The sequence below is a fragment of the Phalacrocorax aristotelis genome, chromosome 2 (genome assembly GCF_949628215.1).
Source record: "Phalacrocorax aristotelis chromosome 2, bGulAri2.1, whole genome shotgun sequence".
NCBI classification, from domain to species: domain Eukaryota; kingdom Metazoa; phylum Chordata; class Aves; order Suliformes; family Phalacrocoracidae; genus Phalacrocorax; species Phalacrocorax aristotelis.
The window spans coordinates 124,172,077-124,244,165 of NC_134277.1; the positions used below are offsets into that span (position 1 = coordinate 124,172,077).

Consider the following 72,089-nt stretch of genomic DNA (forward strand, 5'->3'; position numbering starts at 1 on the left):
TTAAACATGGAAATCTATTCATTATTTCATAGACTTTAAAACTCAGCTAGGCAGACTGAGCCCTTTAATTCTGTCATTCTAACATATACTTTCTAACTCCCAGACATTTGTATTCCGTCTCTGCTCTCTCTCCACTTCTGCAACAAATATACATACCTTGGAGCTGCACAGATAAGATACAGGTATGGAGCTATAAAGATAAGGTAAACACAGTGATGCAACATATTACAAAGGTAGCACCACTTTTGCCTCTCAGTAAAAAGCTTCTTAGCACACCTGATATGAACTTAGAACACTTCCCAGAGTTTTCAGGATGTAGTCCTTCATTCTGTATATATGGTCTGTATTCCATATTTCTAGATGTGTAGCCTTAATTTTGCTAATATTAAAGCAATATTAAAGCAGGCTTGTCATAAATCAGTCTCATCATCAAATAATCCGTATAATCACCATGTTTTTGTGATTCCTTAACATTACAGTTACCAGCAATAACTTCATACTTCCAAATCAAAAATCAAAAATATTTAGTAGGCTTTAAAAGCATTAATTTCTATAGAGACCCCTTTCAACAACTCTCCCAATTGATGAGTTGTCATTGACAATTCCTTTAAGACCAGTCTGTTGGCTATTGTAGTATGTCTAAATGTGCCTTTCGATTCTACACAAAATGTAGAACATATAGAATGCAAAAGACAAAATATAAGTGAAATCATGGAAATGAGAAAGTTTATTAAGATAAGAAAAGAGCACATACTGCCTTCTTTGAGGACAGCTGCTTGAATTCACCCAGTCTAGCACATAAAATTCATATGGATAAATGTGTCCAGAATTTGGGGAAAAAAAGCCAGTAAGAGTCCTTGCTTCATGTTGTGCCCCTAATAGAGTCATTGTCAGTTAGGATCTCATAGCTTGTGAGGCAGTGAAATGAATAGACATGCTCTCCTCCCACTTCTAATCTATTTTTCCAGACTGGCAGCCTATTAAAAGAAACTGCACTTCTCTCCTTATTCACATATCTGAGTTTGCACTGGGAGATGGTAAAAAGGCAGAGAACACACATTTTTAGCAAAGACTACAGCTACAGAAATACAGTACAGCCTGATACTAGAATGCACTAAGACATGTGGTGGGATTGGAACACGTTGGTTAAAAGCTGTGTTATTACTGATTTTGTTGTGCCTAGACAAGTCATAATTTTTATCCCCATTCTCCAGGTCCATTCTTTCCTATGATTAGAGGGTAACATAAATTAATCTAACTTTTATCAGTGGGGGGAGCGCTAAATCTTGTAGAGAGTGAATCAAGTCTCAAGGTCACTTCCAAGCCTTTTTGTTACCATTACATTTTCTTTAGATAACACATAACAGGAATGACACTTATTTAGGAATGACAGATTTAGCGTACAGACAGCTTCTTCTAGTAGAAGTTTTGACTAGATCTCATCTTCCTTGAAATGTTTTTCAAATATCATGTTGCAAGACATTATTAGACTTTATGTTGATTTAAAAATAAAAATTCCACATGACAAAAATATTATCATACGTGTGCCTCCTCCAGCTCAAAGCTGGCAATCAGCGTGATGGAGTAGACATAAGTTATTAGATTTCCATGGAGGAAAGAACACTGGACCAGTGAGAGAATGTTATAATCCAGCTGTAGCAATAATTCCATGTAGCTTTCAGACAGCGAAGTCTTAATAAACTTAAACACTTGTGTAAGCCAGATTTATTGAAGCAGCTTCACATATTGTGGTTCTGGTTTAGGGTTTTCTATTCTGGGCAGAGCACCAACTGGAAAGACGCCTTGGAATATGCATTCCCTAGTCCACCACAGAGTCTACTGACAACTTCACATACCTTTTCCTCTGCTCTTCCCCATCACCCCACCACATACATTACCAACATTAAATAATTATATAGATTGCTATTTTATGCTGGAAGGGTTAAAATTAGAGCAAACCAAAAGGACGGTGTTTTATGCACCAAAAGAGGATGAATCTTACTGAGCTTACACCTGAGACAGCAGGTTTCTGGCAGCTCCCATATGGGTTTGCCTTCAATGTCTGGAAAAGCTTTTACAGTCCTGTTTAATTCTTTTTTTTTAATTAGGAAAGAGATAAGTATGCTCTAAATTTTGTATCTGCATATGTCATGATGCATTTTGTTACTTATTCGTGCCGTCTTGGACTCCCCCCTTTTTGGTTTAATATAATTTACCCTATATTTCTCCCTCCAGACCTCTAGGATGGCTTCATTTTAGCCTTTGCGTTTTAGTAAAAGGAGCTTTTGTCATTTCCATGATCACTTGCTCTATGAAGAATATATGTTTCTTTTCTCATCCCTGACTTATTCAGAGAAGTTTTCCCATTGGTATCTGCATTTCATTTCTGTTTACAAATTTAAAGGTATATAATTTAATTTTGGGAGTTCTAACCATTGTTCCCTCCTTTCAAACATAAACCAGTCTGGAATTCATCTCTATTCTTTCCAATAATATTTTACACATATGTAAACAAAGTTCACTTCTTTTTCAGTGCACATTAGTCTTCACCATACTGTAAGGTCTCCAGGATCTCTTGAGTCTAGGGAGATTCTAGCTCAGCTCTAGTCTAATAAACTAGAAGCCATGCCTGAAATGCACTGCTTAGGCTTATGCTAATAAGCCTCCAAGTTCCTTGCTGCTTCTCCAAAAATCAGTATTGTGATTAAAAGATAGAGTCTGTGACTCAGTCAGTGCTTCTTGTTATTATTCAAAGTGGATGACAATTAAAATTGAAAAGAAAATTCTCTCAGATCGTTACTATTAGTGATGCCTTCAAGTCTTAATGAAAAATGACTAGAAAAATCTTCCAATCAGAAGTCTTCTTTGTGCAAAGCAGGGACAATGACTCTGCCACTCTCCATTAAACTTGCACTGGGCCTGAAGAACTATTATCCATCCTGACCAGAGGATATCAGACAATGGAGAAGAAGCTAGTTTCCTCAGAATTCTGGCACTCAATCTGGTGTCACCCTTCAGCCGTGAGCCTGTGTATGGATTAACTGCAAGAATTCAAGCAATGTCATGGTTACATTTATTTTGTTTGGGAAAATAAAATATAACTCCATAAACTGACAAAATCCAGTCTCACCAAGCACAGTTCAGCCCCATATAAACTTAAAAATACATTCCTATTATTAGTGTGGCAGCTAAATATAACCCCGTGAGTTACGTGCTGTGCCAGTCTGCTATGTGTGATTGGGCAAGTTCTACCATTCAGAACAAGTGTTTTTATGCTTTGTGCCTGGTTATCACCTGTAAATACACCAAATGCCTGCTTAATGTGACCTGGCAGCTGCACAATTCATGTAAGAGAAGTACTAGTTAATCTCAGGATGTGAAAAGATGAGGGAACTCTTCAAGAAGAGGTGAAATTTAAGACCCTTTTCCTGCCATCTTGCAAACCTTGGTCTCTGATGACAGTACTTTCATTTATTACTTTGTGGCATAGGAATGACATAGACCTTGTGAGACACAGAATTTATCTTTATAGGAAGGCATCCTATAATATTTTAATTCATAAACATCTTGAGTCTCATCATAAAAATGTTAAAAACTGCCACTAGGATGCCATTTCAGAATCTTAATTAAATTAATTAGTGTCTTAGACTTTCTAAACATTATCCTGAAGTCTGCCTATAGCCAACTCCTATAGAGTACATGACCATATAGACTTTTCAGACAATGAATTATGCCAAGGAGTTTATGATTTACACTATATGGGAATTGAAGTAAAGATGTGGAGATCATGCGTGATATGATAACTATGAGGTATGTTTTCAAAAGTGAAAGTTTATTATGTCCAATGAAAGATAAGAAGATAATTAAGGACAAAGGAATACTGGTTGCTGGTTGGAAAACAACACCTAATAAAATCTTAGAATAAACTTACAAAGTAAGAGAATAATTATATCAGTACACTGATTAAAAAGACAAAAGTAAAAGTTATAGATTTAATAGATCAACAGAATAAGATACAACGTACACATACATAAGCCAGTAGGTTGTTTGGTAAATGTTTATATATGTAGCAGATGGAAGGAAGAGTGAAGATACTTTGATTTGAAAATATTCATAAGTCTACACTACCCTCAAGCTGAGTCCACTCATATAACCTTATTTGCTCAGACAGCTGGCAGATTAAAAAAAAAATTCCTGAAATAAGCTGTCTCATTTTTTAATTAAAGGTTTATAAAACAGATATTGCCAATTTTGCTGCTAAAGCACAGTTTAAATGGAAATTATAAAATATAGGAATGGGGACAGCTTTTGTTTTACTGTGACTGGAAACATTCTTGACTGTGAAGTAACATTGATGGATACAGAGAGATAGCTGTGTTAGTCTCTGTATATCAGCTTCTCTATAGAAGCTCTGAGAGAGGGTTATGTTCCAGAAAATTTATGCAGCTTTAGGTTTACGATGATTATGTGTAACTGACAGAGCCACAAAATGGTAGCCGGCCTAGCCTTATGAGGTGCAGTAAGTTTCACCCCTACATTTGTCCGTTTCAAATCTTTTGTTTCTTTTGCATCACAAATGTTCAATAAAATGTTTCAATTCTTCAATTAAAAAAAAAATATTCAAAGTAAATTAAACTTTGCTTTTAGGCACTCCCACAGTAGAAGGTTTCACTGCTCGTTTCACCTTGCGTATGGGTCTCCAGGGCCAGCTCTTGAGAACCTGCAGATTTAAATACTTAAACTCGTAGGAACACAAACTCCTAATTGTGAAAATAGTAGTTGATTATTTAAATGAAGAAAGATGAAATATGAAGAAAGGATCACAGTAGGAACCCAGTAAAGCATAATGAAGATGTACATTCTTCCGCTGGACCAATTATTCTCTTTACAGTATGTGATGCAATGGACAGACATGACAGCCTACTGCTAGAGTGATATGGCAGAATTACTAATGAGGGATAGTTCAGTTTTATCCTTACCACAGTATATTATTTAGGTTAGTTCAGATACTCTTCATTTCATGAGGGCCAATCTGACCTCTTCAGTAACATAAATTAACATATCTTCATATAACAAACAGAATATGACAGACTGTTTCAAAATTATTCACCTATGGACTTAAATAATTTAAAACAATTGAAATTATATATTGTTCAGAAAAAGTACCTATTCTATGCTTTGTCTGAATTCCTGCATTGCAACCTTCAGGATAAAAACGCAGGCATCACAAAGTGATGATTCTCCATTTCTTTTTTGAGGTTTTAATGAGAATATGCTACAAAGACTTTTTTAAAACCTCTATCATTACCATCTGCTGAGATTCTCAGTCTGAGCCCTTGCCTTTCTAGCCAAAACCAGGCAGAACACCTACGGCTTTATGGGTGTCTTGACCTCCAAACGACAAAGATAGTAGGGAAAAAAGACTGAAGCGCAGAACTGAATTGCATGCTGCTCCCTGCAGGGCATAAAGACTGTGCCCTGGGTAGTTTCTACCATGGTCATCGAAAGACCACCTGTGGCTCTAATTCTACCCTACACTAGGGTTTCTGTATGAGATGCAAGTTTTTGGCGTCCTTACAGTTCAGCAGAGTATGATTGCCTAAGCTGGGATGCTGTAGCTCTCAGGAACCCAAATGCTCAGTGCCTATGTCCCTTTCAGCACCTTGCTTCTCATCCTGTGATCTATAGCTATGCCTCCTGCACATGCTATACATTAGTGTCATGCCATTTTCAGGAGCAGCTTTGATCTTCCCATAGAAATTTCCCATGCAAGCTATTTTCTCCAAAACATATTCACATTAAACCTTGCCAGTTCATGATTTCCATAGGTCCTAAAGAATCAGTGAGACAGCTTCCATTCTGGAGCGTTGTTCCTTTTGTTCTTGCACTGTCTCGCTCCAGGTATCAGGAATGTTACCAAAGACAGCTGAGTACCAGCTCTAAAACGTTCCCAGGAAATTAGGACTACACTAAGAAATACTGAGGTCTAGACCGCCTGACAGAGGGAATTCTGTAGCACTGAGGTAGGTGGCACGAAGGTGCACTGTCAGCAGTGTAGGCAGAGCTGGTGTATGTCCTGTTGAGTTCCCTAAGCAGTCAGCTGCAAGCAGGTGTCACAGCTTATCTTCACGTGTCAGTTTTTAGACATTAGTACAGTCCTGTCTGTTCACAGAATGAAGGCGAATAGCAAATGTGGCGTCTTGGGTGCTGGACATATTGGTTTTGAAATTTTGGGTGGGCAGACATCAGCTTGTCTTATGAATCCAAAAGCATGCTTGGAAGCAATCAGTATTTGTGTCCCTAACACTTCATCTGAACAATCTGCAAAGAAACTATAGAGGTTAGGTTCACCCATATTTCTACCTAAGCATTCAAGGTACAATGCAGAAAATGCATGAGTTATATGGCTCTTCATATCTTCTAGCTGGAGCAGGGACAACACTGTAAGGCAGAGGCATATTTATTAGGAGAAGTAGGCTTCAAAAGGGAGAAGAAAAGCAAGACTGCAGGTTTTTCTCTCTCTTAGCCCTCTCTTATGACCAAATGCAAAATATACCTCTCTCTTATCAAGCAAGATAAAAAAATGATCAATCATAAATATTTTTGTTGCTGATAAGGGGCCATCCTGGGTATCAAAGATGAAAGTTGACCTATAAAAAGTTGCTAACAGACCTTAAGAGACTGAGCGGCAGGGAAATGACTAGGATATTGAATTCAGTGTGGTTAATCATAAAGCAATGCAAATGAGAAAAGTCATATTACATACTTATTCACACATACAAAGATGGGCTTTGAGCCAACGTTTTCTACCAAACGATGAGATCTGGAATTGAAATATTTCCATGAAAACACAAGTTCATTGCTCAGTGGTAAACAAAGTGAATGTTGTTTCATTTAATTGTTGAATGTTGATGAATGTTATTCAGTTACATAAATTGGAAATATTTAATATATGTACTATTCAGACAATGTGTTCTAAGGGAGGCAAATGGGATAAATGGAGTTCATACTGCAGAGAACAGAAGACTATGGCAGAATGTGCTTTGTAAGTAAGAGTATATTCCCATGAAGGAACATTTCAAATAAAAGATACCAGTTTTGTTTGTAGTAACTGAGGTAGTAATCATTCCTTGAACTTCTTGCTTCATATAAAAATGCAAAAATTACCATATTCAGTATAAAACTGGACAGCAATTTCAATGACAAAAGTATTCTTCTCAGCAGAAGTGTCTTTAATAAAAGGGCACAGAAATTTTCTGATACTGCAAGTAAGCAAATGAATCAGATACTAAAACAAAGGGCAGAATTATGACACTTCCATAGAATTATGAGAGTGATAAGGACAAAAGAGCACCAAGGCTAAATTAATTATACTCATTACATCCTTAGGTCAAAAAGCAAAACGCACGCTATCAAATGGTATTAACGTTTCTGTCAAAGTATTTAAGCATTATTTTCTTACAGTGAATCTACATGAAAGATTTGCAGACTTTTTGTACCCTGTTTTTTTCCTTTGAACTCATCTCTTTTATGTCCTCACAAATCTTGACCTGGTGGATTTTTAATAACGGTATCTTACATCTGATTTTTGAACACCTGACTGTGAGCACATGATAAGGCTTCTGTATTCATGGGGATAATGAAGAGATAATGTCCAAGACTGGGCGGTAAGCTCAGCTGTTATGACAGTTAAGGGAGGAGGAAAGAGATTAAATGTAGGCCAGCAGCAAATATTAGCATAGGGAGTTCAATCATACTCAAATGGGCAAAAAGTGCTGTCTATCCTTACTCCTTTTATTTGTACCCCTCTTTTATTTCCCCTTAAGAATCTTTCCCAGCGCAGGTCCAGTGCAGGTAGCACCTGGCCATAGGATGGTGAGAGTGGTGGGGCATATATCAGGCAGATACTTGCTTTCCCAGCATGGCCACTGATCCTAGCCTTCCACACCAACCAGATGTCACAGCTGGCAGTCTCTCATGCTAAAGCACCCTGTGCTGGGTTGTTCTGACATGCCTGGGAGAAGTGTCTTTATTTCTGCCGACCAATGCAAGCTTCTGACCCAGGTGAGTTAGGGATCTCATGGTGGGGCAAGAGGAGCCAGTGGGATACAAAAGGATGTCTGTGAGGTGCTGGTTTCTTTGGCCAGGTTGAAATAGTTAGGGTGTCTACATTAGGGGGTCTCCTGTGTCCACTGTATTAATCTATCTGGTCACCAAGCCTCAACTTCATCCTTCCCCGCCCCCTCACCCCTAGCTGATAAACACTATTTACATAACCTTTAAGATATGATCTGAGCATACACTCCTATAGTTATTTTACATCCTAGTTACTCCATTGTCACTTTTACTGGTCTTCACAAAAGTGACGAGGTGCCTGTGTCCAAGGTGATTCTGCAAGTTTTTGCTTTCTGTATTTTTGTTTGTCCTAATTTTCAAGGTCTTTCATGGTTACAATTTTCATTTTAAAATTAACGTTTCATTCCATGTTGAAAGTTCAGTTTCTCACCCTTACAAAGTTTTTGTACCATCACTTATTGCCTGTGTGGGTTTAGAGCTGGTTTTTTTTGTTTTCTAGAAAAGCTTCCAAGAATCCCCTCTCTGATCACCTCCTTCATCATAGGAAGAGTTCCCTACAAAACTCTGCTTGACTGTCTGTCATGCTGGCTGCTGTCAAGTCTCTCTCTGAGTGATGCCTTTAGACAGCTCACAATGAAGCCATTATCCATGTCACTGATCATCAAAAGATCATTGTTTCCACATACACTGTCCTCACACTGCTTTACTCTGCGGCTTTAACCTCTCTGAGATGAGAATAGGGTCTTTCTCCTGCATTTGCATAGCACTCCAAACACAAGACTAGAACCCCTTCTGTAGTGTTGTGATAAAAAAATAAGAGGGTCTGAGGATTAAAGAGAGAAAATTGGACTTTGCTTTATAGTCTCCATTCATTCAGATCCAGCTTAAATTGCTGGTGGCCTTGCGAATCCCTCTGCAATATGCCAGAGGATCAATATTATTTGCCTACAGTGGTTTTCTTCACAAATGCAGTTGTCTGGAGCAATGATGTTTTTTGACAAAGGTGATCGGTTAACTGGAGTGACAGATTGGGATGAGGAACTACTGTAGCTGCCGACCCTGTCCCCACCCAGTAGTCTCCATTAGGACAGAAATTAGAACCTTTTCAACATGCAATGACAACATGATTATGGGAAAAGCCATAAGCAGACCTTATTTTTGAAGCCAAAACATTATTTAATCATATGGAAAAAAATAAAGGAAAGCTGGAAGAGAAAACAATTGTGTGAGATCACTTTAAGTCAGAAAAAAACCCCAGCTCACTTGAAAGTGTCTCATCTCCTCTCAGCTTGTACAGCACTTGTTTCTTTCCTGTGTTTCCAAATAACTACCCTCTAGATGTAATTCGTAAAATGTAGGCCCATTAACAAATTTTAGAACAGAAGGAATACATGTTTCCAGTTAAATAGTGAAGTAACTATGCTATGCTACTTTGTGATTTTTCTGCTACTAACTTCAGCAGCTTTGCCTCTGAAAACTACAATGAAGACTGGTTACAGATGAATTTACAGAGGGAGGATACAGAAAAGCTGGTTTTAATTCCAGCCATTCAGAGCATAATGAGCTTCAAAAAGTCTCTAGGGCCAAATACAAAGAAGGAATCCATACCATAGCCGTTTCAAAGAATAACTTGCTTGCAGAAAAAAACTAAGCCATACAACTTCTGAGGAAATAGAGAACTGGGGGTTTTTAGCCTCTTATTCTTTTCACACACCTTTTTAACTTGACATACTTACCTCTGCTTAGTATCTTCATAACACCTGTGAATCTTCCCAGAGATGGGGAGTTGAACATTCATCTACTCAGTAGGAAGAAGATGCCTTTATTCTTACAAAGTAAGGTGATGTTTTTGATTTAGCACATTAGATTTGATCCCAAAAATTACATGAAATATGCCAAATTAGTTTTTTAATTGGAATTCACATATCACAAAAAGTCATTATCAGGAAAAAAAAACTTTTTTTTTTTTTTGCTTCTCCATTTGTTGTTTTCATTCCCTTGAGAAGAGAAAGGAGGGGCTTTTTAAAAAAAATGAGAACAAAACAAATCAGAGTGGAAAAACAAAAGCAGAACTAAAGACAGAAGCTTTTCTTGGAGCCTCTGATCTCTGTACTGGGCCTCATCCCTTCTTCTCTGGCTACAGTGCTTCTGTTTTGGCCAATAATCCTCCTACAAAATATGTTGCTCACAGAGAAGCAAGGTTCTCCATCACATCATTCAGCCACTAGGATTTCCCATCTGTTACTGTATCTCTGGTATGAATACTGCCTCCAACGTAGATTAGAATGAGGCGTGAAAACTTTGCTCTTACCAAAAGTACATGATGACAAAGAGTTTGAAAAACAACCGTGTTCAGCATAAATACAAACACCACAGGAAAACCTTCTAGCCAGGACTACAGAGGGAGGAACTACTTCAACAACTGTCACTAAGGGGCTGGCTGGAAAGAGCTGCTGTAATATATTGTTGCTGACAGAACACGATAGTACCTGCGGAAGTTTTGGGTTGGACTGCCTGGTGCATCACAGGACACTGCACAACTTTGGTGCTGAAACACACTGAATGATGTAGAAAGAAGAAATAAAACCCCGTTGGATAGTAAGGCAACTCACTGCTATTTGACAAGGAATCCCAGGGCAGACCTTCTCTGTTATTCTGTAGAGAGAAAAGTGCTGGCCATAGAAGTTAAGGGGCTCATGAAGCCCAAGCTGAGGGAAAGGATAGAGACAACATCTAATCTGAGGGAATTAGTTTGAATGGTCAATTAATCAGAAGAATTGTGAACTGGGCATGGTAATCAATGTGTGCTGTCAATTACTCTGGGCTCCTGACCATAAAAACCTCACTTCATAATAGGTACTTTGAAAAGCAATCATATAAGCTTACAATAAAAGAACTGAGACAAATGGGTAGCAAATGTTATAATCACAATTTGCTTTCAAATAAGAAAGATACAGGAACTGTCCTTTGGATTCTTCCCAAATAGTTATGCTTGATGTGACACCAGCCAAATTCACTCATTATACCTCTTGGTTTTATGATATTAATCTTTAAAGTATTTTCTCTTCTACTGGGCTATTTTACTACCCTGTCTTCATCCACACAGGTGGTTTCTGTTGTTCACAGTGGGTGTATGATGCATTTTTCTTTGCACCTCATTCAGCTGAAGAATAAATATCTGAATAAAATTTACCACTTGAAAATGATATCCTGTAAAAAACTAAACCCACAAGTTTGAAGTTCTCAGTGGAAAATTAATTCAAGTTCACCAGCTAAATTAACTTTATATATTAAATATTAACCTCTTAATAAATTTAAATAAACCCTCCTGGAAAATAGTTTATGTTCTTTATTCCATCAGAACTGCATTGCAGTTTTCCAGTCTTTATATTTACATTATTTGCAACTCTTTCCATAAGTGCCAGTACAAATGTAACTGATGAAAATCCAGAATAGTCATACAAATGTTCCTGAAAGCAAGGTGCATTTCTGAGCAAATTTTTTTCTGATGCGCAATAATATATATGTATATATTAACAAAGCTTCATAATATAAAATATCTTCCACGGCAAGTAAATTTCCCCACTTACAGCTTATTCAGATTTCAGTTACATAGACTTCTGCATTTCAAGTTAGTGCAAATAATGAAAGTAAGAGCCTGAGCAGAATGATGTAAATACAATGGGACAAGAGAAACAGCAAAATTTTACCAACTCCCTGCATATGGTTATAACATTTAATCAGTATATCATTAGTATCTTTATATACAATGTATTTAAATAATTGGCTTGTCTGAACTATAGGCAACAAATTTACAAATTAAAATAAAATAATGTTTCACACAAATATGGAATGTCCAACAAATATAGGAAAATAAAATGCATCTAGTAACAAAATGTTGTAAATCAAAAAGGTAAAAGATGTCTTCTCTGTCTTGGAAGATTTCAAGGCACTTTCTTGGCAAATCAGAATTCTCTCCTTGTTAGAAAGTCTGCAAGAGAAAAGGACATGCCATTTTATAACTAGCTTCAAAACGCAGAGGCAGACTGCTTAGTATAATTCTGTTTATAAATCAGAGTTTCCTCTGGATTGCATAAATCTTAAGATTAAATCCAGAACACCAGTGGGTCTTGCCCTCCTGTGAACACTAATGAGTTTTGCCGTGGCAAATCCTCAGCATTGATGCTAAGAAGCTTAACACATAGTGGTCCATGCTGCTGCATCTTACAAGGAAGTTTCCTATGCATAGAGTCATGGGCATTTCTAAATTCCAGGTTTCATCAAATGCTTTACTTCCATTTGCAAGGATCTGAATTAGGAGAAAAAAAAAAAACGAAAACCAAAACCTACATGAAAAACAACATGCTAAAAGCTGTGAGTAACTCCTACAAAGTGTGTGCTTTGAACACCAGCTCTGTAGCTGTGATGCCACAACTGCGAGCATCCTGGCAGCTCCCCGGGGCACTGAGCCCCCTGATGGCCTTCTCCATGCTCCTGGGACTGCCCACAGCTGTTCCCCTTCAGCTCCCACTGTGGCTTGTGTTACCGCCTCCTGCTGGAAGATGGGCTTTTCCCAGGAAAAACTTCATTTCTAACAGGAAAAGAACTCCTTTTTGTACCTGGGAACTTACAGGGGAAGGAGGAAAGTAGTTGTATATCAGCACTGCAGTTCTTTTTTATAGGAAAATGCAGCCTATTTTAGTACATGCAGGAGAAATTCTTAATAGTTGTCAATCCTTTGAGTGGGAGTCTCCTCCTTCAAGGCAACTGAGAATCTCCAAGACTCTCTCAGATGTTAAAGTGAAGGCAAATTCCCCTACAGTAAACAGGAACTATGACCCTGACCTCTCTACGCTAGTGTGAGGTGGTGAGGAAAACAGATCCTCTGTGTCAAAATATGGAGTAGAAGCAATCGCAGAATCATGCTAGAAGTATTATTGAGAGGATGAACACACATAACCCTATGCTGTCCTGTCTATTTGGAGGAAGAAGAGAGTGATTCCTGCCACCCTTCATCCTTCTTAGGAAGATATTTCCATTCCAAGAAGATATTGGATATGAATAAACATGAAGACCTGAGCCTGTCTTACCTCTAGTGGAAACACTCTATTTGGTGGAGGACCATGGTGAGGGAGCACAGAAGCAGCCGGGAAACACTTAGATCATAGACCTACTTTTTCCTATAATGTTTTCTTTATTTTTAACGAAGTAGAGAGGAAGTCAGCCTAGTCAAAACTTTAAGTGAACACAGTGCACACAAGCTGCTAACATTGCTTACCATTTAGACCCTCTCTTTCCCATGTCATCTGAGTATATTTTTGGCAGGCAAATTAGAACACCTGGATTTGCAAATTATAGCAACTTTTGGTCCTTTTGCATTTTAAAGATGGAAATAGGATGAGATAGATGATTCTGTACTGTTTATATGGAGGTAGATATTTGACTCATCCTCTTGAAAGAAATGAAGAAAAAGTATTGGAACACCTGGAAATCTTCCTGGAAGCCCTGAGCCATGAACCTAGAGGTGTAAAGGCATACAGATGGGGGAAAAACACAGACTAGGTGAAAGGGCAGAAAATGAGAGAGTGTTGGGATGTTTTAGAAAGCTGAGATTTGAAAAAGAACACAAACAAGGACAAATTTAGGCACCTCAAAAAATTTATATTAAAAAAAAGGCCATTCAGAAAAGGATTCCTGCCCTTAGTCATGAAAAGGAGATCCTTGCAAAGTACTGAGATCCCTAGTCAGTCTCTGGTTCAGTGCCCCTGATATATTCAAAACCATCTGCAAGACCTGGAAGGCAAGCAGTTAATAAAAAAGAAGACAACAGAAAGAAATGATGTCATTTCTCCTCAGCACTGAAATATTGCCATATTCTTCAAAGCATTTTCTCACAGCCACCAAAATGAATCCCACCTCCACTTGGAAATCAAATCAGCTAACACTGACTCATATCCTACTCTTCCTTTCTTATTCTTGATTAGTATGAATTGAAGTCTTGATGCAGAAAGAAGTGACATACACAACTCCCCCAAATTCCAAGCTTGCATTATTTGTCAGGAGGAGGCGGTGAATGGAAACTATCTTTGAAGAAATTTAAATAAATTAAATTAACTTATTTTATATATTTTATTGGTCAGTAATAACCAGTGCAGTCTTTTAAATTACTGTTGGAAGTGTTACCTTCTTATTGATATTCAAACAGCTGGAGAAAAACATCTCACTTGAAGATGTTCCTCTAATCAGTGACAATGTTGTTTAATTAACACATTTAACATGCTATTCATAAACAAGAATGGACTGGCTCCTCCCACAGCCTGTTACCTAAAGCCTTTAGCTTTGGCACATCTTTATGTTCAGTTTACTTCCACCACCATGAAGTGGCACTAACTTCAGAGAAATACTCAGGAGACAATCTGGGAACTGAAGGCCCTAAAGATGCATAAAGTGACAGGGTATCTATGAAGATTGAACTGGCAGACCTGAGACCAAGGCATTCTGCTTCGTCCATGGATTCACAACAAAGCCCTCTTCTGAAAGGCCCGAAATAAATGTGTTGATGAAGTCCTCATGCATTTTTCTTTCACCAACCAGACTCCTTAAAATTTTGAACAATAAGAGGTCACCCAGTGCATAATTATGGACTATGGTGCCACAAGTGACTTGTAGGAAATTACAGTGGGTCCTATCAGAGGTATCTGTGCTTCTTTGTATTTCCGTGAGGAACCGGTCAGTCATTACAGCAATACCGGAGCTGCATGTTGATGCACTCTGTTAATACCACAGTTCTGTATGCATGCCTGATAACAAGGTACAAGTGCGAAATAAATCACTAGACAATTCAACAAATAAAAAAAAATGAGTGGGAAAAATGATACTTACATAGCAAACATCCTAGGACTGCGTACACAAAGGGCTCATTGCTAATCTTGTTAGCAACCTTGCACACCTTTTATAATCTATAAAACAAAATTACCCACAGCAATAATGAATCTCAGTTGCCAGATACCCTCAAAAAACTGCACAAAATTAAATGTAGAATTTGTACTAGAATTTCAAACACTCTACACAGTGAAACCATTCTGTGATGGAAATTCATGAAATTATGTGTGCAAGATGCAAAACTAGATTGTATTTTATCCTAGGCGGGTCTCTAGAGGAAATGTGAGGAGCGCAATTAATTGCCTAACAAGTAGTTTCTTCCTAAGATGTAGAAGACCAGCTCAATCCCCAAATTTACTTGAAGGAATTTAACTCATTAACTGGGAGGCTATTCTAACCAGCAGACTATGAGGTAGTTTGAGGTCAGGCTCTTTCAAACTTTTTATTGTTCCACTAATTATTAACATTGATGGAAATCCATATTTTCCATGTCTAAGTACGTTTACTAATCATTGGACTAGAGATACTTGTGTCCCACTTACTATCACTCTGTGGCACCCTTGGTTCAAACGACCACTTGGTTCAAGTGGCCCCTAAGTCACTACCGTCCTTTCTGATGGAAAGATCTAGCTATTTGGTAACAAGAAATATTTAGGTGCAATTTTATTCTCTTGCTTGACAAGTATTTTAATAAAACTTAATGGAAATTGTGCCAGACAGCAAGAGACTCAATGCTAACCTGGGTTCAGTTCTTCTGGGAATGTTTGTACAGAACATAACCAAGTCAGCAGGAGAGGAAGTAATTCATCCTCAGACATACTATGGTGGCTGAAGTGTCCCTGAAAGAAAATATCACACCCCTCTAAAGAGACAGGAGAAGATCCTGGCTATGATCAGCCTACATAGCTATTCTAAACCCTGAACGCTGGATAAGGTGGAAACAGGATTTAGCTCTCCTTTTTAGATCAACAGAACATTTCAGGTTGAATGAAACTCGTTGTCTGCAGTGGGTTTTGTTGACATAAAGGAGAAAAAAGAATCTGCTTTGGTTTTAATTGCATTTTTAATTTTACATTTTGTTTTGATTGTTGACCCTAAAAACCAGTTCTTCACACAGTCCTAACCACAATCTTGGTTCTAAATTTAGAGAAAAGCTATTTAATTAGATGAGAAATATTATGACTGTATTTCTACACAAATAAATTGAAGCACTCCGGCAATACAGGGGAGTCTAAATAATATTCATATACTCTGGATCCATGTATCAAGGCGTGCAATATGCAACATGCATGGTATATTTGTTATGCAGTATGTAATAGATCTATGTCTAACCTACTCATATGTCTACTTACAAAGCTATATCTTTTGAGGATCAGCCATGGATTTCTACATTCCGACTTTTGATCAGTGTAAGGGCGGATGGAGATTAGGGCTGCTCCAGCCCCTTTCAAAAGCCAGAGCTTTGGTGAGAGAGCATCTCCGCTGCTCACAAAAAGTGCTCACCATCTTTCTAAGTGATGCGACAAGAAGTGTTAAATCCTGAAAAATTTCCAAAGTACCCTGGTCCATAATTTGTGCTTATACATCACTAATAAGATTCACCTTTTCCAATTAAATGGTGTTCCTTATTTTCCACTCAATATATTTGAATTGTCCATTGCACTAGGGAATGCTGAAGTAACTTGTTTTTAAAGGACTTCCATTTTATTTGGGTTTTGTTTGTTTGTTTGTTTTATCCATTCCATAACACCTTAGGACAGTTTTATTTTTCAATCCCTGTGACAAAATTACATTCAGGCTGTGTTAAAGCAAAACTTCTGTGGATCTCATACTGGAATACTGTTTGATATGAACTGCACGTATCAATAACAGAAATGATGAATTAATTGATCTTATGTTCTTTAATAATGGGCATATAATAGAAAATTATAATCACAAACTGAAATATAATAAAAAACCAAGATACAACCATACCATTGAGCATTAAAAGAAGGTAGAGAATGGTTCAGATTTTATCTTATTGTGTAAGTTAGTAAGTAGAGATAAAGGAGCAGGAAGGAGAATATGGCTTCATATCTGTCTTCTGTATAGGCATACCCAACTGGTTTTTCAGAATGTAGTTTTCATTTCATTTATCTTAGTCTCACTTTGAAGGAACTCTATTATATGCAGCTGACTGCAGGTGCATTAATAGAAAATATTTGTACATTAGAAGACCTTAGGTATTTTTTGTAGTATAGTGCTAAAGTAAAGAGCAACAGTTACAAAAGGACCTGCACATCAAATACTTAGTAGGTTTGTTTGTAAACAAGTTGCTTGTAAACAAGTATAGCAGCTAGCATTATAAGGTAGTTTAATTACTACTTACAGGCTGGTGTTGAGCAGTCCCTTGTGTTGTGATACAGTCGATGAAAGTGCTTGCTACACTCTGATGAAAATGTGACTGGCCCTGTTTGAAAGTAAGCAGGAGTTAACCACATGCTTTCAATGTCACTGCTTTGCAGCTTCAGTGAATGATGGCAACACACAAAATCCTTTTTTTTAATGGCTAAAATTACATTTAGCTTTTTACTACACCTTCATAGAACCTGAAACAATTATGATGCAACACATGTATAACAATGCTACTGAAATAAAAGAAAGAAATACTATTGCTACACTAATATGCTCATTATCTGAATAACAGAAAAATGGCCCTTGGAAATGATGCACTGGTTTAGCCTTGAAATTCCAGTAATTCAAAATTAACAGTAAAATTTCTTATATGGTGAAAAATAGAATGGTGTAACTACAACAGAATTTCGTTTGCTCAGTAGTCATCAGTAGTCTAATGTAGAAGGAATAACGTAGGTGGAATGCGGATACTATTTCTAAAGATAAATATAAGCAACATTTTAAACAAATATGAGTTTCTAAGCCTTGGAAAGATGAAGTAGTTTCATGTACTAATGCTTATGATTTGCACATAGATGGTTTATGAAGTTCTTAATATACAATGTGGGTGTTGAGGAAAAAAAATGTCAGCTGAATAACATCTAGAAACCTGATCTCCTGTTGAAGTAATTCTAGCAAGAAAGGGGGCAGATGTGCAGAGGGCAGCATGTGTTTCGGCGTTTGGGTGAGGCAAATCCCTGTGTGCCCAGGCTGTACTGTGCTGTGCATTTGTTCTTCCAGCCTGTGCTCCCTTCTCTGGATATACAGTGTTATCTGCCTGTGTTAATATTTGATAAGAATATATAGCTACTGGCCTCCAAAACATGGCAAAAGGTAACAAGTTGCCAAAGAGCCCTTCCATAATTGCTGATGGCCCCAGGAAGGTATTACTGATGACATCCAAGTTGAAAAGGAGAGCAAAAATCTAATAAAATTTGCATCATGTAACCTGCTTAGCAATACTACCACTGACAGCTGGGGACGAGTTTCCTGTGATTTGGACAGTTGACACTGACGTAAATTGACACTAACGGAACAAGACTAAATTTAACTTGCATCCTCTAAATTCAGTACAAATAGGAACCCTGAATAAGAATAGCTTGTTTCAAGCAGTGCTACAAAAGGATGCATATGAAGTATGCTGTGTTGACTAACTTTCCTGTCAGAGGAAGACAGCAAGCATTTCAGGGCAAAAATTATTTATTTCACACCTTGAAAGGTGGTTTATCAGCCTGGGAAAACCAAGCCAGTTCTCTCTGGATAGTGGAGCCAAACTGCCAAAAGCTTGAGAGAAGATTCCTCTCTCTGACTGTGAACAGACTTGAACATTAGATAAATTTTACAGTAATATGTGGATTTCATGAGATTTTTTCAGCCACAAATAAGCTTTTCAACAAACTGACAAAGCATCCTTTGCAATTTTGAACTGGAAGATTGTTGCCATTTTTTATCTGAGTGAGTAATTAGGCTCAAGAGAAAGTACATAATTTGAAATTATCCAAGATATGAGGAGATAACTTCAGCCTTTGTCACTACATAAATTCCATGTCGGAGATAACTTCAGCCTTTGTCACTACATAAATTCCATGTCCCTTCAGTTAATATATGGTTTTCTAACACTTTGCCTTGCCATCAAAAATAGGCTGTGCCTTACAGAGCACTCTGTGTCAGCTGGCTTTTCAAGCTGAATTGAGAGATAGCTTTATGACTCACAAGATTATTTATGGTTCTTCCTATAGTCGAGGACTGTTACTTATGGTTCTTATTTGGCTTTAAAATAGGTCTACTATTCTTGGCATACTAGAAGTATACAATAATTTTCTTAACCCTGAAACTGTGTGGACTGTAAAGATAATGTTGATTTCCCTTTCTCTTCTTTTTTTCACAACTTCCTTAGTTTAGGATGTTCCAACTCTTGAACTGGTAAGGACTATATCTGAACAATTTATTAACTACGGTTGATAGACAAAAGGATTATGATTTGAACAGAATCAAGAAAAATAAAGTTAGGCTGTATTTTAAGAAAAAGCTTGAGGATTACAGGAACTAATAATGCTGTGGAAGAGAAAAAAAAACAGGCAGAAAACCCATCACTGAAGGTCTTAAGAGCAAAATTTAAAAAAAGAGAAAAGAAAAATATATGTAGGCAGAAATTCTGAGCCAACAAAGAAATAAACCTCAAGAATTTTGGAATTAACTTGCTTTCCTTAATCATTCCAGCTAATGGTAGTCAAATAATTTCAGCAATTTTGATGGGAACTACTCATGCAGAAAAGGACTATTAAATTAATTAATGGCTCCAGAAACAGGCCTTCAAATATTTTTTGCCCTTCTTCTTTACTATGATATTGTATTCTCAAAATACCTTCTCTAAAACTCATGGTTGTTTTTCAGCAATGAAACTTGTCCTGTGTTCATTGTTTAGCTTCCCCAGATTCTTATGTTGAGCTGTTTATGGTAGCTGAGCAGTTTCCAAAGTTAAAAATTAAAAGGAAATGGATTAAGTACTAATATAAGCAAATCTTTCTTGTCTGTCCTCCCCAGGAGAGGAATTTTCAGTATTCCTGTGCCACATGGGATAGCATAGTTGGAATCTGTATGTTATTTTCATTTCTTTCTCTTATGGACTGAAAATGGTAAGGTTCATAATTACTCTTGTTTACTGTAAGAGTGAACGGCCAGCTGGATGTGGCACATTTCCTGTAGATGCTGCTGGCTGCAGTTAGCAGTTGGCAGAAAGATCTTTAAAGTTGTGCTTATCCTAAGGCTTTGAGGACATCTCCCCCATGCAAAAGAGACAACAAATTCCTTCCTTTCTTGCCAAGGATTGTCCGAAATTTCCAGCAAAGAGGAAACGCATAATAATTTCCAGTTCTCCTTTTCATGTTCCAACTGCCAACTATTTCTCTAGTTTTTAGTTTCACTAATCCCAATAATGTTGAAAATCACCAACATATTTGCAGTATCATACTCTAAGTCCTTCACTTTTCTGAAATAAACATTTGGAACTGGGGAGTAAAGAATCAGTGCAAGCATCTTGCTGTTGGCTACTTTTTTTACATAAATTCAGAGGGCATGATATTTTTTGCAGTAGTTACAAAACAGATTCCCAAGAGTAAGTGCATTATACTACTCCACCTCAGTTTTCAAGTAAGTACTTGACTGTAATCATAATAAACTTTCATATTTAAAATAGCAAATTATTTTTGTTTCATTTACACTGATTGAATCCTTCCTTGTTCTATTTGTTTCTGTTGTAAAATTAAGCATCCATATGTATACACCATGAGACAGAAGACAAAAAGTGTTTCCCTGATGTAGTGAAAACTTACATGGCCACATAGGTCTGTTTTTGAAAAATATGTGCAGACCAATAAGATGTTTTAAAATTAGTGAACTTGAAAATAAATATAGCAAGCAACAATGGGATGATAAAGAGGAAGCAATTTTAAAATAATGTTTTAACTTACCACGTTTTGAAAGTTATTTTAGGCTAGATTATTCAAAAAGAGACTCAAACTTCAATGTAATTAGAGTGCTTTAAAAATTTCTAGTCCTAAAATATGCAAATTTAACTTCATAAATGTGAAGAATGTGCAGAACCTCAAAAAAGCTAACGGTGTGACTCTTGTGGCTACTTAGAGAATGAATATATAGGAAAATTAAGAGTGACCAGCCTTACCTGTAAAGTGTTTTATGAACTTGTCTTTGAGACTGGAATCTCTTGGAAAAATCTCTGAGGAGAGAAGAATAAAAAAGGATCTATGTAGTACAGGAATTACAATAAAACCCCTGAAAGCATGATATTCCAAGATGTTTGCTGTAAAGAGACCAAATAGCTTCCCAAATTAACGATGAAATTAATTTTCATAGGAGGGGGGTGTGTGTATGTGTAAACAACATTGTGAAATGTTTCAGATTATTCACAGATGAATACCAAACATTCATCCCACAACACACACTTTCTGGCAATCATTTCTGCACATCATGGGCACAAGTTGGAACACAGGAAGTTCCACCTCAGTATGAGAAAAAGCTTCTTTCCTGTGAGGGTGACAGAGCAGTGGCACAGGCTGCCCAGGGAGGTTGTGGAGTCTCCTTCCCTGGAGACATTCAAAACCCGCCTGGACGTGTTCCTGTGCCCCCTGCTCTGGGTGTGCCTGCTCAAGCAGGGGGGTTGGACAAGGTGATCTCCAGAGGTCCCTTCCAACCCCTGCCATTCTGTGATTCTGTGATCTTGGGGCTGAGCTGGGCTATAATTTTAGAATGACTGTAAATAATATAAATACATTATCATGTTATGACAAGTATTTGAATACCTGAACAAATTATGTAAAATACCTAGATAAATACAAACTAAATACCATATTTTTGGTTTTGAAATAGCAAGTACCTGAAAAGTCTCCTACAGATCACCTAAGATAGATATGGGCCATGCACATGTTCATTGCACTATTAGTCAAAAACCAGTACTCCTCTCCTGTGAAAGACCCTGTGAATTTTAAAATATTCCCTTTCCATGTATGCTATTTTTCCAAAAAGTACAAGAGAAAGTAGAAGTCACAGAACAGTCAAAGGAATCACACAGAACAGAAATTGGAGCTAACACAAAAACTATACCTTTTTTTTTTGTTTGTTTGTTTTTGCAGTGGGATGCCGCCTCTGGCTTACAACAGAAACTTTTGATGCAAGTAAATATTCCCAGAACTAGTCCATTTCCCCACAGTCTCATAAATTTTTCACTGAAAAACTGTATTAAAAATTTGGTAACTTCAGTCATTACTGAAGAGAGTAACTATAAAACAGCTGCATGTTATGTCAAATTCAAAAGAAATACCTTTCTTAGCACTAATACAAGGAACATGATTAATTCTCAGCATTAGGACCTGCAGCTAAACATACTTATTCTCTAAAAATATTTCCTTACAACTTGTGTGTCATTTTTAATCTTTGTATTCTCCTACTTTTTTTTTTTCCAATTCCCAGTCTGAATTAACATTTAGTTCAGAAGAGAGCAATTTTCCTTTCATACTATAGGAAGATATTGGTTATCTGCCAAAATAAATTCATACCACTGTCTTTAGGCAGTTTCTCCGAGGTTACATGAGCATATCTTTAGGCTGGGATTTTAAGCTAGAACGCCCAAGTCTTACTGTAACTCAGCAAGATTAGGAGACCTAATTTACTTAAAACTCCTCTAAAATCTCAATTTTAACTGAAATAAACTTAATTTGTTTCCTTATTGTAAATGAAATATCACCCATTCTACATTAAACTAAGAATTTTACTGACATGAAATGTCAGGTAGTTTAAAATTACACAGAATGAAGCATATGGAAAGCCAAAATAGTGAAACAATCTGGGTGTGTTTTGAATGGGAAGCCTCAAGTGGACCAGTACTGGCAAGTAACCAAAGCCTGGTGAAGGTTGGGCTAGGAACAGGCCATTCTTGCTCTGACAAAGAACATTTAGACCCAGGTCCTTTTGAAGTCTATAGTATTTTCTGTGGGAACAGTAACCACCTTTTGCCCCATAAAATTATTTAGAAAAGTCTGTAATACACTACGCAGCCAAAAACCCCTAAATGCACAGAAGGTAAAACAGGATAGAGGATTTGACACTTAGGCAAGCAGCTAGGCATTGCAAGCAAAAAATTGCAGCTGTAGCTGTGTCAGTGAGCCTGAGAAGGAACGCTGCAGGGTCTGCTTCCCACGAGTAACCTACATCAGCCCAAGGTTCACACCAGCCCAGCTATGCCTTTCCCAATAGGGAAACTAGGTCAGTCGTGTGTTGGAAAGAGGCTGAATGATATTGACTGCGTGCCTGCTCCCTCCCCTGCTGCAGCTGCCATCCCTCCAGGCAGCAATCGGCTTTTCAACATGTGCCCACGTTTCAGCTTTCTTCAAGTGTTCGCTTTCTTAATAGTACAGTTAATTTGCTTGGTAAAACATAATAAGGGAGACCCTAGCCCTCTGCAAAGGCAACCTAAGTTCATTTGTATAAAAATCACGGGCAGCACAGGTTACTGGAACACTTCTGTCCACTGGCTCTAACAGCAGGGGCAACTCTGCCTGAACTAAGAATGGCCCAACTCAAACACAGCAATTTTCATCCATCTTCCAGCAGCATAGCCAAGCCCTCCTATCTGTACACAACTGTGAGGCTGAGGCCTCAAAGGACTTAGTATTTCAATCAAACTGATGAACATCTTTTTTTTGAATAGAATATGCATCACTGACTCCCAGCCAGATCACACTGCAGCCAGAAGCAGGATCCCAAGTCCACACAGGATGCTTTTATAAGGCAGTGAAAAATCATCATGACAAAACATTTACACTAGCTTTTCCTGGCTTCTAACAAGCTCTTAGCTGCTCCAGTCATATTTCATGTGGCATCTATCACCTATTAAGACAGAGAGCTTAGTATCCATTCTCCCAATGTATGCTTATGTCCTCACAATGACAGTTGAATTCCTTTGAGATATTACTTTCACAAAGGAAAAGCAGAAGCATGAATATAATAAGATAGATTGGCAAAGCATTATTAAAATCAAAACACTTGAAAGTCATGCTGGGCAAAAATACAAAAGACACAGGAAAATGAAAGAATAAAATGCTCTAAGTGTGAAACCCATATGAACAGGAAATATTGAGTGGAGAGAGTTTATTCAATCCATTCTTGCCTCATGACCACATTCCACAACCTAGTAAAATACTGCCAGTCTGTTGGCTTCGGGCATGAAAACTCCACATCTTCAGGTGATATCACCTTGGCAGAAAAAATCAAGATCTCAATTTGTTTATGCTCCCAATAGGCAGCCTAGCCTTTGCTTATTTTTAGAGTATATAGAGAAGCAGTGTAAATCGGACAGCAAAAATTGCTCCAGATCTTAGCCTAGTCCAGGTCTACACCAGGGGGATCTACAACATCTCACTGCAGACTGTACTGTAGGCAAGCGGAGAAAATGTGAAGTAGCAGACCTCAGGCTCTGCTTCACTGGCCAAGTCCCTTAATCTTTCTCTGTAAGAAAAAAAAGTCTTCATCAAGAATCATAATCTTCTCTTTTTGTAAGAATATTAATGCCTCTACAAAAACCCCAATAAAATCCAAAGCCAATTTCCCTCAATTACTAAAAAAATAAATAAGAAAAAAAATCTCTTAAACCATTCATGAAAACTTCTCCATGGCAGGTGAATGTTTCAGGAAAATGCAAGTATATCCCAGAGAACATAAAACCAGAAATGACTTTGTCTGCCAGTAAATAACATTTCTCAGATTTACATGCAGGTGCCGAAGTGCTCTCCACAACACACTTCAATTACAGTATTTAAAGCTTGGCATCTTTAGCCAGGTTTAATAATTATCTGTTTTCCAGACTATCCATTGTTAATGCAGAATATCCACTGTTAGTTTGTACAACATTCCTTGAAATGATATGTCACATGATGGAATAACAGGCTTTTCCCATTTTTATGTTGTTCTGCACTTCAAGAAGTTACTTAACAGAGTTAGGTGTTCAAATTACTATAACCTCACAGAAATTATTTTATAATATAATACATAATCCAAGATATAGTCAATAGCAATGGTAATACATCTTTTTATATCATATAATGGGTATATGACACTGATCTGTTTTTTATTTATTCTGGTAAAGCCATTTTGAGATAATGCAATTATCTGCTCTTCAGAACGGGCAATGCTTTAGAATTACTCTTTTTCCTTTACTTTTTATTCTTCTTTCCTAGTCACATTTTCTTTTACTTTATAATCATTTTCAAGCCAAATTATTTTAATACAAAGCGATACATTTCAGAAAATCTTGCATTACCAACCTTCTAACCAATTTTTCTTAGTCTAATATAGATTAATCTAGATTTTGCACAACCATCACACATACAATCTTATGAAAAGCTTAATTCTCTCGTATTTCATTTAAAGTTATAACTATGGCATTTAGAAAACAAATGTTTTATTGTGTATTTTCTTCTTTCTGTCTGTAAAATGGCAGAAGAAAACTGTCAGCAGTGAGATGCAGCTGACTCTTCTATTATAAACCCAGATGCGGGCTTCTAAAAATGTTGTTTTAGCATGAAAATAGCCTGTGATTATTTTTTCTCTTTAAAGATCATTTCATGTTACAAACCTGCTTACCACACAGTATGTGTTAATAAAGTTTTAATTAAAAGTGACATTTAGGACAAGACTCTCCAAAGCTTCAACTTAAATAAAGGTTATATTTGTTCATAGTAGAGGAATAAATCTTGCAGTGGTTGAAATATCATGTTTCTACAAATATTGGACACTATCAGCAAAACTGTCTCAAGTATCTGTTAAAATAGACGAGTCCCATTTATTTGGATGGAGCTTTTCTTTACTAAAAACTCCCTATAGTGCCTAAAAGTGGCAACCCATGTCTACCGTGACAATACTACAAGGTGTAACACCAATAGCAGTAGGTTTGCGTACATTCAGGAATGTCAAGATGGACTTAGTTTACAGAAAAATAAAATGTATGGTGATAAAAGTGTTAATAAAATCTTTCAAATGTAAATTCATAAACAAATTGATATGGTGTCAGAAGAATTTAAGCAACAGAGATGAAAATAGATAAGAAGAGAAAAATACCCAAGTAAAGTGATACACTAGAAACATGAGTGAATGGAATGACATTGCAATGCCAGGATGAAAGTATCCTTAGCATGATTTTCTTAGAAATACATAAAATCTTTACAGAAGCGGCGCTTTAAAAAAAAAAACAACACACAAAAGATATTCAGAAACCTTAATGACCCAAACCATCCTTCCTCTGCATGCCTTAATTTACATATGAAACAATTTCTGCAAAAGTTAGGAGGAAATGTATAGCCTCAGTTAAAAAAAAGAAAACACAAATAAGTTTTGCTCAAAATCAACAACTAAAATACAGAACAGTGCAAAGATAACGCATCCTAGTGGAGAAAAAACATTCATTTGGATAAGACTACAGTGTGGTGTTGAGTAAAGCTTAGGTGTTTGACTACAGTGTCATACATCAGAATATGTAAATCACGCTGTGAATAAATGGAGATTGAAGCATGTACCTAGAGATCTGATCCAGATATTCCTGATAAATGCAGACAGAAGTATGGGGTCACCACTGTGGGTGCTGTCACAGGTAGTCAATCCCACTCCCTGGCTAGGCCATTTGCCACACTGTGGTTTCATGATGCTCGGGAGAATGGCTCCTAACACAGCCATCAGCACCAGATGATGTTAAGCAGAGTTGAACCAACTAACATATACTTAAGTCTTAATTTCCTACTTTTGTTATTATACTTCGGCTGTGACCATATTGCACAAAACTCTTACTTCTGGGCCTGTGGCTGGACAAAGTTCTTACCCACAAAGCTAAGGATTTCCAGCAGCTTTGGCTATGCTGGAAAAGCTATTTTTCTTATGCTGCTATTCCATTGCTACCAGAATGATATTACTTTTATTCTGCAAATTATTAGCCATATTAAATTGAATTGAAATGTTTCTCTGGATCCTCATGTGGTCTCCGATACAGCACAGGGGAGTATGCAGTTCTTTGTTGAAAATGTGTGACATCTGTATTCCCTACTCAGGGACCACCAATTGATTCTGGGGTCTGTCCAAGAGTGCTCGAAATCCTTAGGACAGATTTGCGGTTGTGTTACAACTCAGTTCACAGACTGATATATTTAATGTATTTTCTATCGCAGCTTCCCATAGGGAGGCAAGAAAAACCACTGCTTTGTGCAACAGAGAGCAACTCCTTCCATCATTAACAATCATAAATCATTAAACATTTTCTATTATTTGTGTTAGAAATAACTGCCACATGAGAAAATATCTACTTAAATGATGTAATTTAATTCTCTTAGCCTCCTTATTTGTGGTTTCTACCACATAAACTGTATTGCTGCTTTTGTTTTGTTCTTTTTCTTCCAGTTTCCCATAATTAAAAGTTTTATTATAATTTCTAATTGTCTTAGTAAATTGTTTGCTTATACACACACCCCCACGCACACACTTTCCCCCACAAGATCCGCAATTCATTCCCTTTAGACAAGGGAAAATATCTATTTCTGTGCGCAGTATTCCAAGACGTCACTGTGTTACTACTTCTGTTAAGTAACACACACAGTTCCCACTTACTGAATACTTTTATTTTGAGACTTTGATGTGTACATACTAAGTTCCACAGAGCATAGATGGAAAATGAGTCAATGTTCCAGACAGAAGCATTCCTTCCTGTATGCAATACTGCTGTTTGAAATTCAAAACTTCCCAGATTTTTCCAAGTGCTGTGTAATGAAGATTACAATAAATTAGCAAAATTTTTTTCATTTTCTATCACTGTCTGCTCTAGCAGGTGAAAAATTATCTGGTATCTTAGTATTTTCTGGGGAAAAAAAACCTCAAATAAACCCCCAAATCAACACTGCTTGGATTCACAGAGATGAGAGCGTCTGCTCAAGAGAAAATCCTGAATTAATTTACAACTGCATACCACTGCCATCTACTGAATGTAGAACATGCTGAATGTACTTATGCATACCTTTCTGCTCTGAGAGTGAAGTTTACTCGGCTTCGCATTTACTCTAACAGGAGCCCTTTCAGTTCTCACAACACAAAGTGTACTCCAGAGCTTAAGGATTACAAATAGAGTGCAATTAAGAATTCATAATTAATTACTTGGTCAATTTATCTTCTGCTTCTCCAACAGTAGGCAGAAACAGTATTCTAATCTCTATGGATTTATTTGCTGTCCATAAAAATCTTTGTTTGGTATTTCAACTTTATTTATAGAGAATATTTGGAATGCACATTGTGATACATGTTTGTACCTCATAAGTCAAGTTCTAAAATGCTACTTCTGCTTCCACGTCAAATAAATGCTTCCATGCTTATTTACTTGTCCAGGTTTGAAACAGTGCTTCTAAGGATACTTAAACTAGTGACTGAACATTTACTTTCCCTGATATTTATTCCAGTAATATTTTTTTGATGTGAGCATGGCAAATAATACTCCTTTTGAACACTGAGTAATTGATAAACCCTCAAATTCTCCCAACTTTATTTATGAATACAATATCTGGTGTTATATATATAAAATTAGAAGTCTTTGTTCTGTCACATTCAACAGGAACTTGAGCAATAAAGTGGGCTGCGACATCGGTCAGTTTAGAAGTACAGTGGTATGACCCCAAAGAGAAAGCCTAACAGGCTTTCATTACAGCTGATAAAGTTTACCATGCCAGTCACCACTGGCAAGAGCACTAGATTAAAAAATAACAGTGTAATTCTTAAATGTGCTAAAGATGGGCATCAAAGGAAGCACCAACTTCTAAAATCTCAGTCTAGCATTTAGTCACAATTTCTATTTTTTCCCTCTCTTCCCTCTGCCAATCCATCACATGTAGTTCCAAGCATTCATTCTTATTCCAGAATCTCTACTCACCTATGTCATATGTTTCTTACTCATCCTTGCAAGCTTTATCTACATCAGTTGCTCCCTTAAATCCAGGGAGATTAATATTCACAGGGCATTCACAAGGGAATACTGCAATCTATTTGATTCTACCAAAATTTCAGTATCGCAAATATTGAACATTTTAAAAAATACACAAAGTATTGTACAAAGGGATTCCTAAAACTGACAATAAAAACAGATAAAGATACCTTCTACAAACTGTAGAAAGTGAGAGAATGATCACACTAAAAACACACAAAGAGCAAAGGCATACTGCTTTCCTAATTCAGAATGCCTTGGTTTTGTCTGTAGAATTACATGTTTACATGTCCTCATAACATGTTTGATGGATTGACATCTGTGCACTACAGTTTGGTGTAGATTCGAAATATTTAAAACTTCTAGCTTTTCCCTTTGTTTGGAATGGAATATTAAAAAAAAAATTGAAGATTTCTAAAAATAGTCTTGAAATAGTTTGAAGTACTGCCTCAAATTCTGCTCTCACTGATGGCTGCATAGTCCCCCTCACTCATCAACACACCATTAATATAATTGCAAAGGAATTCTGGAAGGGATTTTGGACTCGGATATTTTTCAGCTGTATTGTTATTACAGAGACCCTCAGGTAGGCACCAAGAAAACAGATGACTAACTTTAGACACTTGATGTCAGTTGGATGTATAGCCTCTGAGCAATGAGCAACACTCTGTTGTAAATAATATGGAAGATTCTGTACATACTATAATATAATATGAATAGTAACTCAAAAAAGCAAGGCTAAGTTGACTTGGAAATTTCTGTAAGAAGAAAGGGATATTTATGTATCTCTGCCAACTGATAAATGGGCAAGACAAGTCTTATATTAGCTAGGCACATTCCAGTTCTTCGAAAAGGTTGTGAACAAGATTCTAGGATGTGTTGCCTAAAATAGCAGATAGATGGATTTAATAAATCCAATAGGTTCCAGCCATATGATTCTAAATGTGAAATACTAGCTTTAATTCAACAAACAGCTATCTTATTTATGTTCTATGTGCTATTATCTCCATTAGGTCATGGCCTATGAGCACCTAAGAGGGAGGAATTTCTCCTGGAATCCCTACTACTCCCACCCCCACGGAGTCCTTTTGATTAAATGTTAAGTCTTACATAAAGGCTATGCAAGTTTGTAAATATATGACGATGAGCCACGCAAAACATGGTCTTTTACCCTGAGAAGAAATATGTTTGTTTGCTATAGTGTTTTATTGCTAGCTTACTCCCTCATTCTTTGTTTACTGCAAACCATTAAATGGAGTTAGTTTCTGAATTAATTCAATATATTTATTACTACAATACAAAGGAGTACATGGAATTAGAAATTAAATGTCTCAAGCTCCTTGCCACATTTCTGCACAGGGTAAATCCATAAGTGCCACCTTATTGATTCAGCTATTTTTTATTAAAAGAATAGCCATTATTTAGCTCCTTTTTGGTTATTTCAGATTGTAAAACACTGCTGTTTTCATGAAAAGTAATTAAATGTTGGTGTACATTATTAGACAAACAACTTTACAAACAGCTCACTTTTTTTCAAGTTTCTCTTTCCAAAACACCAGGAGCACAATTGTGATGCTGCTTCAGAAGGTGTTATGTGCTCATCTGGATGAGAAACTGCACATCATACTCCATTCTGCAAAGGAAAATAAAAATTCTACATTTTCTTCACTGCTGCAGTTTCCTCTCCACCCATCTGTGTTAGAAAGTTAATGAAAGTGAAGTTTGTCCTCTGTTTTTTAAGAAAGTGAGAACTTTAGTCCCATAATCCTTGTACCACCCTATGGGATCTCACAGGACATAATGAAAGCAGAGTGTCCAGGTGAAAGCTGCTGTGCTATTACAGCTAATATCATGGCACTCTTGCCAACACAGTCCCTCCCAAGCACAACCTGTGGGAGACCTGCCTTCTTTCATGCAAGTGCTCTGAGACAAACTTTTGTCTCTAGCTCTTTTTTGTGCTTCAGGTGAAATCAGTCCTTCAACAGAAACTTTCAGAAAATCAGAATGGTAGGAGGAAAAAAAAGCAAATACACACAAATTTTGCTTGAGTTTCCTCTTCTTCATTTTATTATGCTGCTGCTTGAGAAGGATGTAGAAATTCTTTCCTTTGTTACCCAACTTTTGAACTTGAACTTACAGGACCGTATTTGAGACACCACAACTGCTCGTGCTGTCGCAGTTTCCCACCCCCTGTGATCCACAACACCGTACCATGATAAAGCGAAAGCACCTGCGACAGTACAAGGGAGGAGGCTGGAAAACATGTCCAGAAGTAAGACAACAACAGTAGAAGAAACAGGCATGGAAGCATTTGATGTTCATCTTGCATCACTTGGAGCACCTACACAGGATACAAGGCACAGGAGAAGGACACCTAGTTATCATTCCTGCCTTCACCCATACCTAGGTCTATTCTTCAGAAGCTATGGAGGAAAACTATTTTTAACTAAGTCCCTCCAGTAGTCTTAGCAGCAGGGAAGGTTGACTTGCAGTCATGGGAGGGTGATAAAGACCTGTTCGCATCCATGGAAAGGACACAGCTAGCTGCTGCCCCCACTCTTCCCTGCCCACGCCCTACTCTTGCCCAGCCATTGCACTTTGCCTTCTCCCCTCCCTGCGCTCCCCTTGGCCTTCTCGCCTTGGCTGGATTCTGCCAAACTGCAAGTGGGAACAGGGAGTGACAGGAATAGTTAGCAGCAATCGTTGCTATGAAGACAACTAACAGCATGAACAGTAATTCCAGGGAGACCTTCCTACCTCAGCAGAGCAATGACTATTTACAGCCTGAAAGGGGTTGCCAGCCTCCAGTTCAACGCTGTCTTAAGGACAATGGATTATCCCTAGGGTTGGCTCCTCCAAGCCTGGGCACTGAACTGTGGGAAGGACATAACCTGAGGCTGGAGGGAGCTAACTCACTCAAGCTACAGAAGCAGCATTTAATCACATCTGTAGTGTCAGGATAGGTGAAGAGGGGATGGGGAGGATAGTTTTGCCTGCTGTGAACTATTCAGGGTTTACAGCACTAGTAATATTATGTTCCTCCTCACCCCCCCCCCCCCCAACTTTGATTTTTCTTTGCTTAACTCATCATTTGTGAGGAGAAAGTAATTGCTTAGTAAGTGCTCAGAAACTGTAGTTTCATTTCTCAGGAAAGGAAGTCACACCTTGTTGCTGGTTAAAAGACTGCAGTAATGGTGGTATTATCATCATGAGCTTGGAGAGGCTGAACCTTGGCTGGCCAGGGGACACAGGTGCTTGCCACCCTTTGATGCCCTCTGCGGTGTGAATGCAGAAACCAGCACCTAAAAATCACCCAATCTAAATCAGAATATTTCCCACAGTATCTTCATAGTATGTCCAGAAATATGATACTAAGTAATGTCTCTCTGCTCCATTCATTTATAATGTCATCAGTTACATGCTGTACCAAGAATCATTCACCATCCAGCCAGAATTTGTAGAAATACATGTCAGTCTGCAAATTGGCTGTAGATCTTTCCAAACATTTTTCTTTCTGTCACCTCTCTACCAGTATTTCACTCTGTCAGTAGAACTATGTGAAGGTTCTTAGTCAGGTAATGGAAATGTACTTTCAGTCGCACATGTGAAGCCTTCTCCCAAAATCTTTCCCTTCTTCCTGAGTGTAGGACTGTCAGTCAGCTCCAGGTAATTTAATTTTGGTTATAACTAAACAATCCTTTCAAGTTTTCAGCCGCCACTGCCTTTCTACTGATAGTTTTCTCACTCCTGCAAAGCCTTCATGATTAAACATGGGGTTTTTTTTATTTAATAGAGAAGTTTAAAATGCTAAAGGAAACATGCAATACTGTAATGATAAGAGAAAAAATGTTTTATTTCCTTTTATTCATAGAGGTGACCAATATCTCTTATATGTTCATTAAGGAAAAAAAAAAAACCTTTGCTATAAAGTTATAAGTCTTTCAGAACTACAGTTTCCAAGGGGATTATAAGATAATGGGGCATAGGTCTAATTCTGAGACTGCCGGAGCTGAACCTAAGACTGCATGAATCTATGTCTCAGTGGGTCTCTGAAATTGTCTGAACCTGGAGTTCCAATTTCCATAGTTAGAGTCACAGAAGCCATTGTTTGAATGTCAAATTTTGAAATAAAAACCAACAGCAACTAAGGAAATGCATTCAGCTTAAGAGTATTATGTCTACAGTAATAAAACACAAAAAAGTTGTGTACTAGCAGCTCTCTGGATTCCCGACGGGTACAAGAAATGACAGTAGGAGCTGTCATACTCTCAAGTAACGCAGTTTTGAGGGCTGAAAGACACTGGAAGGAGAGTACGGCCTGATTCTGTTCTCCTTGATTTCAATAGAAGCAAAAACAGGTCCTCAATCTGTGTGTAATTCACATGATCTGCTTAGCTAAACAATTAAGTCACAGCTCTGACATCTGATATTTATTTTAAGTTCTTTGAGCCAGATTCTCTTCTCTGAGCCAACCCTTTTTTCTATTCTGGTGGCACAAAGGCTATAACAACCGTGGATTTTCCCAGCTGGAGATTCTCCCAGCATGGATAAGCCTTTACCTGGCTGGCAAAACCAGCTTTCATATTATTACCTCCTCCTTTGCACCCCCTGAACCTTAGCCATCTTATGCGAAAGAGGCCTGGCTACAGCCCTCATTGCCGTGCTTCAGATACACTGATCCTGCATACTTGCCTCTTCAAGTTCAAGCTATCCAGTTAATTTTAAATAATCCAGAGGCTATTGTAATTTAAGTTAAAACATAATCTACTATGATGCTCTTTGTGCAGTATTTCAGAAGAGATACAACTAAGGATCTGTCCAAGGCACATTACCAATGAGACATCTCAAAAGTTCTGAACCCTTAAATTATAGGTCAATCACACTGCAAGGTCATCCTTAAAGAAAAGACCCTCAGTCCAAACAAGCCAACTTTTTAAACCCCACTTTCTACCTGAAGAGAGCAGAGGCTAAGGGGTACCCCGAAGACAGGTTCAGCTGAAAAAAGCCACCGAGTTTGGTTAGAGTGTCGACCATTGCCTGAGTGGGGAACCTTGTGGTTAACAGCTGCTTCTTTTATGTTATTTTAGGTTATGTACCCAATTAAAAGATCATTAAATGAGACTAGTGTAATGGAGATGGAAAAAATCAGGATGTAGTTTAACACTGCTCTTACTTGAGTTTACTTTAGGCAATGTCCCAGTGTAGAACTGATCTGCTGGGAAATGTGAATCCTCACAGAGGGACTGCACAATAATTATGCTGTGGGAAGCACTGGAACAACACTAAGCCACTGTGAATCATAGAATCATAGAATAGTTTGGGTTGGAAAGGGCCTTTAGAGGTCATCTAGCCCAACCCCTATGCAGTGAGCAGGGACACCTTCAACTAGATCAGGATGCTCAGGGCCCCGTCCAACCTGACCTTGAACGCTTCTAGGGATGTGGCATCCACAACCTCTCTGGGCAACCTGTTCCAGGGTTTCGCCACCTTCATTGTGAAAAAATCTTTCCTTATATCCAGTCTAAATGAAGACAGCACCAATTACTCAAACTTCATCCACCTCTTTGAATATGTTTACATTGCCAAGGATCTGACTCGTCTCAGGATGGGATGTGCTTACATACTAATCCCTTATGCCTGTGTTCATGTTTCATTACCCAAAATCTGGAGCTCTCCAGAAAAGAAAGCTCAGGCATATGCTGATACACTGTGTAGGCCCAAGCTCTTACCCAGCAGCGTGCACTGGCCTGAGTGTCACAAACGGGTATTTTCACATTACAGTGTAGTCTCTGCCTTGGATAGCTGACGAGGCATTGAGTTCAGAACCAACTGGAAGCAGGAAGCAATCAGATCCACCAAACATTAAAAAAGTAGGTAAGTATGGAAAGTGTGTCTAGTCTAAGGAGAAACTAAAGTTCTACTTGGGCTTCTTACTTCTTTCATTGTATGCCCTTTAGCTACACTACAGTTGTGTCCCACTTCTGGGCAGAATCCTGTTCTCACGTGTCAACTTCAATGAACACCTACAATGTTCACAGAATAGCTACCTACCACATTTGACTTCCAGACATGCACTGGGATATAACGGCCCAGCAAAGTAGGCTCACAGCTTTGTGTACCAACATTTTTGGCTAAGGAAATGAGTCAACTTGGGAGGTAAACAACATCAAAGAGAGTAACTCAGAATGCAGCAGCCCCTTCTGATTCAATGCTTTCTAATCAGCCACTTTCCAGTAATTCATTAAGACTTGAACAAAGAGTTTGAAACATCGGCTTCTCCTAGGGCTTCAGCCAACAGTAATGAAATTATAACAGGATATATTTACAAGGTTGAATATCCTGAACTCAGCTATAATGATGTTTATTAGTAATTCTTCCATAGCTGCTCAGAAAGCATATTTGTATTAGTTAATCCTTGCCTGTGGAGACCATTATATTTGTTTGACAAAAGAACATTAAGAAGCATGAATTTCTTTTTTTTCCTCTCCGTAAATCCCCGTTTCCATCAGAAAATGCTATGGGATCAAGAAATAAGCCAAACGTAGTGTACACGATTACTTTTCTCCTATTACTATTAGCGATCACTCTAGAAAACAGAACTGGAATGGATCTAGATCTAGACTAACATATTCTAACAAGCTTTACCTTTGAAAAAGAAATGTGAAAAAGAAATGTAAAAAATAATTTAGCAACTATACTTCACATTGCAAGCCTCTTGAACAGCACCACGCACATACAGATAAGCACTATGTGTGTAATCAAAAGTATTATTTTTCTTTACTCCTCTGTCGGAGATGTGAACATGGAAAACACTGAAATATGTATCTATTTTGAAAAGTATAAGAAAAAATCTCAAAACAGTTACAGATTTGATTTATCAGTTTATGCAAAAGAACTCTTTTTTTTTCCTAAGAGATTCTAATAAACAGCTTAGGATATCCCTCGAGCAATTTGAATGGGAAAATGCATGGCATTATGAAACCCTCACTATTTTGAATACTAAGCTGTGAATACGTACTTAACTCATTCCAAGAGGAAAGATGTATTACAATACTAATTGTTCATTAAACTATAAAAGGATAATTCACTGAAAATAATGAAACAGGTTGGTACGACTGCTCAAACTATTCAAGGCATTAATTTACTGAAGCTACCTTTTCTTATTAATTTTTTTTTTTTTCTGTAACAGATAACAATTTCCATTCCTTCATCTATCATCTATTTGAAAATACTAAACCATCAAGGCGGACATTTCAGCTGAATCCAGAAACTCCAAATTATGCCTGGAAAGTTATTGGAGAGCTCTTGACTGAAGGCAGAACCACTCTTAGAATGAGATATAGAAACTACACATTGATAAATATGAAGAGGAAATTCACTTCTTGAAATTCTGCAGCACTCTATGCAAGTATTCTGTTTAGTTATCATGGCTGCTAATAAATGTAGATTCTGGAATATTTGCATAAATTAAACACAAGAACAGCTGCAATACATCAAAAGCAATATATGAACTAGTTGAATCATCTGAATGAAAGCTGATGACATGTGCTTAACCGCACACAAGCCAAACTCAGCAGTGAGAAACAGGCAAACTCTATCGGAATGAAAGGAAATAGAATTGAGTTTGCCAGAGCTCAATTAGACCCTGCTCTTTTTGAAATATGAATAGGCTCCAGGTTGATTGCTGTGCAAATGGTAATGTTTAACTGTGCTTTACATTTCCTGTGCTTATTTTAGAAATGTTTCTATTTCTTTCCAAATTAGAACAGATTCAGAACTATCATAATAGTTTAATAATCCACAGTTTCTCCCTTTAAGTACCTTATCCTAAACTGTTATCTTAAAGGTGTTCCCAGTGAATATATGCCATGTTTATGCTCAGGCTAAGGTCATTTTACCCTATCATAGTTACACAAGGAGACATCTTATAAATGATAATTGGGATCAAAATATTCTGTTTGAGTGTAACATCTAAATACATCAAATGTAGTGAGCTATTAAGACATACTGATACTGGAGGTCTTATCTTTGAGGATCATAAGCAGGTGTAAAATGCATGCAAGCCATACACTTCAGTGGGCCAAAATGTGCTGTGCAGAAAGTGCTGGCCTTAAAAGAAAACCAGAAAACACTTTCCGTATCCTGGGACTGAGCAAGTTTAATGTTTCTCTCTTTATTGATACTGCTCTCACTGTTATAATACTCTGGTACTCTGAGATGGAGAGTGTAACTGCAGAGAAAAGGAACCGTTACCATCAATATTCAAGAGGTTTTCTATCTATTCTTAGATAACACATACCTTGTTAGTATTATTTCATCTCCAGATTCACTCCTTGTTTCACAACTTGTTCTGACAGGAAAGGAATAGCTATCCCAGACAAATGTAAAGAAGGAGAAGCAAGACTTTTCTGGAGGTGCTGCTCAGTTCCCGGCCAGTTGACTTTAGTATAAATGAACAGTTTGGAACCATTTTAAGGATTTCAAAAGCCCTGGCTGTGGCTTAGATACAGATCCTCTGTAGCCCCATGCAGCTGAATCACATATGTACACATGGAGTGACTCCACCATGCAGGTGATGTAGAGTTACCCTGCTCATGAGCAGTACATCTCGGTGTTAAATTTGCTCTACCTGTGCAAGTCTTACCCACACAAATGGTTTATTTTGTAGTAAAACCTTTTCTGAAAGTCTGAAAATTGCCTGACAACTGGAAAAGTGTCTCGTTACTGAATAAAGGGGGGAAATCTATGTATGTTAACTTCACATGCAAACTTGGGATTTGATGATACAATAATGGGAAGCACAAATTGTATGGGGTATCTTGCTAAATTAGCACTGACCAACAGGTCTGTTCAAACTTTAGGTCCCCAGCATAATATAAAAGTAATTAGCCAGCTGTAGATTGTCTTCTGATACAGAAACTTCTCCAGAGACCACAAAAAATCCTCATATTGGTACATTTTGGCCATGACTCTTTGTCCACTGTGTAAAAGATGAGTTCTGAAAATAATTTTCCTAAATTTCCTGAATTAAAATGTCAGTGACAAAATAGAAGTCTCTCATGTGTTAGGCATGCTATGCCATTAACAGACAAGGAAGAAGTAACTGCTCTATCGTGATTACAGTAATAACATCACAGCTATCTCCTCATCTATTTTAATCCAATGGGATTTAAGGGTTTTACTAATTTAGTGCATATACACGGTACTGTCACGTATACTGATACGGATGCTTTTCCTAACATTACATTTCAAAGGTTCCTTCTACTGAAACGCATCTCATACAGCTTGATGTTGTAAGAGGTAAGGGTTAAGGAAAAAAAGTGTCTGCCTTTTCCAGTAGGGTTTTATTTTGCTTTTCGCCTTTATTTTACAGGTTCAAGTAGAAAGGAGAACATAATTTAAGTAGCAAAGCCTTAATTAGATTTGTGCCATGTTACTCCTGAAGTTTCCCAAAACCAGCAAGGAGCATGACAATATTTGCTTTACTGATATAACTTGAAAAGTTTTTCTTCAAGCCAAAGACACAGATTTCAAATCATCTAGTAAGAGAACACATACTAACATGCAATCTAACCAATTTACTTGAATTGACAAAGAAAGACCTAATAGATTTAAAAAAAAAAACCACCTTGCAAAAAAAAGCTGAAATATTCTTAGTATGCAAAGATGTGCCTTTACAGTAAGTGGTTTGGGTTTGATTACATAACCATTTAAACTGTATTTTTAACAACAAAATATTAGGATTTAAAAGTAGCCACAGTTTGTACTTCCAAACAGTATTTTCAATTGGTGTTAAACCCTGTATTAAACAAACACATTTTTATCCACTGTTTTAGCAAAATCAGTGAAGCATTGCACATCAGTGCTTTTTGCCCAGCAGACACAATAAAACATAGGATAATATAAAAATGGCCACTAACCAATAAAATGCTTGGATTCTTCATGTGTTAAATCATATTTTTACCCTAGAGTTAGAGAGCTGCACCCTCCGTATGTAATCAATATTCAATCAATTCTCTCACTGGAGCAACTGTTTTCCAATTGACCGACATTAAAAATGCCCAAAACACGAATGAATGGCCTGTAGGACTTCCACTAAAGTAGTAACCTCTAAATCACAAGTGACAAAATGAAGCATTCATCCTTAAATTGAGTAGAAAAGCCTAACCATCAACTGAGGCTAACACAGGAGATCAGCTGCGCTTTCTCTAGCAAAATGCTTTCCATCATGTATCTTCTCCTGATTTCTAGTCATTTTGCAAGTTGTGTTTTGACATATTTTCTTTACCAGGGTTAAATTTTGGTTGTGCTCTCATGGGCAGGGAGTATATGCAATTGCTTAAGTGTCAAAATGAAGAAAAAAAATGTCTGAGAGAACACATTTTTTCCCAACTGAAATAATATATCATCTCACACTGTGTAACACTGCTCATGTGTCCATATATTCACAAGCCATTACATTCTTTTCTAACAGTCTGCTTTAATATCCTCCCTCATCATCAAAATCAAATGCAAGCAACAAATTATCAAAGCTGAATGCTTTTACTGAAAAAGAAGATATTTACTATGGCTACTAACGTGCACTTTTTTGGCATGTTTTAAAACAAGTCTTGCAAAGTTCTAACATAAAATTTGCTCACCTTTAAGTAATATTTTTACTTTAGTGAAAAGTACTAGATAAACACGACTGAAACTTTTAGTTCTTTAGAAAACAGGTAAGAATTAGTAAGAGGGATATTTTCTCCCTCCTACAAACTACTTTCAGGTCACTTGGAGAGATCCTCTTTAAGAATAAAATGATCCCAAAGTGGACAGTGGCCCTACATATACTTTAGACATGGAGCCAGCCTCCCCCTCTCCCTGCAGCTTTCTGGTGGCTATTTTCCTAGATGGTGCGTTCTTCCTTCAGCCCCTCATTGATTATGAGGTTTTGCTTATAGCTTTGCACAGTGACTACTACTATACAGTGATTTTTTTGCTGTTCTAAGCACTTGGGAAAACACAGTCTACATTTAGAAGTCACCTTTGTGACTTTCATATCATTTGTAGGTCCAAAACACCACATCATTCTCCCTGAAATAGCTCTCAAAACCCATTAATTAAAAGATGAGTGTGTGTGCCTATAGGTAGGTAGGTAGGTAGGTAGGTAGGTAGGTATAGTTACACTCCCCATCTTTTTAAATCTTCCTCCCTGTATACATACATATTTAAAAATCTAAGTAATTTCCAGACATGAAGCAGTGTATTTTTAAGGCTAAAGCCTGTCTACCAAACAAGAACTGAATCACAAGGCCTTACACCTGTGTACTACCATTCTCCCACCTCTCAGAGGCTTTCCCTAGCAGATTAACACCTGAAATAACAAACCAGTAAAACAGAGACCTGCCATTCTTTCTTGATTGAAAATCAAATTTCATGTCTACAGTAAAGAAAAAAAAAATACATCAACTCTTCAGTTTGGTCACAGGCTCAGGGCCAAGCTAGACTAATTCAAAATGCATGCTATAGTTCCTGAGTTACAGTTATGCACCCAGATCTCTTTTGAAATGAAATTTCTGGTTTACTTGTTATTCACCTCCCTGCATATTGGAGGAGTCTTGGTGCACTTCAGGCCTAATTCTGGTGTAATTCAGTGAAAATTTTGGCATTAATTTTTCTGGGGCTAGAACTGTACACGAATAATTGCCTCTCTTTTCATGCTAAATACATTTTTTTCAAAATATGAAATAGAACTAAACCAAAAATCAGTTGATCTCTCCAGGTTGAATAAAGAAGACATCTCTGACTTTTTAGACACAATAGCTCAATAAAAAAGCTTTTCCATTTGCTGACATCATACCTTGCTCCTGGCATGGCACACTGTCATCTGAAATGCTTGATGGCATTCAAGCATTCAACAAGGTTTCTCCCTTCATGAGCCAGGGCAGCGCACAACGTCAGGTCAATTCTGTAAGGTATCAAGGACCCTCGGTTTGCACTGTGATTAATGAAGTAAGAGCAGAGCCCCTTGGAGAGCCAGTGTCATAACTTCATTTGAAAGACTACTCTGATGGACTTCATTATTTAAATCTCCATGTACGTAACAACTATGTTTTGTCTTTGCTCACTCACCCATCAGATGTCATGGCTGGTGCATGGCTTGACATTCTCCACTGCAGTAAGGAAGATTTCTGGCATATCCTAGATCTCAGACATCTTCTGCTCAGTGGCCTAGCTCTACTGCCTGGCAGTCATGTTTGCCAAACACACAATATCGCTGTCACAAGGCATATTGCACAACACACCTAAACACCCAACCAGCCAAGGAAAGAAATGCAGCAGCAGGGTTACAGGTTGTAAAGGCATAAGCATGAAGGAGCTGGAGGCAATGACAGATCCAAGAACTTGCGCGGAACTGAAGGCTGAAGGAATATACACTCTCTGCAGCATTTGGGACTTAATTAAATTAGAAACTAAGAAAGTCAGCATGCAAACTAGAGGCACTGAGATCACAGACATCTTACACTTTGGGGAACTAGTACAAAGGTAACACTTTCTGGAAGGAAATGCTGGTGATATATAACAGCTGAGCTGAATGAAAGGCAGTAAAGCCAAGGCTCATTCCATTCAAAATAGCAAAAATGGTAGAAAAAAACCCAAAATATGCTTACCAATAGAAATGCAGTTACAAATATGCACTTGTCAGTATTAAACCTATCGGTGTGTGGAACTATATATTTATTACTGGAAACAATAAGTAACGGGTCACTAAAAAGTGGCCGATATCAACTTGTTTAGGAGAATTTATCAAGGAAAATTTGAGGATGGCTCAAATGGCTCAAATGTTTTCAATATATTTAATGAAAAGTAATTCTTTCTCCTCACCTAAATGAAATGCTATGTAACAAAAATCTACCCTGCCTACTTGTATTTTTTGGGTAGAATTAACATCTAATCTTGGTATGAGCAGAGATAATGGGTATTTCCACTGAACTCATGGGGGCTGTTCATATTTCTGCATCATGAAGTGGTGAGATTCTTGCAGCACCTCTGATCCTGCCCCAGTAACCACTGGCCTGGCAGCATATTGTCCTATGGGATATATACTGCTTCCAGTACCCAAGCCAGTTGCCCTGTCCCATGGAGACTGCCATATAGATGTTCTGCTGAGAATAATAATATCTGATGATTCATTAAGTTTGTTAATTTATGAGAATATACTGTCTTCTAACTACTAGATCATTAATATGCAGAGTTACATTTTATTTGCCTATCATGTCTGTCTTAATAAGAATAAAGAAAAATAAGTCCCTTAACTGTTTGGAATATGGATTATATTAAGCCTCTGAAAGCAGAATATATCTGCCTGGTTCTGTTCCAGAAATGCTTACACACCAACTTCACCATAAAAATAATGTATTAAAAACTTTGGATGTGGACTCAGGAATAATTACTATAAAACAACAAAGTTCATTTTTATTTTTAATGTAACAGTTATTCTTCTTTTAAATCAATTTCATCCACTATCTTGCTAATTTCTGAGGTCATGTCTGTTTTGGTAAACGTGATTTTGGAGAAGGTAATTTGTATTAACTTTTGTCTTCTTTTAAGCCTCCTGAATGCCCAGCAATTCCTATTAACACAATATACTTTAAAAAAAAAAAAAAAGAAAAAGAAAAAAGCTGTCTTATTAATAGGAATAACATTATAATATTTGAACACAAGTATTACAGCAACTTTGTGTTATGCCGTGCCATACGTTTTAATTTCTTAGCGACAAAGCTTACATTCCTCAGTGGTCTTCTTTTTTTATTCCAGATCTGTAATTACATTCACTGAAGTAGTTTAGTATTAGGCACAGCACATCTTGCAAAATCAGGGACTTCCAGCTGTAACTATCACTACATGTACAGGAGATTTTTTAAGTGAGTGAAGAGAACAAAACTTTTCTTATGCCTTACATAAGGTTACATGTTTTCGATTTAATGGTAAACTAAAATAAACCTCAAATATATCTTTCAAATCTTGCCCATTATGAATAATGGTTAAATTAACACCATGTCATGGGACAACTTAAAGTTTTCTTCTGCTGATGTGTAAGAAATTTTGGCATAAAACTGGAGTCTTAAATTTAACCTCAAAGTTTAAATAGTTTGAGGGCTAACTTCTCATCTCTGATATGTTATTCTAAATCTGAAGTAGATAGGCTCAGGAGGCTAATTGGAACATACTGGTAAATTGAGAGCAATATTTATCTTCATTCCTTCATGCTTGAAAAATAACTAATCAAAATGTTTTTAGAAGTTTTGCTGGTCTCCCAGCACAAAGACAAATTTCAGCCCCCTACCCCTTGTAAGTTTAGAGACCTCATTTCTCCACTATAATGGGGAATATGTAAGGAAAGAACAGTTAATGCAGACTTTTTTATTTCCCAAGACCTCTTTTAATCTAATTACCTGGAAGCTATTTCGGTTCTGCGGGAAGTGTTTCAATAAATGTAACAAAGAAAATCTGCAAAGAATGATGAACTATTCTAGTTCCCCCAACGTGACATTAAAAACTGACTTGATGCGGAATCCACTTTTTGTGAAAATATATATCTGGCTTCTTCATAAAAAAAAAAAAATGACCACAGTTATGCATCAGAAACGGGATAGTTATGAAAAAGATTGCCCACTGAGAAGCTTTCATAACTAAGCTTAAAACCTTTATTAGACACTTAGCACAAAAAACCCCACACTCAAGCTTAGAAACTTCATGGAAATCAGGCAAGTAAAGGATGTCGTGACAGAAAATTTCATCCTGCTAGATATAATAATTCAAAGGAACAACCTGTATTTTTAGTGACAACCTAACAGAAATTCCAGCAAAAGATGAAAAGTGCTTTTTAGTTAGTTGGAATACATTAGTTCTTCTTAATATACTCTTCAGAGTAAATGCTCACTCTCATTAATCAGGTCACCAAGAAAAACAGGGACAGATCTGTGTGAGAGAAGACTTTTGAACATGTAGGGATAAAAGAGATAAGAAGTTAAGACAGCTAAAGTGATGGTGAAACTGGTATCTTTATTGCATATGTGGGTGTCCTCCTGGGTCCTACAAGATACGTGATACAAATATTCATACGGCCAAGAAGCACAAAACATGGAATATATCCCTGATTATTAAGGGGAAAAAAAGACCTAAAGAGTCATTTCCAGGTAGATCACAGCAGCTCACTGCCCCGACATGGCAGGGCAGGTTTGAGTGTCCCTCCTATTTCAGTGCTGCCATGCCCCTTTGCCCTGCAATGAACCCACATGACGTAGAGCACCGCTGCTATTCCCATGACACAGCTCTAGGCCAGGACCTGCCCTTGAACCGCCTGCAAGCCATGTTGAGATGGGGCATCACAGGCCAACCACTCTCGGTTTCACATCTTATTTATGCATCTATAACGGAGTGGTACATGTAGGATGTCTGACAGGTAGTGTCTCATTTTTCTCTTTGCAGTCCCATTGAAGACACCCTATGATGCTGTGCTTTTCCACTATGGCCTGAGCTAAATGAGCAAGTCCCCATCACAGTAAGGAGGAGGTCCCATCCCCTCCCAGCCCTCGCTCCTGGTCATGTGCTCCAGCCACTTGCCTTGTGCTGCTCCTAAAATTCAGCCAGTGGCACTCGAGGCCAGCTCTCCTCGCTATGCAAACAACTAACCAAGCCCTCAAAATAAAATAAAATAAAATATAAAATAAAATAAAATAAAATAAAATATAAAATAAAATAAAATAAAAAATAAAATAAAATAAAATAAAATAAAATAAAATAAAATAAAATAAAATAAAATAAAATAAAATAAAATAAAATAAAATAAAATAAAATAAAATAAAATAAAGGTGTGTGTGGAGGTGCTGCTCAGTGAGTTAAATTAGCTCATCGTGTGGTTACACTAAAGCTACAACCAGTCCTGAGGGTGAGGGAAAGAGAGAACAGGAGAGGAAACACATTTCAGACCTCCTGCTCTCTAGCTTGTTGATAATACAGAGTAACGTCCTCAGAAAAGAAAAGAAAATAGAGGAAACACACAGAAATGATGTTTCTTTCATGCTCTGCTCTGTATATGGCACTGTTCTGGATGCTTTTTGTTTCAAACAAAAGCAATTGGACTGCTCAATTTTCTTTTAAATCAGATATTTGGGGTTGATTTTCAGCAATAACAGACAATCCAAATATATAACTCTGGTTTTATATGCTTGGCTGAGTACTCAGCTGCATGCCACACCTTTCCTGACCTATGGGAGGATAAGCCATTCTCTTCGGCTGACACTCAGGTACTACCGGCCAGAGCAAAAAGCTGCTGTTCATGTCTTGGTGCAAGGGTTATAAGAAAATGGTTGATATAAGGAAACCTTTGTCACAGTTCTCTGTCCCAAAAAGCAAACACACACCACCACAACAGGTACTAATTTGTAGCCTTGGTGTTTGTTCTTAAAAAATTGAATTAATATGAAAATTTGACTAGGTCTGCCCTTTCTAGGCTGGAGAGAAATCTCCCTTTGCGGCTGCCCACAGGACGCTGCACCTACACCAGGGACAACTAGAGAACTTCTCTAAGGATGTTCAGCAGTTCCACCCCTTCTGTATATAATGTAGTTACTAAAACTAACAAATACTAGAAAATAAAGCCTTATTATGATTAATACTGACGAATTCAATAAAATTCCCCTTCAAAGTTATATAAATATTATGAAATATTTATGCTTTATATTTTATAGCTCAATACAGTTATTTAGCTAGGAGTAAACATCTCAAATGGGAGATACTGTTGTCCACAGTAGATTTCCTCCCCAAGCCACCTGATATCAGTTACTATTACTCTCAAGTTTATACTTTTCTTTCCTTCATTCTCTTGAAAATAAGACATATGTAAGGCTTCATGTGTTCTGCCTTAAAAAAAGCCTTTTAGATTTTCCCTGGAAAAGTGTACGCTGAGGGTTTGCTTGCAGCACATAAAGAATTCAAGCCACAGTAATTGCTCATGATCATCATGTTGATAACCAGCAGCATCCCTTCCTGTCAGCAGACAAAACTGTGGCAGTCGGGTTTGGGCCGGCTTTCCCTTAACTACCAGAGACTTAATGGTCTGAAAAAGCAAGAATATCTGGAAGTTCACAGGAACACTACAACCCCTTCCTGACGGACCGCTCAGTCCTTGGGCAGATCACACTCAGCAGAAGCTTCCAAGGTCAGAACGTTAATTACTTTTTGCTTGATTTGTCTTGTTTTAGTCCAGTTTCCTTAGACTGTGCAGCAATCTCACTGTGCACGTGCCTGCCCTACCAATCAGTTACTTACCTACTAACCTCTGAACTTCTCGCCTACCTTCAAGTTTTTCTGAAATGGAGTTTAATTCCCTTTAAAATAGACCATTGGACAGAGAAAAGCAACTCTACCAGTGTGACTTGGGGAGGTCTCCTGCATCTCAACTTCACCTATTACCAGCCATCAGCCACAAGGGCGCTCTCCAGGGACACAAATCCCTAAGAAACCAAACTTCCCTAGTTTCCCTCACCTTGGTTTCTCTCCAGTAGGGTCTCTGGCAGGCAACAAGAGAAAAATGTTAGTGGGCTGCAGCCAAGAGACAGTCACTATAATCTCCTTCTTGCTGAACTGGACCATCCTAACTAACCCACCTAAACCCCTCAGGCAGCTCCACTCCAGTAGGAAATGTTTGGCGTGGCTCTGCATCAAAACTAGCTGTGGCAGGTGATCTGCTGCCTGGTCTCCTGGCCAAGCAGAGTCTGTGAACATCACCAGGCAGCTGTGCTTGGCCCTGAACTGTCCCTGCTTGTCACAGCCAGGCCTGACTTGTACCAGCGCCGGAGAGATGGCTCCCTGCCCCAGCCTGAGCATCCTCCGGAAGGTGAAACAAGCCCCCATGCCAAGCACAGCCCAGATCCCCCGCACCTACCCTAGAAAACCCAGAAAAATGCATCACACTGGAAACAGTCAAGTTGAAGACAAAGTTTAAAGGACTAAGTCCAGCCAAGTCTCTCTCAGATCAGCCATTTCTCCTCTGTGCAAATCAGAGGAGCCAGTCCTCAGTTTGGGGAGAAATGGGGCTTCCTCAGAGCTGGCTGTGCTACTGTAACACAGGGAAGGAAGTTGGGAGGCTTGCTCAGAGGGGCTGTAGACCAACAGTGGCCACAACTGACCTCCCAGCAGAAGGTGCTGAAGCCCGAGCCACCCTCTCCCCCCTTGTGTCCTAGAGCTGAACTCCTGCCGCGGAGCTGGGCCGGGGCATCACGCCGCTCCCCCTCCTCGGCCCTTGCCACGCCGGGTCCCGCACGGGAGCGGGGCTGGGCTGCGCTGCCCTCAGCGGGGCTCGACCCCAGCAAAGGCAGAAACCTCCCCGGGGGCTGCCGCCTCGGAGACGGGGAAAGCGGCCCCCGCTCCGCTCTCCGCTCGCCCCCTCCCGCTTGCAGCGCGACGGGGCGGCGGGGACGGGACCCGGAGCGGGCTGCATCCCCGGGCTCCCTGCGCGGGGCGGCGCGGTGGCTCTTACCTCCGTGGCGGGCAGCGGCGAAGAGCCGGGGCGGCGGCGGGGCGGCGGCGGCGGCCGGGGGCGGCCGGGGGGCGGCGGCGGCGATGGCGCGGGGGTCGGGCGGCGGGGCGCCTCCGCTATACCGCCGGGAGATCACCCGGTCCCGCCGCGGCGGGCGGGGCGGCAGCGGGCGGCCGCCGTCCCCCAGGGCTTGGAGGAGGAGGTCGAGGAGCGCCCCCCGCTCGGCTCCGGCGGCGGGTACGTCCCTGCCCTCGGCGCCCGGCGGCGGCGGGGCCGAAGCCAGCAGCAGGAGCACGATGGCGGGCAGCGCCTGGCGTTTCTTCGCCCCTCGCATCTCTGCGGCGCTGGGAGGAGGCAGAGAGCGAAGACGGTCAGCGCCAGGCCCGGCCCGCACCCCGCCCGCCCGCCCCCCATGCCGCGCCCGGGGGCACCCCCGCGGTGCGCGCCCGCCCGCCGCTCCCGCACGCCCGGGGAGCCGGCGGAGGGGGCGCAGCCCCGCGGGGACCCGACGGGCCGCCACCAGCTGGCCCCGCCGCGCCTCCCCGCCGGCCCCCGAGCAGCCCCGCCGCGCTCGCCCGGCTCCCCGGAGGGCGCATTTATAGACGCGGATTAGGGGAAGGGTATTAATCCCACCGCACGTATTTGCGGTCCAGGGCTTTGCGGGGGATTTGCTCGGCTCCCCTTGTCCCCGGCGCTCCGGCGCCTGCCGTTGCCTCCGTCCTCCGGCGGCGGAGCGGGGTGGCGGGGGGGACCCCGCGGGCCGGGCCAGCCCGACGCCCGGGCCGTGCCGCATGGCGGTTTTCGGGCGGGAGCGGACGGACAGACAACTGGACGGAGCTCAGTTAGGGGCGAGTGGCATCGGCAACTGCTGCAAATCAGGGGGTAAAGGGCAAAAACAATCACAACAGGCTGAGGCTTCGAGAGCGGCGCTTAATGCCCCTAAGTAAGCTATTCTAATTATAGCGAGCGGTTGGGATTAAGGGGCAGGGAGGAAAATTCTGTTATTTGCAAGGTGTTTTATACTTGGTCTCCCTCGCAAATCCCCTTGGGCGAAAGAGTTAATGGGAGCCGCAAGGGAGCCGGCTCTCCCCGACGGCTCCGGGCTCTCCCTCCCTCCCTCCCGCCGCCGCCGCCGCCGCCGCCGCCGGGGCGCACGGCAAGCCCGGGGAGTAACCGGGGAACGACTCGGGGTTCGCCGCAGGGGCAGCGACACCCAGTCGCTCCACGCCAAAGCCCCCTCCGGAGAGCTGGTTGCTTACCTTCAGGCGGAGGCGAGCCTCGCTGAGGGCGTGCGGGCCGGGGAGAGCCGTCCTCCGCCGCCGCCGCCTCCCCGCGGAGGCTCCGCCGGGCGCGGAGCGGGGCGGTCGGTGCTGCGCCCGGAGAGGGGGGATGCGCCCTCCAGGGCCATGCGCTTCTCTTATATAGTCCGCACCGGCGTACTCATTTGAGTACTATCGACTTTAGGTGGGTGGCAGTCGATGGAGACACCTCTGGTAATCACTCTTGGGCTCAGAGAGGTCTTTTCTGACAAACTTCCTCCTCCCCGTTTGTCCCCCGGTGGATGGAAACAGAAAGCTGCGTTTGAAGTGGCTCTGATCTATTTGCAAAATTAGATTTCCCTGAAGATTGGGAAACGCTCACTTATAAAGCTGCCACCTCAAGAGATTAAAACGTGCTTCAATTTAGGGGGGTTCCCTCGGGAATATAGCAAAAGAACTATTTTTCCCCCCTTTTCCTATTGAACAAAGAAGCCATAAGCGAAGTATGAAGTGTGTACAAATTTGGTTCTGGTTTGACGGCAAGGAAAGTGATAGACTGTCTTTGGCGAGTGAATTCACAAACTAGGGACCTTGTAAAAGTTTCTTTCTCCAGAACACCTTTTTTGAATTTTTGACAACGAAACTTAATGAAAAGCTAGCAAAAAAGGTACTGACCTACTGAAACCATTAATCCCACAGGTTAAAAAAACTTGTCTCCTAGAGCCTTAAATATGTAAGCAAATAATTAGTGAAAGAGATCTCAGCTTTCAGGGAGCCATGCATACCAGTGAGCTGGCAGTAGATTGCAAAGGAATAAAAATTTTTAAAATTATACCAGAAAGTAGTTCACATTATGACAGAATTTGGAAGTATAACTCTTTGTCAGAAGGTACTACTGAGATATTTACTTAGTTAGAGTGCGAGAAAAAGAAACAGGATTTGAGATACCCTTGAATATATGAAAATAGGGAATTTAATTTTGAAATAGATTTAAAACATTCTGCATCTGTCTGACATTTTGCTACAAACTCTCTTCCCCAAAACTTTGTCATTCATGCCCTTCTCCGGTCATCTCAGGCAGAGCGCACTCAGGGCTGTATCTCACAGGGGCTGTGTCATCGCTGGTGATGGGAAGCCAGCTTCTTCCCCACATCCTTCTGCTCTTGTGCCATCCTCACTCACCTTTGGGGGGGGGGGGGTGATGCCACAGAGATCAGGGCTCAAACCAAATTTAACTAATGGAGGGTTCCGAAGGGGTTTATCACACAATTCTTTTTTAGAGGTCAGTGTACTACACTAGATAAACTGGTCTGGCATGTCGCTTCCCAGGGTAACAGGAAGAAAGTGTCAATCTCTTTCTCGCTATGTGACTTCCTGTTTCTGCCTCGTTATTGGGGGCATATAAGGAGTTTTCTTTGGTCAAGCTGATGGTTAGGTTGAGTGAAGAGGAAAAAGGAGAGCAGTGATAAGCTGAGAAATAGAGCAACTTATTCATTTACCAGGTCCAAAACAAATCCCAGAGCTTCTCTCCATTTGCTATTTGTTTGTGTGCTTTTATTTTGCCCTCAGAGATTCAAATTGTGAGAACAGAGAGGGACGGAATTCTCCTCTGGAAATGACCAAAGTATTACCCTGACTCAAGCTCCTCTGCCCACCTTCATAACTAGTCATGGATTAGGTTTGCATCTTCTTCTAGCCCTGGGAGCAGATGTCATGGGAAGGAAATCTATGTGGCACTGTTAAGACAGAATAATTTTTCTGCTCATAAAAAATCCCAAGATCTTTATTGGGTGTCTGTTTGAGGCAGACAGCAGAATAGTCATAAGAAGTAAAAGCAATATTCCAAAAGGCGAGAAAATAGGCACACTTCTCTCACCCGCATCCCTAAAAGAGATCTAAGAGATCTGCAAACTGCTAAAGCTGACTATGGACAACATCCTGGAGCTGCTAGTTTGGGAAAGTTTGTGACTCCTTGAGAAAAGATTATCAAATATGTCACCCATGTTCAGCGGGTTTCTAAGATACAAATACTGTTACAAATACTAAGGCCACTAAATTTTGTTCTTTAACTTACATGTTGAGGTTTCAGGATTTTAAAGCTTTATATTGGAACCTAGCTAGGCTTTTTACCATTATGAGCCCCCCAGTTTTAAACTTCTCGTTTACTTCTGCTGTCCCTTGTTTCCTTCCTTTGGAAGAGCTGCATCCTTGTTTCCTTGGATTGACATTATATCCATCCAAAGGGCAATACATTGTTTTTTTAATTACTGTTTTAAATTAAACCAAACTGACAGGTCAGTTGCTTCACTTGTTACCAGGACTTTTTTTTCCCCCTTTTTTAAATGTTATCCTTTGTGTGTTTTCAAAAGAGTAAATAAGAAGTCAAGGAAACAAGAGAGTGGGTGTCCCTGCAGAGCAGCTTGAGATGTATCAGGCCCTGAAGTTGCTGCAATGATTCCCATTCACTGCTATGGGAGTTGAAGCAAGCCTTAAAATGAAAAAAAAAAAAAACAATTAGAGCCACAATACATCTAAAACACAAGTATTAAATAGCTTTTTTCAGATTCTTTCTATGTCCAAGAACCTTAAAGACTTATTTAAAAAACAAAACAAAAACAAGATTTGTTTTGTATTGTTGCGCAAATCCTTGTCTCTTTTTAAATTGCTTTGATATTTGAGTTCTTCAGAGAGCACTTGAAAGAATGGCAACCAGAGTGCAACTAGAGGAAGATGACTGCTTTACTAATCCCAGGCAATTCTGTCAGGTTGAAAACCCATTCTCAGGTCACAGTTACATTGGCCCTTTTGTTAGTACCTCTAATGTGCCTCCTCATCATTATATGGAGAAAGAACCTCAGCATGAGATTTACATCAAAGACAGTGTCTTAAGACTGCATTCAATATCTTATTTAGGAATTGAAAACCTGTTCATAGTGAGCCTAAATAAGTCTGGTTATTTGCTTCTTGTAGCCAACAGATTTAAACAAGTACAACACATTTGTTTCCTGTGGCATGGTCTTTTTATTTTCTGATCTGTCTTAGCCACAAGTCTGTCTGACTGAAGTTAAAAGCAAACCAGTTAAATCAAAGTATCACAGGGCTGACAGGGACTTGGAGAGATGATCTAGTGCTTTCCATTGCCCAAGGCAGAGCCAGCTGTACCTATGTCATCAGGGCTCAGTAAGAAACCAAACTTTTGATTTTTCCAGTCAAGCTCAACACTTCAACCCAAATCCGTTAAATGAACAATTGGTAAATGTTGGTTTAGTAGTGACATTTTACCTCAGGATTTACACTGAAATATAAAAATTATCTAAATGCATTCCCAAAGCACACACTCAAGTAAAAGACAGGCTAAAGAAAAGATTTAAAATTTAGGTGTCTCACTGCTTTTAAATAAATCTGTCAGCCAAAGATTTCTGTGACCACTCAGCTATATCAAGAAGAAAAACAGAGAGAAAACCTGGTTATGTTGAAGTCCATGGGAATTTTCCTGTTGACTTTGTTGAGCTGGGATTTAATGCAGGGTTGTTACTAAAGGAGAGGTGAGGAAGTGAAAAATGACCTCAAAAATATGGATGTATTAGCCAAGGCAGTAATTTATAGATGGCTGCTGTAATTTCTGATAAGTAACAGAGGATTCCAGCTGGTTTTCAGATCACACTATTTCCTTAAAATCAGAGGTTTTAAACAGCCCTGTATATACATTTGCCTGTTGAGGCTGATATAAATACGCTGGGTCCTGCCTCAGTGCAGAGGACTTGATCGAATGAGCTCTTGAATATCTTGAATATCTTGAATATCTATCCTTTTTTTCTATTAATCTACAGATTTTTTTGCAATTTCTTTTAAGGTACACAACATGTTAATGACCGTGAGCGGCCATACCTTTAAAGAATTAAACCAGCATATTAAAAGAGATGTGAGGATCAATGTGCCCTATATATATGCACACACATATATATCATAACTTAAAACAGTTCTTCTCATAACTTAAGGCTATTTTTTCAGCATTTTTTTTTGTAGAAATTGCACAGCAGAGAATCGTGGGTTGTTCTTAACAGAAGTTTAGGTAGCAGCTTCAAGTATTTATTCCATGAAATAAAGATCATTGTCTTTCCAATTAAAAAACAACAGATTGGTTTTATTATTGCAAACATATCTAAGTATTTTTTTACTACAGAGCTAAAATGATCTTTACTGGTTTTATCATTAAGAAATTCTACCCTGAAGTCACCTCCATTTGGGTTTGGGGACATTTTGTACTCGCAGTTAGGACAAAAGGAGTCATTTTTGAAGGACCTTTGGCTCCCCTGTGCTCTGCAAGGCTCAGCTGGAAACATGAAACAGCTTCTGACTGAGATATTTCAAGGAAAACCCCCAAACCCTACGAGTTGTTCAGCAGGAAGCAAAAAGGGGATAGGGGAGAAAGTCGGGAGGAGGAGGGTCTGGAAGAAGTGTGAAATAAGTCCTTCTTCCTCCTTTTATTTTTCCTGAAACAGTTTCAGTTGTGAAGGTTTTGTTCCTGCACCATATGACTGGCTGACTGGAGCTGGCACTATTCAGCTGAAGGAGGCATACATGAAGAACTACCAATTTCAAAAGTAGGGTCTGGGTCTATTGATTTTACTTCACAAGAATCTAATACAAATAGTTTCTTTCTTAGGCCAATTGGTATGGGGATCTTAAGAGCAAGAAATGAACATTACTTGCCATTTAAATTGTTCCCTGGACGAGATCTAGCAGTTGGACTCAATGATCTTAAGGGTCTTTTCCAACCTTAACGATTCTATGATTCTATGATCTTCTGCAAAGTTTCAAAAAAAAAAAAAAAAAAAGAATTGAGACTTTAAAACCCCGACAGATTTTGCAGGACCCAAGAAGAGTGGTGTACTGAGGAGAACAGGTCTTGAGGGCCAAGCAATATCCAGGCTGACCAAAGAACCCTTTTGAACTGCTTGCAGTCCTTCACAAACATTGTGACACAGATGATTTGAAAGCAGTTATTTGTATTACTATGACTCTGAAGACTGACAGTTTATCTTAGAAAATCTCCAATAATTTCATGGTTTATTGTCAGCTTCTGATTTTGACCGGAATTATATTTAAGAAGGAAGTAGCAGGACCCCCCCAAAAGTGGGCAGCAGGCACCTGCTGTTATCTTAACACATCATCAAATCAAAACTAGGTATCAAATATTCCCACTGGTTTTAGTCTTTCTTTTTTGAACCCAATCCTGGATTCTCAGCTGTTTCAGATGTACCGCAGAAGGCAAAGTCCTGTTTCTAAGGTAATGACAGCTTATTACACCTGTCATTATAGCTGTTAAAAGAATTATATTACAGATGCAGTGGGTCAAAAAGAAATCTCTTGCCTGACACAGAAGACTCTTCACATGTGCCCTTCATGACAGCAGACAGGAACTTACTGACACAACCAGAAAGCTGACTGGTGACCAGAATAACTGTGCAAGTGGCAAGAGGCACCCATGTGGGTGCCTCGAAGAGTTCTGTCTGGCCAGCGTGAGGACCATCCTCTAAACAGACAGATCCATTTCTTTTAAACAAAACAAAAAACTGAGTGGCATTTTCAGGGCTTGGCAGCTAGGACAATATCAAGCAGAAGACCTTGCATTGAAATCCTGGAGTGTCTGGTTCAGAAAAAAATGTTTCGTTTCCTCTCAGAATGAGAGCCTTCAATCAAGGGAACCTGGACTTAAGGATTTTTGGAGAGAAAGGTTCGATGGCAGCCTTCACCACAGAATCACTGTAGGTGCGCTGTATCGGGGTGACCTGAGTCTAGAGCTCACTGACCCACTCTGCTGAGGCAAACGTCTTTAAAAGAAAGAACATTTTGATGGAAACCTCCTGTCGGTGATGAAGGAGGAGGTTTGAAAAGTTTTAGAAAAAATGAACTGTAGGGACCACCGCAAATGAGAAAGTCAGCCATCTCAGGTTCATGCCACCTCCAGAGCAGAAGTTCAGACATTCAATGTCATTCCCTACAGCGAAGATATTTCCTAATGACGTTACATCAAGGATAGATTTCCACAGTCGTGTCTTCTGCATGATCTCTAATTTCTCAGTAGGCTGGCAAAGTTTCCAAACCTGCTGCATGCTGATGGTGTCAATGCAAGAGATTTCTAAGACGCATTTGGCTTTGTGCTGTCACATGACAGTTTAGTCAAGGACTTTGAAAGTTAACATGGCCTGAATTCAGTGGATTAACCACTGGTTCACTGAGAAGCTTCATAATAAAAATGTTAGTGGGGTATCCTCATTTAGTTGAATAGCACACACGTAAGTGTTGGTTTGGGAAGAGAATTTCACCAGGAACTGATTTTTAGACTGGCAAGTGATAAAGAAAACTGGTCTCTGTTGCAGGCCAATATGGGTCCTGGGACCAAGAGGGCACAATCAGTGAGAATGCAGCCAGATGAAGAGAGTGAAGCCATCTGAGTATGGATTTCTACCTGAAAAGCAGTTGCTCTGGGAAAAAAAAAGAGTCTTAATTGGCCAAAGCAACGCTCTTGATGTCCAGAAGGAAGACTCTCATCTAATGCTATTTCTCACTGATGAGACTGCTGCTCAGACCTTGTACTTGAATCACCAATTCACACCTCAGGTAGAATAACAAAAACTGGAGACAAATAAGGAATATGCTTCTAAGTTTGGAAAAACTAAGTAAAAGCAAAAGACTCAAGCTTATCAGAGAGAACCATGAGCTTAGCCTAAAAATATCTACTCAGAAAACAGAAAATTGATGTTAGGGAACATGCACTCCACATGCCCTTACAGACTTTCGATGACACAATATTTTTAAATAGCTTAGAGCAAATTCAAAATGCCTGCAACAGGCCAAAAGACAAATCTATAACATCTGAAGGAACATCAGGGAAAAAATCATGAACAATGCCAAAGCCTCAAGGCCTTGCAGGAGTAGGAAATTTTTAAAATTAACCGATTAACCGAGGATGCAGGTCATCCCCTTGCTATGAATGTCAGAATGCTTCTGCCTACCTGATCTAGAGGAAAAATTTCACGATGACTCCAGCCCTGGTGACTGATTTATATCTGAACCTGTGATTATGATACACTAGCCAAGCAGCTGAGATCTTAATTAATTACTAATGGATCTTTTTGACATACTGTCTTTAGCTATGAAAGTCTCCAGTGAGTCAAAGGAAGGGAAAAAAATGCCAATCCTTTTCTCCTCTCCCCCTCCTGAAGAAAACAAGGCATCAAAGGGATGCCTAAGGAACAGTCCCTATTTTCATCAGGTGACTAGTGAAAATATGGGGGTAAAGCAATGGAGATGGAATAGGTGAGAAGTGATCCTGTAACTTCCACATCCACTTGGATACAGTTGCTGGTTATTTCTAACAGACAGGCTTATTCTAGGTGCAGCACGGTTCTGTTAATAGAGGCAGTGAGACCAATGGCTTTATCTTTTTTCCCCAGCAGCTTTCTTATTAATTATCCAAAATTAAATAACAGGTTGAATGAATACTTGATATTAGATTTTGTCTATGTTTTAAGATGTCCATCCCTTAATGAGAGTTAATTTGTAAAAGTCTGTAGCCAATGACAGAGAGAAGCACCTTATAACAAATTATATCAATGCCTTATACACAAAACAAACTGTTTAATTAGTTAATATCAGGTTTGAAATCCTTTTAAAGACCTTGCTATATCCTTGGTCCCAACAGAAGCTTTTGATGAGTATGAGTGGCACTAATAAATTACACATTGTGTAAACACGTTTTTTTCTGTTAAGTTTGAAAAGAACAAGCATTCCATTTAGCAGAACCCAGCTCCAAAAAAATACCAAAAAAAGAGAACTAGATCCTCCTAACTCTTTGCAATTTTGTCTCTTTTTGCTGTTTTTTCTTGTTCCCTTTCTGCCACGACACTCTGAAATCTGAAATATTCACCTTACCTATTCCTTAAATTGCCTCAGTTTCTCCTTGGTACACATTGGTTGATCGTGTCTTCCTCTTTTCAGCCATCCATCCCCCACGCTGTTCTTCCTCTTTTTATATAAAATGACACATGGCATCACAGCTGAAATATCAAACATGTTCACTCATGCAGTTTTTTGATCATCTCTTGTCTTTTTCACAAACAGAAAGCCATATACTAAGTGCTTTGTTACCAAGGAAAAGAAGAAGAAACCATACTAAACACACACAAAATTTCTGCTAAACATTTGCTTCTTGGAACCTGAACTATGACAATTTAATAAACAAGGTAAGTAATAATTTTTATATTATTTTTTATGTTTCAATTTTAGTAATGATTGTTTTTTATTGTTGTTGTTGGTATTTTTTCTTTTTTCAGTTTGACTTTGACATTTTTAAGGGAATAAAGATTGACTGACAGAAAATAAAGCTGTGTTAATTCCATGCTGTATTGTTGTTGGAGATTATTTTCAGTTTAGTTGAAACCAATATTAAAACTGGAAGTTGTGCTGAGGTTGTACATTCCTTGTTCTGAATTATTGCATCTTTTGCCACAAATCCTGGCAGTGTGACCCTATGGGAGCTAAGCTGTGGCTATCTAATAGCTTCCACTGGATCCCTCTGTGCATCATTGAAGAGGCTCCTCAATTCAGGCAACCTGCTTTACATCAGCATCATTTCTGTGCTGAAACTGGGGATCTTGTAACAAAAAGAGAACTCTGCTGGCATAGAAAGGACCAAAGGAGCAGAAAAAAATGAAAAAACCAAAGATGTATCAGCCTTTCCCAATCACTGGCAGGATTACTACAATTACACCACGATGCTGCGTTAGAGATTGTTAAGACAGCCCTGATGATGCTCGCTCAGCTGCTTTGAAGGAGGGTTGCCTGTCATGGTGCATACGGCCCCTTCCCAGACCCAGGGAAGCTGCTGACCCTGCTTTGACAGACAGGAAATGTGGGTGCTGGAAAATGGCCAGGGCATCTGACTCCCAGATGATGGATCAAAGGCGTAGAGATAATGGGAGGCTTGCCCTGCCTAAGGGAACACCCCAAGGCACCAGGGAAGGGTATTTATTGGTTTTGATTGGTGACTGCTTTTTGGATTATAAATGCCTATTTGGAGAGGCTTTTTTACCAGAGTGCTGTAGCAGTTATGTGCATGATCTGAAGGACAGAGAGGACAACCTACAAAGTCCACCTGCAGTGATTCACCCATTGCTCAGTTTTGCTTCTCAACACCAATGCACTCTTCATAACTGGAAAGTTACATGAACATTTATTATACCTTTTTAAAATCTTTCTTTGTTTGGCCTGTTTTCCTGAGGCAGTGAATTCTCACCCAATTACATTATTTGTCTGTAGCTTCATGCACAATTTAAACCAATGTAATTTGGAACGGCTGCCAAAAGAGATCGATGCCACCCACTGCATGCCTCTGGCCACCAAATTTCTGCCCTTGAGCTTCTGCCTCCTTTATGCTGGCACAGTAGTTCAGGTAGTTGCTTGCTGAGCTGGGTCAGGACACCAATTCAAGCTAAAATTGGTTCCCAATGGCTAGTTTCCTCATGCGTCAATATATAGCTCACAACTCCTCTTGTAGATGTGAAGAAGCAGATACCATGGAGATGTCACTGAAGAGCTGGTAGCAAGGGGGAGGCAGGACTGCATCTTCTGGAAGCAATGCTGACTTGAAGAGTCCACAAATATGTGGCTGCACACAAGACCATGGTGTCCTCTGCTCTTCCTACCAGCATTTGAGTGCACTGGCTATTTCAACCATGTTGACAGACGTGTAATAACAGATAAAGATATCCTCAAAAGCCAAAGGCCGATAGAGCAATTCATTAATGCATGGACAGTAAAAAGAACTAAAAATCTTTATGAGGGATGCCCTGCTCTTCTGCCCTTCTTCCCAGGAGGTTGAAAGAGAATTGACTCAGCAGGAGGTGAATTCAGCACTGCATTCACTACTGCTCCATCTCTCCTGTCTCATTTCCTGCTTTCCCTCCTCCACAATTCTCATTTCATTATCATTGCAGGAATCTGAATATGTTGCTGAGCAAACTGCACAAGGCTCCTGCAGCAGCTGTGCTAGCATTCACCTGCTAGGCAGCACCAAGTCATGCAAAACCCTACTGAAAGCTAGGCAAAGGCTATGTACCCCAAGCCCTTTCTTCCCCCTCCAAGTAGAAAACTATAAAATAGATTTCAGCTGCCAGACAGGATGCTTTAGAAAGTTTGTAAAACACTGTGAAAAAATGTGTTAATAAAGTTAGTGGATCTAAGATAAGCAGATCTTCTTGGCCCAGAAAAAGGCCCTTAGCTGTTTGAGGAGGAAGACTAAGAGTAGGGATAACCTGCCTGCCTGCAGCATATGGACCTTCACTAAATCTGATTTGAGTAGGTTTAACTTGTTTGGATGTAAGCTCCACTAAATATTTGGAGAGTAATTCGGATTAAAACAAATGAAAAAAAAGGCCCCCCCCCCCCTTTATCTTCTGTATGACACAGTGCCAGCTCTGTAGGGCAGAAGAATAAATACTGCAGACATTGCTGGAAAAGAAAGAGGAATACAGATGTCTCTGACAAATGGCTCCAGGGACACAATCGACACACTCCCACTCAGTTATGCGAAGCAGCTACCTGCTTAAATGAGCTTCACAGGTACTTTAATCCCTAGTGCAATTTTCCTCTAGTAGAAGATTACTTAAACAACAAAATGATGGAGAACTAAACAACGGGGACTTCATTGTCCCATTAGGTGCCATTGTCTTTTTCAGTCCTATTCACCTCACCTTTCTCTCTATAATCTCTTTTTATATTGTTGAGTACATTGGCAGAGACCTTTTCTTTTGCTTTCTGTGGAAAGCTTCTTTTCTACTATTATTATTAACAATAATAACACTAAATGAGTCAAGGAGAAAATTTAAGTAGGAAAGATAACAAGCTGAGTGGAGGAGGTAGAAAATTTTTTGAAAGGACTGTTGAGTGAGTGTAGTAGCAGTGATGCAGGGAGGAGGAAAGATGCAAGGCATGGAAGGGTTAAGAGAGGAGGAAAAGAAAGACTGAGTCAGTGCAGAGTAGGAGGAGGTGATTAAGAAGAAATAAAAAGTTGAATCTTAAAAGGAAGGATTTTGTTACAGTGAATTCATAAGGGCAAGGAGAAAGAAACAGAAAATCCTGAATAAGCTGAAGGAAGTTGTACTCCATAACTTTTCTATAAGGTGAAGAAACTGAAGCAAATGATGAAGAAATGAAGGAATTGGAATAGACTAGGTAGAGAAGAAGAAAAGGGTAGTGAGCTGTCGTAGGAGAGGAAATTAGACAAAGTAAAGTATATGTTTGATATATGGAGGGGAAGAAGCTGAGGGATATAGGTATTAGTCTAAATATTATATTCACCTTATTTTCTTTGAAAATGAAGGAGTTTTTCCACAGGAAGAGTCAAGCTGGAGTTGAACAACAGAAAAGGGAAGTGAAAAAAACCCCAAACTTTTATGGACAGAGGGAGGGACATTTACAAGAGAAAAAACCACTTTAAATAATTTATGAAGAAAGATCATTGTCAAAATGTCACCAAATACATACCTGCCACACATAGAGATAAGTCAGACACATTTCATAGACTCTTCTCAAATATTAATTGTCTTAAATAGATTTTCTTTTTGGTATGTTAGTTGGATTTATGCTATTTACTAGCTGAAAAAATTCCAAAGCAAAACATTTTCTCTGGCATAGGGCATTATATTGGCATTTGGCTTGCTACTGAGGTAAGTGAAAGATTATGAACTTGGCTTTGCTGTTGCATAACCACAGATGATGTTCTTTAGTTATTATCTACTCATTCAACAATCCCCAGCTTTTATAAATTGACCGAGCATTTCTGAAGCATGACACGTTCATAGCTTTCTAATGTTTAAAAATTAAAGACACTGGCTTGTCAGGAAATAAAAAAAAATTCCCCCTATTCTCCTAGATCATTCCTATCCTTCTGAAATGCCCCACCTGCTCCTTTTTTGCAATACCTGAGTGCTTTTCACTGTCATCAGCTTCCAGTACCCACATGGTTCTCTCTTTAGTTTTTGACCCCTATTTGAATACTGTTCTGATACATCTGTACACCTTGAAAGTGTGTTGAGCATGCATTAGTGCAGTCATAAAGCTAAAGGACACATTGGAGAATAACACTCCTACACTCCACAGAAACTCTGAATCTCTTTAGTTTTTGCCCCTGAAGGAATACTCCTCCATCGGAGAGCACTGATTAAACAGGACATATGGATCCTGCAGGATTCCATAAAAAAAAAAAATTCAACAGAAATAATACAGGCTTACAGGCAGCCTGCCTTGACAAGACACTAGCCAGTTGGCGCACAGTAGGGTGGGCAGGTTGCCTGCTCTCTGGGATCCTCCACTTCCCTCTTGGAGCAGCTGGCTCCTCAGGCAGCCAACAAGCCAGTGCAGCAGCTGGGCAGCTGAGCATCCAGGAAAGCAGTCAGAGAGGTGGGAAGCTGGCAGCTGGCAAACCAAGAGAGACATTAGAGGGATTTCATTCCCATGAAAAGTGTAAAGTTTCTGACTTTTTGTCCTGATCCAGGAGGAAATATATACACATATGTGTGTGTATGTGTGTCTATATATATGTAAAAAAGGTAATATATATCTATGTCTGTGTATATGTACACCTATTTTAAAATGCTATTTCTTGAGAGGAGCAAAATCCTTATTCCAGCTGGCAGTAATGAATTGTTGCTGTCCTCTGCCATTAAGTTTCTAAATAGGCAACTAGAGGCCCAAATTAGGGAAGCTAATTTCAGGGAGCCCAGCTGATTAAAGAAAATGTCATGACATTGTCACTACACATTATTACAATTCAGTATGATCCAGAGGAGGGCGTTAAACTGAAAGAGTATAGTTTTTTCAGTCTTGCATTACACAATCATCCCTAAATGCTTTTTAAAGCTTAATTAACTATGAGGAAAATAGGAAGACAAGAATAAATAAACATAAGCTATATATTTATATATCCAAATATATGTGCATGTGAAGTGGGGCTTCTGTGTCAGCAATATTTGGTTTTACATTTCTCCTACCCTTATTCTTTGTGAGAAAAAAATTTCTCAGTTTGGCAGTCTTCAGAAAAAAAAAAAATTATCTGAGGGGATCTTAAGCTCTTTCTGAGGACTTTCTAATACTGGTTCTTTAAATGAAAGGGCAAATTAAGGGAAAGATTAAAGAAAAGAACAACAAAGGCAGGAAACACTTGGTGTGTCTCTAGTATGGACATCACAGCTTCAGAGAGAGGAGCAAGCTCTCCATCTTGGTAGCTGCTGAAGGAGGTGATCAACAGAGTCACATGAATATGCTGAGGATATTTCTTTCAGCTGGTCAAAAGCTCAAGTAGTGTTTTGAAGGATACAGTCCTGACTGGCTGGACCAAACTACTTGGTTTCATCTGGCCAATTTACAGAGCAGGGAAGAGACGGAAGACTGTGGCAGGCACACACAAGTGTCTTGAAGGCACAATTGACTAACTAGAAAGGCAAAAAATACAAAACCATAGTCAATGCTTTTTTAAGACTGTTTTCCTCCCCTTGCATGTATGACAAGGAGAAATTATAACAAGAAAGAAGTATAAAAGAAGCAGGAAACCTCCTCATTTCAAGATTTGGTTGTCTTGCATGTGGAAAGCACTCCTTCCCCTAAGCCTTAAACAAGCACAGAAAAGATAATATTTTGCTTTCTTTTAAAGAAGTAAGTTTTCAAATACTATTTATTGGATAATGGCAACTTAAAGACACTCTCCTGAAAAAAAGAAATAAATCTAAACTAAAGTTAGCGGCATAATTTTTCTTGTATTGATAGTGAAATGTTTATTCTCTTCTAAAGTACCGAAATAATTTAATACAGTAAACCTGCAACATAAATATAGCTATCAATGCCAGCATGCTTTGATCTTCTTAATATTGGCAGGCCTCTGTTGCCTCCCACTCTTGATTTTGTTAACAGTAATTTAAGCAGCAATCCTTTCGAGATAAAATGATTACAACTTTATGAAAATATTCTCTTACAAAATTCAAACAAACATTAATAAAGCTTGTCAGGCAGCTTTGCTTGCCTTGTACTTCCATGGTGCACAGCTCTGAAATATTTGGTCTGTGCCGAGTGGTTTCCTGAAGTGAGTAAGTAACAGTTCCTGGGGACTCTAGAGGCTGGTTGAGAGATGATGCCAAAATCTCTTGCTCTGCTAAACTGCAAGCACAGCATCACATCCTGCACTCATTTTGCTTCTGTGCATGTGCAAGCCGTGCACAGCCCATAGGTCTAACAAATGGCCACAGTTCCCTCCCCAGGGTCAGGATAGGAGCTTAGCATGCTTCTACCTGGATACAAAAAAGAGACAAACGTGCCCCAGACTCATGGAAGTAACCTGTTAAATTTTTTGGAAGAGACTTGCCTATATTAAAAAGAATAAAGTAAATATTCCCTAATAATTTCCTATATGTTCCTACGACATATAGCTGCTTAAGACTGCCAGGAACAATTCTTTTCATCCATTTAGTTTTTTTAACTGTAGATCAGCACATTTTATTTCTCCTGATGGGTCTTAACTGTTTTTTAGGGGGGTTCAAGTTTCCAAAGTTTTGTTTAGTGCTCCAAGGACCAGGGAAACATACATTTTAATGAAAAATGAAATTTTAGGCTACCTATTTGAGTCAATATTCTGTTTTTGTATAGAATATCAGTTTTTATCTTAAATTGGTGAATCTAGACTACACAGTGATTATTTAGAGAAAAAAAGATGTCACTTGAAGTAATGTAAATCCCTATCTATAATTGGAAACAAATATCATAGATGAAATTTGAGGCTTCTGAAAAGGTACATCAGTTAATTTGTAAGAGGACCTAACTTCTGTCAGCATGTTTAGAAAGGTCTATAAGCCATTTAATTAAAAAATGGGATAAAAAGAACTTCTTCTTTCCAAATTTCTTATGCCTAATTCCCTAATCTAGAGTCCAAATAATATAATTCAAATATGAAGCTGCATACAGCAAAAAACTTAATCTTTGTGTTAATTATAAGACAGCTGCAATTATGGCATCACTCATGATGCATTCATGCTATCACCTTTCTAGCATAAATAGCTACAATTTCTAATAAAGTTAGTAACATTGAGCCATTGAAGACCTGCGTAAAGTTAGTTTTGAATTATTTGCAGGTATGCAGACCTTCTGAACACTGAACAATCAAAATAAAGATGCTGAAGAAAATTACTTAGCTCATTATTACATTTGTCAGTTCTGTACACTTAGTACCCTCATTAAAGGATATTCAGACATTGGAGATAATTGTTTCAGATAGCAGTAAGAGGTTAGTCATTTGTTTTGCTTTGGCTTTGATTAATTTCAGACATGCTGGTAGGGACAATTCTCCTTTACACATTTAGACGGGTAGATCACTCATGCAGGAAGTGTTTCCCTCTTTTTTTTCTATCAAGCCCAATGCAATGATGATAAACAAAAATGTGACAATCAGTGCCTTTCATTGAGAAAATCTCACGTTACCTCTTCTCACAAGATTTGTGCCATGAGCAAGGATCCAATTTGTTAATCCACTGGAGTTCTCCCAGCCAGGTGTTTTCTGCTGAAAACATGAGTGCAGTCTCATATGAATCATATAAATGGAGAGCTGTGTTTTAATAGACAAAAACATCTAAGTAATATAAAGAAAAGCTGGCACAAAAGGTGCACATTTCATGTGGTGTAATACTCTCATTTTAAAAAAAATCATCTTGAGACCCAGCAGGCTGATAAGATATATCATCATCTCTAACAGTGTAGCATGTTCAATTTCAGGTAAATTATGTAATTTCTAGTGCATTACCTTAGTGGGATGGTAAGGTTAGCTTATTTGTTACCAATAGATGGCAGTGATCACTCAGTTTCCTTCAGGAGTAAACGCAGTGGAACAGAAGTCAGGTGTCAGGAGATGGGTTAGTATTCAGGCAGATGCATCTGTAAATCCTGGAGTCATTGTTATTATTGTTGTGTTTTTAACTAGAATGTTACCATACTTTCATATGTTCCGGTATCCCTTAGTCCTTGGATTAAGGAAAACTCTTTTGATCCCTACATTGAAACCAATGCCATGTCCTGGTATCAGCCTACTGGACTGAAGACTTCCCACGAACTATTCACCCCTTCCTTGGAGGCATGTGGATGGGTGTACTTCCTTTGCATGGTTTGTAGGCATCTCTTCTCTGCAGCCTTCCCTTTCTTCTTTCCAACATGTCTCTCACTTAACGGGCAGCTACCAGGCAGTCACCACTCTCTTTGGAATGGTACACTCAAAAGCAGAGTTGGTGGACAATAGTTTTGGGGGACAAGAATGGCAAATTGTCTGAATAAACAGTTTCGTTTCATGGGTGATGCAAAGAATGCCCTCATCTGCTGTATGAGATAGATTCAAAATTTCTCCTTTCAATTCCTCTGAGGAAAACAGAAATCAGCTAGAGTTGCGGTGCTACCAGTGTGAAAACAACAGAAGAGAAAAGAAAATCTTCACCAAGTTGCTGTTTGTCTTTTTCTGTTCCAGATGCTACTTAACTGGGCTTGAGTCCTCCATAGCACTCAGCAGTGTGGATGCATGTTCTTAAGTGACCCAGAACATGCAAATATTCATGTTCATTCCTCACAAAGATCAGCCAGCTCCCTGAAGGGTCTGAGTATGCAAATGGTGAAATATGCAACACACTCAAAGTTTTCTCTCCCAGCACTTGCTCAGCTTGCCAAGACGCAAGGTGACTTCAGCTCAAATCTTATGTCTGACAGCTGTGCCTTCCCCAACATATTTCAGTCCATATCAAACCATCTCATAGCTTTGGTAAAGGAGTTAACTACTGTCTTTGTTTTAACTACTTCCATGGCCACTCTCAGTTATTTACTTTCTTAAAGGAAAATGGACCCTTCCCAACCGTTTCCCGAGTCTTCAGGAATCTTTGAATTGACTAATCACCATAGATCCATTAAAGGACTTAGACATTTAACTCCTGCTTTAAATACCTAAGTCCAAACTGTAGATCCTCGAAATATCACACTCGTCTGTCACCTAATCATGGTTCCATCTGTAGTCTGAAGGCATTCTTTTTCCATAAAGTCTTCTAAATATTTGATGATCAACAAGGCATCATACTGTACCAAAGCTCCAGCAAGATTAAAAATGAAGACTTTCCTTGCTGAGGCAACTCATAACAGTGTTTACCCATACACCCCTCAAAGAAGACGTAATAGTGGCAACACAGATTTATTCATTAGCACAGTGGTTACGGATTCACCCAGAATGGAGAAAATCAAGGCTAATTCCCTTTTCTGCCTGAGAACTGTTCAGACCACAACTCTGAAGAGATTGCCCTAATTCCAGGCTACAAAACATTTTGAAATTTTCCAGCTGCTTTACTCTGTATAGCTGAAAATTCACAGGAACAGAGGCTGATCCTAATCCTCCCCTTCCCTAAAAATTTCCCAAGCCATTAACTCATTTTCTCCTTCCATTTGCCACCTTCCTTTTCTCACCATCATTTGGACTGCATGAAGGTTTTCCTAACTACAGGGTGTCATGGATATAAACACCATAAGAAAGAAATACCCTCTTTCCATCCTCAAGCTAAGATCCTAACTTCCTAGAGGAACTAGTGATAGCTGCAGATCCATGTCAGAGCCTTATAGAAAGACAAAAGGGAAGTCTCCCTACAGTACTGCAAGTACCAATTGAATTTCCACTTCATTTCTAGGACAACTGACTGAATTTGTATCCGGGACTTTTTCTCTAGATGCAAAAGTCCCCTCTACTCAAAGGACTTGGTTCTCTAGATCTCACCTGCAGTACTCTAATTAACATGGACCAGTGAATATGTGAGGACAACTGTTCTTTACTAATTTTGGTAACAGTATCTTAGGATTGGAACATCTTGGGGTTTTAAGGCAGATCATGGTAGGGATGAATGGGTGTTCCTCACCTACCAAGAAACATTAAGAACTCCCCATGTGAGGCAGGAGTTCTTTTGTACTAGGCACTTTCATAGGTAACAACATTTTACCAAAGGGAATTCTCTATATAAATAGACAAGACAGACAAAAAACAGTGGAAGTGTTGCTATCTCTGTTTTACAGATAAAACATTGAGGTACAAAAAGATGAAATGGCCTCTGAAGTCCCACATCACCACCTTAGAGAAAAGAGTTCTTGCACTGTGAAGATGACACCACAGGAGATTCCCGCTTACAGTGAAATATTTCTGAGTAAGGTCAGAATCCCAAGGAAGTCTGAAAATGGCAGCTGCTGTGAATATGCAGAACATAGCTAGTGTTGGCCAACTGGCATGTGTATTGTATAGGAACCTTTAATGTCACTTCTGCTCCCATTATCATCATATTTACGTTTCTTCTTGGAAAGCCAAGCAACGGTATTATTCCTGTTATAAGTGAGCTGGAAATCTGGATGAATTCATACCAGGTTATCTAAAATGGCAAAGATGAGGGCTAACTGTGAAGAACTCCAGAGGGGCTACATGACTGGTCCACAAAATGGCAGATGAAGTTCAATGTAAATGAATGGATGATGATTCACGTGGGGAAAATAATTCTAACATAAAATTAAGCTCTGAGCTGTCAGTTAGGAGTAAGATCTTGGGGCTGTGAATAATAGCTTCATGAAACTGCAGTTCAGAGCACAGAAGCAGTCAGAAGAAACCCAAACCAGTTGTTAGGAGTTAGTAGTAAAGGAATAGAGAAGAAAGCTATAGCACACAAAGCACCATTCTGCCACCTACACATATTCAGTTTACTTACGCTGTGTGTGCATTCTGGCTCTTTCATCTCAGAAATGACAAAGTAAAACTGAAAAAATACTTAGAGGTGGACAACCAGGTTGGTCAAAGTATTGACCAGTATTGAGTATGACAGAAAGACAGGTTGGATTGTTCACCTTGTTTTCCATTACAAGAAACCAGGGAACATCAAATGTTTCTAAAAGGACTCAGGTCAGAGCAAACAAAAGACAATGATACACCGTACATGAGATATTTGAGCTATGCTCTTCCTTGCCACAGTGTGTTGTGGATGCTGAAGGTTAACATGAGTTTAAAGGAAGACTGGACAAGCCCTTAAAGACATTCATCAAAGGTCACTAATTACACAAAGAAATGTGTCTTAAAGCATACACAGGTGTGTATACAGTTCAAATAGCTGTGAATAAGTTTGTAAGACACAGAAACATCTCATTTTTTTATTTATTTGGACAGTACATTCAGAAAAAAAGTCAGCCTATCTTTACATTGACAGTATGGGTCAACCCTTGTAAAATACATCTAACTACAACTGCTTGCACTGCTATTTTTACCAGTGAAAAGTTTATATTATTCCTCTAAGAAAATTTATGTGTGTGTTTTTTATGTTACACCTGGCAGCAAATAGCTTTTTGGACTTGGTTGCCTCCATCCTTACCTTGAAACATGAAGGAGGTATACCTAAAGGCTAGGTTCCCATTCAAGAAAAACTAGTTTCAAATTGTCCTAAAAAGAGAAAAGGGAAACACAAATAAACATATTCTTAATCTAGTCGTAGTTATCTGACACATATATTATGATGGTGACTGGAGATCTTACACTTTCTTTGAAATGCCACGAGATTTAAATTCAGTCTGTGCAAGCTGTAGCCCCGTTAATAAGATGCCATTGCAGACAATGTAGAAGAGGATTGCAAGACCTACATACAGCATGATACTTAAACTTAACTCTGACCACAGAAGATAACTGCTAAACACTTGGCTGTAAAGGTTACATTTATTTGCCCCCATTCTCATGCTTTCCCTAACACTACTCTAGCAGCTTTCTGCTCTAGCTGAGGCAGCTCTATGATCTGTTTAATCCCTGCTTCTTGCTTTTATGTACCTTGGTCCTGCCTCTACTCCGTACTCTGCATTGACTCCTTAATCTAAATCTTGGAAGCCTTCGTTGTCTCGCCTGGCCCATCATTGTAGAGAAGAGAGAAAAGCCATTTAAGAGGATTTGAAAATGTTGGGACAGAAATATCCAGAGGAGTTCTGAGAGACACAGATACAAGGGTTGAGACAGCAAGGGCTGGATGCAATCTGAACACAAGATGCAAGGAAGAAGGAAGGTACTGGACCGTGGACAAAGCCAGGAATATTGCCAACAGCAGCAGAGAACAAGGTTGGGGACCACACTGCAGTGGAAGTTAAGACAAGTAAGCATCCTTAAATTTACAGGAAGGTTGCTGAAGAGGAGGTTGGACTTAGAATGGAATGAGCAGACTTAAAAGACAAATCAGAGAGATTTGGTAACTAGAAATCATGGCAGATAATGGAATCATTTACATAAAGATTTATTTTTTTTTTCTTTGAAAATAATAATAAATTTTAAGTTTTAATCTCTAGCCTGTCTCCTGAGAGATTCCCCAAGACTACAAAAAGTGACATAGATGGTGATGGCAATATTTTTAGTGGAATATTCATTATCTTTTGCATGAGAACCACAAATGAATGCTTTGATTGAGGAGGCTATGGAAAAACACATAAGCAATGAAAATATGGACAAACCCATGAGCCAGCCGAACATAAAAACCCAAAGGGAGGGAGCCCTGTCCCAAGCCATTTTTTCCTGCAGACTAAGTGAAGAGGGAGTCACATATGATCTTGCAGAAATACCATTTACATTACTTCCTCTTTGCAAGGGCAAAGCACATTTTAGAATTTGTCTGTCTTTCCTCGTTGTATTGAAGAGAGTGGACTGGTCAAGGACAGGAAGAGAAGTCTTTTTTGCAGAGATTAGTATACAACAGGCCACTAGCAAATTACATGAGCAGGTAACTGTAATTTGTTGTACTCGTTTTCACACTGCTGTCTGAAAGCATGCAAAGAAGACAATGCAGAATTCCCTGAAATGCTGCCTCTAAAGAGAGGTTGTAGAAAAACTGGTACAGCACCAAGTGGGGTAAGCCACATTCTCTGCATTTATCAGTCTCTGGCAGAGCTCCCAACAATGATGTTAGCACTAAGGCTATCTGCATTTTAAATCTGATCTTCATGAATTATTAAGTGTAGATGGTTTTTTTTCATCATTAATTATGGAAAAAAGGTCTGTATTTTTATGCAGAGAAGGTAATGCTTTCTGTATGGCCAACAGTAGTCATATGGCCCTGTAGAGGGCCAGCTGGGACAGACAGAGAGTAAGGGATACCCAACTCTACCACGTACTCAGAGCTTGTTGACTGAAGAGAGTTCTGTGGTACAGAAAATCACTGAAAGTAGTTTGACGGGAGAAAAGTCATTGTATTCTGTCCTGTCAAGGATAGAAAGCAACGATGGGAAGATGTCTGATGTGTTTATAAGTCTTTTTACTTTGGTCTTAACCTAGCTGAGTTTTGACTGTTTAAAAGTGATGTCATTCTAGGTTACCTTCTAAAAGTTTTAGCTTTAGCAATGTTAGGAAACGTGCAGGCAGACTTTGGCTGACTCCAGATCCTGTTACAACAGTGAATATAGCAGAATTGCCTTGCATTAAATTTATTAGATTATTTATTAAAAATAAATTGGTCATTTATTATTATTAAATCTATTAAATATAGCAGAATTGTCTTGCATTAAATTTATGCTCACATAAATGACACATGATAAAATACATAAAAAGTTAAAAATTATTCACAGGATCTCCCAAGCTCAGAGAAACTAAGACCAACCTGATTTTATTCTTTCTTTCACTACACCCCAAATCATGAAATGCAAGCTGTGACAGTTTAGATGTGAAGGTAGTGCTCTTGATCTCTGCCAAAATGGTGGGCACTTGCCTCAGAGCTAAAACCAGTGTTGCAACACAGAAATCCCCAAAGATGTCTGATGCACCCACCCAGATGGAACTGGTAAGGAAGCCTCCTTCCTTACCTTCAGTACAGGCGGTAGGTTGCAGCGAGTGCCCAGACCCTTCTCCTGGTGTAAAGGTAAGTACCTGTACAAGGTGTGCATGGGTTGATGATCCGTTGCATCAGGTGGCTGAGTTGCAGCAAATGGTTAAACGGCTGCACAGTATTAGCGGAGCCAAGGTGGAGATAGATAGGTGGTTTCAGAACCATGTTCCTGTAGCAGATACCACTGAGAATGAGGCACCTTGGACCCTGATGATCCAAACAAGCAGGGCTCCACTTCAGTCTCCACCCTCCAGCATCACTACTAACAACAGATATGAAGTTTTAACCGCTGTAGACACTCATGAGCAAGGTCTACAAGGTGCAACTGTACCAGCAGCACAGAGTGGATATTGTAAAGAGATGAGTGCTTATAGTGGGTGACTTGCTGTTAAAAGGCACTGAGGCGCCCATCTGCTGACCTGACAGGGAGTTACGAGAGGTTTGCTCCCTTGTGGGAACTAATATCCGAGACATTGCTGTGAGGGTGTTGCGTTAATGGTAGGAGTCTGAGAATTTGCTAGGAGACACCCTACTGTTGAGTCACAAGGTTCAGGCAGGACCACGTTGCTTTCTAAACTCCTCCTCTGAGAGGAGTCTAGGTGTGGCTAAGTCCACTCTTAGTCTCAGACTTGGTCAACTGTTTATTTTCTAAGGGTTGTAGATATAGCCACTCATCAGGGTATTTGTTTTTAGTAACTAATTTGGCAGATGCCTATGTTGGTCACATTCAGTGAGGACGATCATGGGTAGATTAACGAATAGTGCAATTTATTAAAGCAACAGATACACAGGTTCTTTGGATTACCGGCGATAAGATTGCTGGTTACAAGACAGACATAAATACCAAAGATATGAGTACACTGCTAGGCTACAAGTATGCTAAACAAATATGAAGCAACTCTAATATGAAGCAAAGCAACTCTCATACATTAGAGATTTAAAGTGACTCTACAGATGTTTCCAATCTTACCCAAAGGCAGGGGAAGAGAGGCTCAGCCCTTCGACTGGTCCCAGAAGTCAGAGTGGTACGCGATGGTATCTTCCCTAACACCCTCTTTCTCTTCACATACTTTATACTACTTTTTATCTTTCAGGTGGAACTTGAGTGACTCTAGTCATACATACCTTTATTATGATTGGTGTAAAATTTCCTCACTGTACTTTTAAAAGCATAGACTAGAAAAATTCAAAGCACATGCCCAGTGAGGGGTGGTCGCACCTTAGAGGCGGGTAGCTTTTGGGATGGAGGTGTGTTTTGGCATTATAATGATATTTTAATGAGCAAAGTTCACCAAAAGGACAGCATTTTGTCAAAAGCATGACGGACTGTTGGACCAGGGTAGCAAATATGCAGCGTACCAGCTCCATGGTACCTCAAGTTCCCATTTATCAGAGCCTGGCCCCGATGCCTCCGCACCGCTCCACCCTCCAGACAACTCCTCTTAGAGTCAGTACGC

The 72,089-nt window shown here is 39.2% G+C and overlaps 1 protein-coding gene across 1 annotated transcript; it reads right to left on the reverse strand.

Annotated features, from left to right (window-relative positions):
* Window positions 1-14,958: 14,958 nt before the first annotated feature.
* On the reverse strand, window positions 14,959-47,766 carry ALKAL1 (ALK and LTK ligand 1). The gene is made up of 4 exons (XM_075086168.1): window positions 47,433-47,766; window positions 21,074-21,127; window positions 17,327-17,407; window positions 14,959-15,035 (listed from the first exon to the last, which is right to left on the reverse strand). Exons 1-4 carry the CDS (start codon window positions 47,764-47,766, stop codon window positions 14,971-14,973), a joined length of 534 nt encoding a protein of 177 aa, XP_074942269.1. The 3' UTR covers window positions 14,959-14,970.
* Window positions 47,767-72,089: the final 24,323 nt, after the last annotated feature.

Bases quoted from the DNA above. Each gene is read 5' to 3' on its own strand.
- ALKAL1 (XM_075086168.1), bottom strand. From the start codon at position 47,766: ATGCGAGGGGCGAAGAAACGCCAGGCGCTGCCCGCCATCGTGCTCCTG. The intron at 21,128-47,432 runs GTAAGAGCCACC...TTCTCTCCTCAG, and splicing joins CGCCGCTGCCCGCCACGGAG to AGATTTTTCCAAGAGATTCC. The intron at 15,036-17,326 runs GTAAGTAGTAAT...TTTGTTTTATAG, and splicing joins GGACTGCTCAACACCAGCCT to ATTATAAAAGGTGTGCAAGG.